Here is a 69,977-nt window from a genome sequence, read left to right as displayed (position 1 = left end):
AGTCAGCCAGCATATCCTCTGACTTTGCAACAGAGAGCAGATTTGCCGTGAAATACTGTTGTAAACGCACTCGCAGAGAAAAGACGGCAGCACCCGGCAAAGCACGGGGCGAAAAGAACTAATTGCACGGTTACCGCAAAGACAATCCAACGCCCTTATTTTGCAGCGAGAAAATGGATCCGCTTTGCGGCGCAGTTAACTCTATGGGAAGCAACGATAATTGCTCTGGAACCGAACACCAGCCTCCCCTTGCGCTCACAGATAACTATGCAAATTCTCCCGCTTGCCTATAATGTGGCTCAGAACAAAAATGCCTTTTCTGGTCCGTGCTGGGAATAATTCCTGAAACTCAGTAAGTCTTAACACGCCCCCAGCTCCTCTCGCCGGGGGGGGGGGGAGATTTCATCCCACGGAGACTCGGTGACGACAGCCCCCCCCCGGGGTGGGGGTCCAGCCAGCAGGTCTCATCGGGGGCTGGGGCTTCTAACTTAGCTGCGGAACCCTGAAATGTTTCCAAGTTGAATTATGTAGAAATCGAGGCCCCTCAGGACTGTTGTTCTCCTAGTCTGGTACAGAAGCAAAGGCCGCTTCCTGGGTAGACGGGTCTCCTTTGGGGGTGAATCAACGTCCTCAAAACACGCAGAAAACCCCGTTTGTCTGAACAAGGACCACAGAGTCTGGTGAAAAAAGATGCCTGCCCACAAGCCCCCCTCCCCAAACTGGCCTTCGTTGCCTTGAAGAGATAACCAAGTAAGATAAGTGCTAAAGGGGAAAAGAAGTCTTGGTCTCGTGTTTCGGGTATTCGGAGACAAAGTGCAATTGTCAGAGGCATGAGACACCGGCCGTGGGTGCGGGGAGTCACAAGCCAAACGGGGGTGGGGACGATTTATCTTGTCAGGAAGTCGGCATGTGAAGCAGGAGCAGGGCAAGGGGCGGACGGGGGTCCCTCTGGACCCTCATACGTAGCAGACCCCGGGATTCTTGCATTCCCAACCAGGTTGACTTCGGTCCTGCCATTCTGCAGAAAGCCGGCCAGATCAGGTCCAGTTTCTTTCCCTGGCTCACACAAGGAAGCTGTGAGGTAAGAGTCCTCTCTCCGAGCCCTTCTCTGCCTCGTCCAGAGCGGGCACAGCCAGGACCGGCAGGGTCTAGGGCAAGGGCACGTCTCCGGGGCTGGCCTCAGCTCCCGAGCCCCGTGGGCTCACTCTCCAGCTAGCAGGCCAACTGTTCCGGGCTGGGGAGCAGTGGGCAGGTCTGGGCTTCCAGAGACCGACTTCTCGAGAGGCGGGACAACCTCGCCGAGCGATTGATCCTATCTGGCTGTGAAGGTCATCAGAAACAGGGACTGGCTCCGCGCTTTGACCTGCAGGTTGGGCCCGTGGTGTCCTTTGGGGAGGCAGTAAGAACGTAGCCAACGGCACGCAGGAGGCAGAGACCTGCCTTCTCTCTTGACCGTGTGGCCTCAGTCAACTTCTGATAGGGCAAAGATAGGATAAATTTGGCAGAGAGGGAAAGGTTAGGACCTGAGGTCCCCGGGTGGGGAAAAACACATATTTTGGAACAATGCTGGGAGTGTCCGACCACAGCAAGCCCCCTTAGGCCTTGCGCTTCCTCTTGAGAATGTAACAGGCACGACCCACCCCCCCTCGGGTTTCCCTCAGGAATCCGACCATCAAAATACCTGACTAAAATAGGTAAACCATAAAACTCACATTACAGGAGGGACAGTATGACCACCGGCCGGTTTCTCACACAATGGAGCCGAGCCAATCAGGAGTGGATGACCCAGCACCGAGAGCGATCCAGCCAAGAAGGTTGGACCTGAGAAGGAACGAGGCGAAGGCAAGCGGGGGTGACCAGAACCCTAGAAAACAAAGACCCTTGCCTACAGTCGGGGGCGTTCACCTTTGAACGCCCCCTCTCTGCAAAGAGAGAGCTTTCCCACTATTCTTACTTTCGTATTTTCTGATTAACCTCTGCCTGCTGCTCATTTAATTCTGTCCTCTTCTTCACTCTTCAACGCGGAGAGACAACAAACCCAGGGTATTGAGGTAAAAAAAAAAAAATCCTTCAACAAACTCCTACCCTCTCTTCGCTCCCTCAGTTTCCTCTTCTGTTCGTCGAGGATAATCCCAGTCCTCGCTTCATGGGGTAGTTCCAAGGATCGGGTCTGGTAAGTCGACAGCAGGATCGGCGCGGTTGAGCAAAACGCTCCTAAGTAGCTGGAAAGAACAAAGCAGTGATGCCACGGGCGCGAATTCTTTTATTCGTGGACCAGGGGAACCCTCTGGGGTGCTGGGCGTGGCGGGGAGGGGACAAAAAGGCCAAGGCCAAGTCCCCAACTTCTGGGTCCGTGTTCTCCCTTCTTTCGACAACCTCCACACCGCACACCCCGCCTGGCGCATAGTAGGTGCACAGCAAACGCCCACTCGGTAAGCCCAGCTGGGGAGCCCAGTTCGACTCGCAGATGACTAAGCACCAAGTGCTCTGTGCAGGCGGTAAATACACCCAATAAATGTACCCACTCGCTAATAAATCCCTGCCCATAGGGTAATGGTGCTATCACCTCGGGTTTCTATTTAACTTCTTCCATCTGCTTTCCTGTCTCCCCTTCTTCTCGCTCATTTCCCTGAGTCAGATTTACGTTATTACACGTGCAGAATAACCTGCTCACTTCTCGCTGCTCACGCTACCGCTCCCCTGTTCATCAGCTCCCCGGAGCACGTAGCGCTCGGACTTATTCGAAGCCGCCCCGAGCAGACATTTTTCTGAGCTGTGTTGTTTACTTTTCTGGAAGTCCCACGGCGCGCTCTCATAATGGCAAAGCATCAAGAGCCGCGAGACGGACGCGCGTTCAATGAAACAGGTGCACTAAACAGCCCGAGCCGTTTTCCAGGTCCTGAGTTACGGCCGAACTGGCTCCGATTAGCAGAACGTGGGAGCTCCCGGGGCATGGTGGCACAACTTCTGGTGGGGGACGGGTCTCGACAGCCTGGACGAATGGCTGGAATCATTTGCCACCTGCCCGACTCATTCCAACCACAAGCTGCCGAAAATACCCTCTCTCCGCTTGCCCTTTGCTAAGTGCTGAGGCACGAACCAAAGTCCGTTCCCGAGCTGGGCACCTAATTTTTGTTAATAATATCTTCACTCTATCAATCATTGTTAACTAACGGGAACATTTGAAGAAATTAATTTGAGCCCGGCGAGAGGAACCATCGCAGCTCATTATAAGTCTCCTCCCCAATGAACTCAGCAGCACTGACTGCATCACAAAGACGCACGGTGACTCAGGCTCGCCCGACTTGAGTTCCTCCCACAGAGGACACTTTGTCCTTCAGAGAGCCGCTTCCTATCCCGGGGCTGTGCTAAAGGCTTCTTAATTAAGGTTTAATGAGGGTTTCTCGATAGTCCACCTCATTCTCCAGAAGCATCGCGGTGGCCACAGACCCCTGATGATGTGGGTGCCGGTGGCAGGGGGAGGGGCGTCTAAAATTCACCTGACACTGAGGTCGGCCTTTTGCAAGGTGGCCTCTACATTTCTGCCCAAGGGTAGGGAGCAAAGAAAGAGGCAGATGCTGTAGAAGGAAAGGCCATGGAGCCCCTCGTGCCCCCTGTACCCTGCCCATAGGCCCGTTACCCCAAGCCAACCTGAACATTGCCAACTGAAAAGCCCGCCGTTGGTCTCCCCGGGCCTGTAGCCTCTTAGCCGGGCCTGTAGCCTCTTGGGAACGAGATGGCTGGCCGTGGGGCAGCCCCTGCGGAAGATCACGTTAACTTCCGCTCAGCAAACCACAACCTCGGGATGCAAGTTCAAAGAGCGGCAGAAGCATTCTGAGCATTGAGCATTTTTCAACAGAAATTGTAAGGAGCCACGAGCAAGCGAGATTGGGTTTGTAGTGAACTGTCCTGTGGTGGTCCGTGAGAGACTCGGGTGCTTTGGCTCAAAACCTGTTTTTAAAATATGTGCGTCTGATTATTTTTTTTAAGTTTATTTTATTTATTTTGAGAGAGAGCATGCACACGCGTGCAAGGAAGCACGGGAGGGGCAGAGAGAGACCGTAGAGAGAGCATCCCAAGCAGGCTCCACACTGTCAGCGCAGAGCTCGACGCGGGGCTCGAACCCACGAACCGCGAGATCATGACCTGAGCCGAAATCAAGAGGCGGACGCTTAACCGACAGAGCCACCCAGGCGCCCCGTAAAATATGTGTGTTTGATGATTCATCTCAAATACGTCTCTGTTTAGACACGGCTGCGTACGTTTTGAATGTGTGAAGCCTGTTCCAGCAGCCTTAATGCTTTGTTTTTTCCTTTCAGGTGAAAATCCCAGGCGCCCTTTGTGTTAAAACGAGTTTTCGCAGCTTCCACTTGCAGAGAGAGCCGGATTACATAATTGCATTCAGGAGGCCACCACTAGAAAGTAGCTCATGTGCACGATCAACGCTAAATTCTTTGGGGAGCGGGGGAAAGAACCACACCTTCTTGGACTTTCTTTGTTGTACTTTTCACAATCGAGCGCAATGGCCATCGGGGGTCTTCTTCTGAGCCGTCACATTGCTTAAATGAGTGCATGTCGGACATTTCCAGAGGGGCGAGCTCGGTAAGCACCGAAAAGGGAAGGGTCTCCTCGAGGCTTTGACGGGCCCCGTCGGTTTGGGTTTTTCGGAACGAAGGTGTAGAGCCCTTTAACTTCGGAGCAAGTTGCCCTCGCTCAACACGGACGTTCAACTCGAACGAAGGTGTAGAGCCCTTTAACTTCGGAGCAAGTTGCCCTCGTTCAACTCGTTCAAAGACTCTCAGACACTTGGAGGAAGAGGAGGGGAGAAGTTCTAGGCTTTGCTCCGCACAGGCGAACACTCCACGGTGACATTTGAAAGGCACTGTGGAGGTAATGACTGCTCCAAATATACTCAGAAACGCTTCGCTCTTCATTGTTCTTTATGTGTCTCATTATTGTCATGTCAAAAAAAAAAAGTTGCAAGTGACACATGTTGTTCCTCTGAAAAAGAAAGTCCAAGTCCGCAGGTGAAACCGAAGCGTATACGCGGGAAGCGGAGGCCTGAACGTCACCTCCAGGAGCACAGAGACCGCGTCGCCTCCGGCTGCGGCCGTTGTAACAGAAAGGCATTTCATTTACTGCGGGTTCGCCCATCACTGCTCCATTCCGCCTTCTGCGGTGCCTGGGATGCTTATCGGTACAGATCTGAGCACAATCCCCGAGGAGCGAGCAGAAGAATCCTGAACATTCCAGTCCATTGTTTCAGTAACACGGCCCGGCCCGTCTGCTAACTCCACTGTCCGTATCAGACTGCGGTTCGGTCCTCGGGGGCTGCAAGGGCCATCGCCGCCAAGTCAGCTTCCCTTCTGGGGCTTATAACTTGAGCCACCTTTGTTCTGACCTCAGGACCTTTGCTCCTGCTCTGCCTTCTGCCCCGAGGAGCACTGCCCCCTGGTGTGCGTGGCCGGGCCTTTTTGCCATTCAGGGGTCAGCACCTGGCGGCACCCACCAACACCCGGTCCCTTATTGTGTTTCCTTCCTGCCACTTATTACGTACGTGACATTTGAGCCTTCATTTGTCTACCTGTTCCATTTCAGAATCCCTGACTCAAACATCAGGCACGCAAACTTGTTCTGAGCTCATCTCTCCGAAAACACGGTACCGGGCCATGAGTCACCTTAGACGTGAAAGCAAAAGCTCACTTTATGTTAGTGATTCATTTGTGTTTTTGAAATTAAACAATAATTTCCTTTATGCTCTGTTCGCTTATATAACCGTGCCGGTAAAAACTCCTATGAGTCAGGAAGGAGAGAGGTGGGGGAGGGAGGGGGGGGGTCTTAAGTTCATCTTTTGTCATAAGACGATCAGTCACCGCTCGCCAGATGTCAGCTGAGCACCTCAAACACGCGCTGTTTTAATGGGAACTTCTTCTGGTCGTTATTAATTAATTTACTCATTTATTCACTAAAACTTTCAGAGTAATTTACCATCTGAAAAGAGAGATGACAGCAGAAATAGGGGTGTGTGGTAGAAAGTCCGCAGTAAAAGGCCTGAATGAGCCACTTTAGAAAATACTTAAAAATTTTTCAATAGTGAAGGTATAAAAATTAAGGGGAGACGAAAAGCAAAGTTTTGGTGGTAAATTAGAATATGATAATACATATGAAATGCAGGGACTTTATCATCTGCAGTAAAATGGTTATTATAATAGCACGGTATTATAAAGACAAGAGGGCGAGTACAAAATCAGAGGAAATCTATCTTACCTTGTTGGCATTAAGATAGAATAAAATTACACTCAGAAAACAAATTACGCCTTCTATTATTCTCGTGAAACCTGCGCTTGGCCTGGGCAGTCCGCTGGAAACTTCCTTCTTTCTGCTGTGTGTCTCCTTTAGTGAGGACCTGTCACCGACCTGCTCAGAGGTCTTGCCTCGGGGCAGAGAGAGACACGGGACGGGGTCTGAACTGGGTCCTGCCCCGGGAAGCTCACGGGCCCCCCCTCTGAGTGTGCTGGCTTAGATGCTGGCAATAATTTTGAAGTCGGTATTCCTCTCTTCGTTTGGTCATAACCTTTGAGAACTGCAGAGAACCTTCTAGAAGGAGTTTGAGTCTCTCCTCAACCTGCAGAGGTCACTGCGGCCGCGGACGGCGCGCGACTCGGCGTGGGCTCGAGGGCACGCGGAGGAGCCCCCGTCTCTCCAGACCCTACTCTTGCCGGGACACCATGACCGAACCACTCTGTGCACCTGAAACTCGCCTGAACCACAGGTCTTGGCCAGATCCTCCGGGCTGGCTGGGCGGACTGGCGGCGTTGGAGGGCGGCGGGGTCCTTTGTGCAATTTGTCCCAAGAGTTGAGAGCGACCCACCCGTTTCTTTTCTGGTGACGTGCCAAGCGACACGAGTGCCGTCCAAGTCTAGGCGGTCCGTGAAAACCCCTCCCTGTGCCTGGAAACTCCACTCCGGCCCTCGCGAGGAAAGGCACATTTAACCACGTGGGCGGTGGCTTCAGAAGGGGGCCCAGGGAGGTTGGAAGCACAGAGCCCTTGCTGTGTGGTCCAGCAAGCTGCCTCAGCGTCCTCATCTGAAATTCGGGGAGAGGGGCGGCAGGTACTGCGTGGGGCCGTGGCGAGAGATCACCCACGGGAGCCTAGTGCTGGATGTGCAATCATGGCCGACAATCATGGCCGCAGCCTTGATCTCTCTCGGCTATTCTCTCTCCCGGTGGAGAACCGAGGAGATCCAGCGCAACCTCAGACGTCACGCTGGCCCTGAGCTTCACTGACACCTGCAAGCTGTGACACTGTCCCCCGGCCGCGTCGGAGAGCGCAACCCACAGGACACCCCCCCCCCCCCCCAGCACCACTTAGCCACCGCCGCCCCCCCCCCCCCACCCCCGGGAGCGCCAAATCTCAGGCTCTCCGATCATGTTTCCAAAATGAAAGTACACTTATAATTTGTCTGGCTTCTTAATTTCTCCTAAGACAACGTGGCAGCCTCCTCTGCTCTCCCCCTCCGTGTCGGCCTGCTTGCTCTGTCGTCACGTCTTGCTCTGGCTTTCCATCTTGCCTGCTCGTCTCTGTTGCTCAGCCCCCGCTGTATTCAATTGTCACTTCAGTATTAGCCCACTGTCTACCTGGCAACCCGCTATTATGCACTTAATTTATTACTTGGTTTCCTACCCCGATCTTGTGATTCATTTCTAACCTTCACTGACTGTAACGTAACTCCTTCGCCGTCGTTCTTTCCTCCTCGCCAGCCCCCTCAACCTTCAACTTTCAGATGACAGCTTCAGTTAAGGCCTGGAAAACAGTCTGATCTGCAGCCCCCAGGTGACGGTCTTGTTTTTCACTGAGCAATCAGTTTAATCAAATGAAGTTCGGTACTTAATGCTTTCAAGTCCTTTTGAAGAAGATCGGAAGAGATAAACAGGAACCAAGGAGGAAAAGAAGGGAATCGATGGGTCCCTCAGGCAGGTATTAGACCCAAGACTCAAGTCAAGATACTGCTGTTTTCAGCCTGACCTTGCTGGACCGTGCAGCCTAGAAGGTTACGCAAGTCCAGGTCAACGGTCCCTTCGAGCGTGGGTTTCTATTTTTAGAATCGTGTGCGACAGTTTAAGAATGAGGAATCTTGTTGTTTTAAGGATGCCGCCCCCCGCCCCACAAAGGAAACCCAAAATATAAAACATCACAGTTCCCTAACAAAGTGCGTTCTCTTTCTGTTGCTACAGCAACAAGGTGTTGGGGTGGGATTTTCTGGGGAGAGGGGCCGCTAGGGAAGGAAGAGTTTGGCAACAGAACCTTGGACGTCGATGGGTAGGAAGGGCTGGAAAGGAGCACAGGACTCGACTCCCCAATATTCGGATGAGGAAACTGAGGTCCAGGGAGGGTGAGAAGCTTGCATGAGGCGTGGAGCCTGCTGTCTTGGCTCTAAAACCCAAACTCTTTCAGCATCTCAGCACCTGGAGGCAGAATTTTTTTTTTTAATGTTTATTATTTATTTTTGAGACAGAGAGAGAGAGAGGGAGGGAGCATGCACACACATGAATGAGTGGGGAAGGGGCAGAGAGAGAGCGTGAGAGAATCCCAAGCAGGATCCGCATGGTCAGGGCAGAACCCGATGCAGGGCTCGAACTCTTAGCCGTGAGATCACGACCTGAGCCGAAACCAAAGAGTCAGATGTGGAAGAACTTCTACTGATTTTCTAAAATCCTGTCTCAAGTGTTTCTGGTCATAACGTCCTATGACGCTCGCTCCCTTTGCTTTCTCTCGTTTATTCGTCCCTGGGGTGTCTGTCCTCTCCTTCCCTCTCTCTCCATAATGCCTTTGTTGAGATACAACCCACACACCCTAAAACACATTAAAACTATACATTTTGGGGCGGTACCTGCACGGCTCAGTCACTTAAGCGTCCGACTCTCGGTTTTGGCTCAGGTCATAACCTCACGGGTCGTGATATCGAGCCCCTAGTCGGGCTCCACACTGACAGCACAGAGTCTGCTCGGGATTCTCTCTCCCCCCCTCTCTGCCCCTTCCCTACTCGCACGCTCTCTCTCAAAAACTAAATAAATAAACGTTTCAAAAGGCATACATACAATTCGGTGGTTTTTACTACATTCACAGAACTGCACAACCAGCACCCCGATCACTTTTAGGACATTTCGTCCCCCAAGAAGAAACCCGCGGGAGTGGTCACCCTCCCTTCCTACTTCCCCCTACGTCCCCGGCAACCACCAATCCACTCTCCATTTCTATGGATTTGCCTGTTCTGGAGATTTCATGTAAATGGAATCATACGGTGTGTGGTCTTTTGTGATTGGCTTCTTTTCACTCAGCATAATATTTTCCAGGTTCATCCATGTTGTAACATTATTAGTCCCTCCCTTTTTTTTATGACTGGATGGTATTCCGCTGCATGGATGTGCCACATTTTGTTTATCCTTTCCTCCGCAGAGTGGCCCTGGGGTGGCTTCGACTCGGGGGCTAGAACGGTTCATGCTACAGACCGTTCTCTTTGTATCTTGTGACGATGCTCCGTTGACTTAGCCAACTGCAGCTGGCCCAGCCTTCTCTTGCCTGTCTGGCCCTAAGTCCTGACCTGACCGGAGACTGAGTATCTCTGGGTCGACCACCCCCTCTCCAATCCTCTTTAGCAGGCACTCTTCTGCCTTAAACTTGACATTATCTCTAAATGGCAACATGTTTTGTGAAATGTCCTCCGTGACATTTCTGTTTTTCCTCCACAGCTCCCTTTCTGTACACCCGCTTAAAGATCTTTTTAAAATTCTGATATGCCAACCCATCCATTCTCATGTTGCAGATCCACGAGGCTCTGCTGACAGGGTTTCGGACGGAACGTTTCTGCCTTCCGTCTTTGGACGCCCCCCGCCCCCTCGCTTCCCAAATTCAATCTTTGCCACTGGGAGAAGTAGGAAAATCAAAGGCTGTTCAAAAATAATGAGGCTGAATATCCAAGAAATTAATATAGCTTGTTAGAAACACAACCTGCATCTGGCCCGGGTCTGTTGATGTCCAGCCCTGCGAGCTTTCCGGTGGACCTCACAGCAATGATTCAACTCACTGGGGACAGATAGAGCGCTGGTGTGTGTGGACGGGAATTACAATTTCCTTTTAAATCACTTATCTTCCAATGAAAAATCAGTAGGTAACACGGGACCGAATTAACACTGGGTACAAAGATGGTGTCATGATACGAACGTTGCACAGCTCAGAAATGTGGAACGACTGCCCTAGAGAATAGGACGAAACAGCGGTGGGCTGGCAAATCACATCAGCTCCATATCCACTGCTAGTAATTCTGACAGAGGCTGGGTTAAAGTTTACTTCTTTTTTTTTTTTTTTTTTTTTTTTTTTTTTAATTTTTTCTTCAACGTTTTTTATTTATTTTTGGGACAGAGAGAGACAGAGCATGAACGGGGGAGGGGCAGAGAGAGAGGGAGACACAGAATCGGAAACAGGCTCCAGGCTCCGAGCCATCAGCCCAGAGCCTGACGCGGGGCTCGAACTCACGGACCGCGAGATCGTGACCTGGCTGAAGTCGGACGCTTAACCGACTGCGCCACCCAGGCGCCCCTAAAGTTTACTTCTTAAGATCTTTTAAGAAAGGCTTTGCTAAGCAAATTAACAGTGTGAACAAAATTTCTGGTGACTGTTGAAACTCCTTAAGAGCACAGGCTGCCTCCAAACACATTAGGCAGACCAGGGACGACGTACGCACTTCTCTCCCCGCGGGTATTGTCGACGGACATAAAATCAGCAATCAACACGGAGCTCACAAAATGAAGTTCTGAGTCACTCTTGTCTGTTTCCTTAATATCTCCCTAAAGGATTTATTTTATGAAGTCATAGTTTGCCAGGCCACTTTTTGCTTGGTTTGAAAGTAATAAAATATCTTTTTTTAATTGGCAAATAACTTAAAATTTTGCCCATTGAGCCAGGCCTTCTCAGACGTTAATCCAAATTACAATGGGACAAACGATTCCAGTCGTGATAGAGAGATTTACAAACCACTGCGTTCCGCTGGTAAGGAACATTCTAAATTGGACAGTAATGCAGACAAATAAACGCGTTGGGATAATAGAGCAAAAACCCAGAGCTTAGACACATTAAGTTAAGCTCTGTCCTTAAAGCCATTTTGCGGTAAATATCGAGAGGCCAGACAAGGCGCCTCTGCAATTTAGAATAAGATTATCACTGGCAGGGAGAGGGAAGAGGGGGGAAACTATGGCATCTCAGTTAATCCGCTTGCAAACACCCAACTTGGGGGTAAATCAGGGCCCCCATTTTACACAGGAATCTGCGGTCTGGCGTGCTTCCTTCCTGTCCCCGAGGCTGTAATGTTACCACCCATTGTGGGCATCCACACACGGAAAAGAATGCACCCTCTAAAGAAGTTACTCCAGGGGTGCCCGACTTCGGCTCGGGTCACGATCTCACGGTTCGTGGGTTCGAGCCCTGTGTCGGGCTCTGCGCTGACAGCTCGGAGCCTGGAGCCCGCCTCGGATTCTGTGTCTCCCTTTCTCTCTGCCCTTCCACTCACGCTCTGTCCCTCTGTCTGTCTCTCAAAAATAAATAAACATTAAAAAAAATTTTTTTTAATGGACAAAGGAGAGCACAGGTTAAGTCTAGAGCAAAACACCGGGCAGGTAAGAGTGTATACAGGTGTGGGCAATGCAGTGGGACCACAGGCTTCTCTGGGGTTGGGGTGAAGTGGTCGCCGAGCCCGGTGCTTTGCAAGCGGGGCGACGTCTGGCAGTGCCCAGAGACATCTCTGGCGGTCACAACCGGGTGCTGCCGCTGGCATCGCGTGGGCCGAGGCCAGGGACGCTGCTAAACCGTCTGTTTTGCACAGGACGTCCCCCTCCCCCAGAATCATCCAGCCCAAACGTCAGTGGCGCCAGCGTCGGGAAGCTCTGTCCTAGACAGTCCACCTCTCTGCTCGATTCTGTTCTCACTGAGCGACCTTCGTCTCGAGGCTGTTTTGCTTTTGGTGCTGGTGGTGCCACGAAGCTGCTCCAATTTCTACCACCACGGCCGGAAGTATTATGATAATGATGGCGGCCTCCATTCAGCTGAGCCCTTCCTTACCGGGTCCGGCCGCCACGGTCACTGTGCCACCTGCTTTCCGCACCGTGTCGAGTTCAAGGCGGCAGCAAGTCTGTGAGGTAGACAACATCCCGATCCCCACGTTTATTTTATTTATATTTTTTACATTTGTGTATTTTGAGAGACAGCGTGAGGCAGAGCGTGAGCCGGGGAGGGGCAGAGAGAGAAGGACAGAATCCGAAGCAGGCTCCAGGCTCCGAGCTGTCAGCACAGAGCCCGACGCGGGGCTCGAACCCACGGACTGTGAGCTCGTGACCTGAGCCGAAGTTGGATGCTCGACCGACCGAGCCCCCTAGGCGCCCCTTGATCCCAATGTTTAGATGAGGAAACCAAATCTCAGAAATACGAAACAGCTTATTCCAGGGGACTGCGGCTGGGATAGGAATCCACACACGGGCTCCGAAGTCACCCCTGCGTCTGGCTGTCGCATTAAAACCATTCAGTGCTTCTTCCTGGACCCAACAGTTGAACACATCTTCTTGTTTAATCTTCTCAGCTGCCCTGAGAGTAGGAACCATGGTAGCCGTCGTGCAACTGAGGAAACAGGCTCGGAAAGGTTTTGGTGTCACCAGGGTCGTTACTGGAGCTGGGATTCTGTACCAGGTCTGTCCTTCCATCCCATCATGGCTGTCCCTACCCACGGTAGCTGTGAAGAACGGGGCACCCGGATGGCAGAGAGGGGTCTGGCCCTCTAGGAAGGGAGCATTTATTGGAAATAAAGACATCGGCACCCTGGTTGATACACCAATATCTTCTGAGTCTGGGATGTTCCACCATGGGGTCCTGACCATCATATTTCTGGACATTCAAGGCTGGAAGTCAGACCCGGAGCCTGCACAACAGCTCCGGGGTGATCCCCAGCCCCACCACCCTGTGCCATCAGTCATCCCGCGACATCAACCCCTGACGAAGCGCAGCAATTAACAAAGCAAAATGTCACACAAACAACGGCAAAAAAAGAAAAAAAACATGCAAACCCACAAATGCCACCTTATAAATATTAGCGCGTGTAAGTTTGACATTTTTGCAGATAGTGACCGTACCGAGAAACTTCCACTCGCAGATTAGAGCCCCTATGAAAAATGCCCCGTGGTGTCTCCAGGCGTGATTACCTAGAATAGACGTCAATAGCCATTACAGCCTTAACGTCTGTACTGACAATGCAGACTCAGAAGCGTTCCATCACACGAGATGAACATCGCGATGCCGCTAAGAGCACAGATGTCCTTGAAGCCTGCCCCTTCCGTCGCTTCTGCTCAGCTTAACTTCCACGCCTGGCCCCGTTCGGACTCCACCCTCAAGCAGCCAGACCTCGCCCCGCACTCCCCCGTGTCAGCAAAAGCAGCGGGAAGCGAACCGGTTTCTAAGCCGCCGATTCCCAGGATTCATCACTAAGACCCGGCACCCAGCTCCCCCTGGCGAGAGGGCCCGTCGGTGCCCAGGCAAGGAGTCAGTAGTCTTCTGTCTCCGCTTATGTGACGGCTGCTGGTGCTTGGAAAATTGCCTCTAAATTCATCTTTCGAAAGCAACCCAAGTCCAGCCGAATTGCTGAAGGGCACTCGGTCCATAACTTCCTGACAGATTGCTGGAGACAGGCCAGAGACAAGGCTCAGGAAGCAAGCACTCCTAAGGCTCTAAGTTAGGCCGTAGGACAAAAGGCGTACGGGTTCACTTGAACGCCGAGCCCTCCACTCCGGTTCTCCGGAACGCTGCGTGTCCGGGAGGGGGAGAGGGCGCGTTTGTTCGTTTGCACAGGGAGCACCAGGGGGAAGGGTGAGCTGGGTGAGGTCTACTGTCGTCAAGGCCAAGAGCATCAGCTGTGCCTCACTCTGGTTCACGGCAGGAACTCAGGACTTAAACGCACATTGCTATTTGGATTCTTCCAGGTCATTCCGCAGATGGAGGCCGGGCACTGTTCAAGGCTCTGTGTGACGGGGCTGAACAAGACAGCCCTGGCCTCCTGGGGCTACGTCCCGAAGGCGAGCCAACAATAAACAGAATTCAGATAAAGGAGATTTTCAACTGCGGGATGTGTTCGAAATCATACGTTGGGGAGGGAGCGTTCTAATTCGCAGTCAGACAGGGGAGAGGGCAGTTGTGATAAGAAGGAGCCATCACGCTGACCTCTGAGGGAGGAGGCCTCCCACGTGGGCACGGGTTTGGCATTTCCGAGGAAGCACGGGGCTGGAGCGTGGCACCAGTGGGGACACAGCTGGTGTGAGGTCTGAGCTGAGGCGGGAGCTGGGTGGGGTAGACGCTGGGAGCCAGGGTGGATGGAGCCTGCAGCCTGAAACGAAAGAGCCAGCACCTTGGCCTCCTTCCGGATCAAATGTTCAAGGTCAACAAACCAAAGACTGATTTCCCTACGCCTCAGCCCGGGCTGTTTAAAATAGTCAAGACTAGGGGCGCCTGGGTGGCGCAGTCGGTTAAGCGGCCGACTCCGGCTCAGGTCACGATCTCGCGGTCCGTGAGTTCGAGCCCCGCGTCGGGCCCTGGGCTGACGGCGCAGAGCCTGGAGCCTGCTTCCGATTCTGTGTCTCCCTCTCTCTGCCCCTCCCCCGTTCATGCTCTGTCTCTCTCTGTCTCAGAAATAAATAAACGTTAAAAAAAAAATAAAAATAAAAGAGTCAAGACTAAATACGTGCCCAGGGAGCATCTCCGTAAATGATAACCGGATAAGAAAGTAATCCCAGCTCCCTGAGACCTGCAGAGGCAGACGGTCGCTTGCCCCGCCTCCACCTGGCCAGTCCGGTGACACCCCCTCCGCAGAGCGACACCTTTGCCGTCAGCAGATGGCAGGGCGACAGACCTCCGGATCAGCGGCGATCGCAATTACAATTATAAAGTCTAAAGCACTGCCCTAGGCTCTCTGCAGGGGACAAAGAGCCACGAGACAAGAATTAAAGGCAGAAAAGGACTTTTTTTTTCCTTTAAGTAAGCCGCACACCCAGCATGGAGCCCGACGCAGGGGCCTGAACTCAGGACCCTGAGATCGAGACCTGAGCTGAGATCAAGAGTCGGACGCTTAACCGACTGAGCCACCCAGGCGCTCCAAGAAAAGGAGCTTCTAACATGTAAATTGTGGGGCCCCTGGGTGGCCGACGGGAAATGAGGGGCTTGGGCTCTGAACACAGTTGAAACGGTACGTAGTCTAAATTCCACGTGAAAGTCCCTCAAGACGCTTCACTAGGCTCTCAGTCTCAAGTCCATAGGTCTGGCATCGCCCAAGTGGGAAAAGCTCACTGTGTCTTTGGTCTGACCCGCTGACACAGCCGCCATGCAGCGGGGTGGGGGTGGGGGGCCTGGCAGGAGCCCTTGGGTGCCCCTCGCCACCCTGATTCCGTGCACACCTCCCAGCCCTGCGCCCTCAGCCAAGCTATCCACACCCCGCCCCCAGGAGGTGACTGGAAGAAGCGAATGCCAACGCGGCTTTGGTGAGCCGAGGTGCACTATACAAACATTCGCTATTGTCGTTTCCGAGCCCTCGTTTGAGAAAAACAACGACTTAATGAATTAATCGAGTGCTTCCAAGTGCTACCGAGGCGCCAACCGTCCAACTCCTCTCTCTGTGTTTTCTCATCCTGTGACTGCATAATGAGCGCCCATGGGAAAAGGTCCCAGAGTCGAGGTCACCAGCTGGCTTGGGCCAAATCTGGTTCCAGCGTCTATTTTGTTTGGTTCACAAGAGGGCGTCACATTTCTGTTAATTAGCTGCCGCTGCTTAAAAATCAGGAGAGTTTGCTTACGCCAGGTCCTGGCTTCTCTAGAAAAACAAGACACGTGTGCACCTTTTTGTGGCTGCGGATGAGCCGGGAGCACTAATTCCCTTGGGGGAGGACACCCATCCCGCCTCTAGCGGCCGAGGGTCAGAGACTCGCCTGGTCCCTAAAGGCAAACGGCTTTGTCTCCCGCTCTCTGCATTTAAAAATGTGTGATTAATCCAGAACATATCCGTAACCTTGGGGTGCCTCGTGTAAGCGGTCACCGCCACGGGGCACCGGGTAGGGTTCTGGGGTGCAGAGAAGTGGATCTGCCCACGTGGCACCTCCGTGGGGCTCGGCAACGTGAGGCCTTGTTTCCCGGTCCCCGGCCCCGGTGCGCCCCGTTGTCAGAGGCTGCCTCCTGCGCAGGGAGGGCTGGGCACCCCCTGATTCTGCGAGCTGAGAGTCTTCTAGAACATGAGCTATTTAGGATCCAGTCGGTGTTATTTCAGTGACATCGGGCCTAGTGCAGGAGCCCAGACGGCCTTCCGATCTCGATGAGTCGGCGGGAGGCTTCGCACAGGTCGCTGTGTCCCGGGGAGGCCGGCACGGCTGCGAGGGGGCACGAGGGGTCCCCGGGGCGAGGGGGTGACCGGATGGCGCTGCCGGCTACACGGATCTACACGTGCCGCAGAACCACACACGCGTGCACACGAAGGAGTGTGTGTAAGGGTGCAACTCTACGTAAAGTGAGCTGCCCCTACGTCAGCGTGCTGGGTGTGATGCTGCACAGTAAATACGTAAGATGTCGCCGTCCGGGGACAGTGGGCAAAGGGGACTTTTTTTTGCAACGTTCTGTGAACCTATAACTATTTTCACAACCAAAAAATTGAGAAACAGAGCCAGAATCCTTATGGTGGTCTCTGTGCCCAAGCTCCCAGTTCGGGCTAATTCCGTGCAACCTCACAGACGTGGGGCCCGGCCTGCACGCGTGCACACACACACACACACACACCCCAAACCATGGCCCAAGGCCTTTGTGTGTGCAGAGCTCGTTGGCGGTTGGGAGGAGATACCCACCCCCTGTCGTTTACCAACATAGCCCTGTAAGCGATGTTCGAGCCATCTCCCAGGATCACTGGGCCCTCCCTGTGCCCCCTTCCCCTCTGCTCTTTCCCCCCCACGCCCCACCCCTTCAAACAACAAACCAACAACAAACGCAAAACCAAAACAGGTGAATTCTTCCCTTCTGACCAGAGCGGCTCCGTTACCGCGTAGACGGGTCCCCTTTCCACCTGCAGTACGCGAACGGCTCCGCCTCAGGAGTGCAGACCCGGGTCGCTCTAAACAGAGTCCTCTCCCCTCGGGTCAGAGGCAGCCTCTGGGACCCCCGTTTATTGGCCAGCACCGCCACACTCATCCAGAGCTTTCATCTGCTTTTCTTCTCTTTATTTTTTGAGAGACAGAGACAGAGCATGAGAGGGGGAAGGGCAGAGAGAGAAGGAGACACAGAATCCAAAACAGGCTCCAGGCCCCGAGCCATCAGCACAGAGCCCAACACGGGGCTCGAACCCCCAAATGTGAGATCATGACCTGAGCCGAAGCCGGCCGCTTAACCGACTGAGCCACCAGGTGCCCCTCCAGCTGCTTTCCGAAGTGTTCACTCCTCCCTCCCTCCCTCCCTTCCCCCCTTCCCCCCTTCCTCCCTTCCCCCCTTCCCCCCTTCCTCCCTTCCCCCCTTCCCCCCTTCCCCCCTCCCTCCCTTCCCCCTTCCTCCCTCCCTTCCCCCCTCCCTCCCTTCCTCCCTTCCCCCCTCCCTCCCTCCCTCCCTTCCCCCCTCCCTCCCTCCCTCCCTTCCCCCCTCCCTCCCTCCCTCTCTTCCTCCCTCCCTCTCTTCCTTCCCTCCTCCCACAAATATTTGGCTGGGAGCACAGCCCTGAGGACCCCCGAGTGAAAAGCAGACTGTTCACAGTAGAAGAGCAGCATCTCAGCAGGCGGTCCACAGCCACGGATAGGGGCACCTGGGGGCTCAGTCGGTTAAGCATCTAGCTTCCACTCAGGTCACGATCTCATGGTTCGTGAGTTCGAGCCTCACGTCAGGCTCTGTGCATCAGGCTCTGTGCTGACAGCTCAGAGACTGGAGCCTGCTTCAGAATCTGTGTCTCCCTCTCTCTGACCTTCCCCTACTCTGTCTCTATCTCTCGAAAATAAACATTAAAAAAAAAAAAAAAAAAAAAAAGAGCAGTGTCTCGGCAGGCAGCCCACAACCACGGAGGGCAAAGCCGCCTCTCCCGAGTCCTCTGTCACCCTAAACGTAGACCCTTGCCCCGAGCGAAAACCGTCCCTTCGCCTTTCCAGAGTAACGATCCTGACTTTTCATTCTGTAGAAATGAATTTTGGGACGTGGGTCAGTCAAGAGCCAGAGCTACCCCCTGGGCAGACCAGGTAAACTCTGAACATAGTCTCAGCTCAGTCGGGGGGAGTCCACATTATACTGTTTTACTGTGACACGCGGCCTTTGCCCCTTCTACAAATGGAGATCTTGAAGGAACGTCAGACGCCTCTGACGTCAAACAATATCGACAGCGAAACGGAACGGTAAACCGAACCCACCGCTCGTTTGTTTTGGACACTCAGCTCCCAGGACCAGGTAAAACTATTGTGTAAAATGATTGCTCAACTCTCCGTTCGTGTTCATTCATTCGGCGGACAGCGGGCGAGTGCCTCACAGGTGGCGGGCGTCGATCCAGTCCCGGGGAGGGAGCAAACAGCAGAAGGTGACACGGAAAGGCCCCTGGCCCCGGGCGGAGCTGGCATTTTGGCAACATTTGTCATTAGCAGACCATGAGCATTCAGTCTGGGGGGAAGGTGCCAGCAACATTCAAAAGCTGAAGAAAACGGGGCTGCCAAAGGACTATGGGGGTTTGGTGTTAAACAGAGAGATCAGGGGCGCCTGGGGGGCTCAGTCAGTTGATCACTCGCTGTCGGCTCAGGTCATGACCTCCTGGTCCACGAGTTCGAGCCCCGCGTCGGGCTCTGGGCCGACGGCTCGGAGCCCGGAGCCTGCTTCGGATTCTGTGTCTCCCTCTCTCTCTGCCCGTCCCCCGTTCGCGGTCTGTCTCCCTCTCTCAAAAGTAAATAAATATTTTTTAAAAAAATTTTTAAACAACAACACAACAAAAAAGCCACAGGGAGGTCAGGAAGGCCGCGGGGAGGGGAAGGTTGAACACCGTCCCACAGGGGGTGGGCACCCTGTTGAGCAGCCACCCTGGGTGAGCAGCCACCCTGTTGAGGGAGCCGGGGACCAGAGGGATGGGGTCTCCGGGTGCAAGGGTACTAGTTTCGTGCTGCTGATGTAACACAGAGCTGCCCGCCGAGTGGCCTGAAGGGACACGCGTTTGTTCTCTCGCATTCTGGAGGCCGGGAGTCTAAAGTGAGTCAGCAGAACCACACGCCTCCTGGAGGCTCTACAGCAGAATCCGTTCCCCGGTCTTTTCCAGCCTCCCGAGGTGTCCACACGCTTTAGCTCCTGGCCCCTTCCTCCTCCTTTGAAGCCAGCAGTGCCCCCCCCCCCCCAATCTCTCTCTGCTTCCATGACCACGTGTCCTTTTCTCTGGCTCTGTCCCTCCTGCCTCGTTCTTACAAGGCTCCTTATGATGATACCGCACCCCCCCCCCCACCCAGCTAGAGATGAGGAAATCTCCCTGCATCAACATCCCTAACTTTGTCACGTCTGCAAAGTCCCCTTCGCCGTGTAAGCTCACATAGTCACACACGCGAGGGAAGAGCCGCGTAGGAAAGAGGAGCGAGAGGCCCACGGTATTAAATGGCCCCGGAAGGTCGAGTAAGGCGAGTCCTGGGAACTGAGCATAAAGCCGTGACTTCGGGCTCACCTCTGACCTTGGCAGGAGCAACTTCCGTGGAAAGGAGGACATCCCCGAAGCGTCCTCGGCGCCAACGGGTGTCGAGCATCACCGCCTTCCAGTTCTCGGCGTATCAGCCTCTGGTTAGCACACAGCCGGGCATGATCGAACTCTGCCACCAAATCTAGACCTTTCTCTAGGGCTAAACCTCTTTGAGAAATACACAAATGTAAAAAGGAGCTCTCCATCTGCCCTGTGCCAGAAGATTTAGGGATGGCGTTCTTTGGGTTGTGTCGGTTTGTTTTTAAAGTTTATTTATTCATTTTGAGAGAGAGAAAAAGCACGAACGGGGGAGGGGCAGAGAGAGAGGGGAGAGCGAGAATCCCAAGCGGCGTCCGCACAGGCGGTGTGGAGCCAGACGCAGGGCTTGAACTCACGCACTGTGAGACCGTGACCTGAGCTGAAGTCGGACGCTTAACCAACTGAGCCACCCAGGCGCCCCAGGAGATCACCTCTTCTTCTGCACCAGCTAAAGGTACTACTTAAAGAAATTATGCAGAGAAAAAAAGTCCTTCATATTGGCTCCTTCAGCCCCCCAGCCCCCAAATTAACCACCGTTAATGGGCTGGAGTACGCATATCCAGATTTCTCCCCCAAGATGTTTGTTGTCAGACTCCCTTTAACCAGACTAAATGTAATAAAGCTTTTACTTATGATCTATTTAGTTCCCAAATGCTGCTTCTCGTACAAGCAGGACAAGGCAGAAATTTTAAGGATAAAGTTCTAGACAGTTCCGGAACACCTGGAACACGTTTGCACGATAGTCACATTCCCCTGCTTGGACCCTGCCTCTTCCCTTCTCAGGAACATTCTACACAATTTTAAGAATTCTTTTCTGTGCCTCCTGTGTCCCCAAACGCCTCACCCCTGTGGCCAAGTCCATGAGTGATTCCGAGCTGCTCATTAAATAAAAGTACATATGCTCTGTGTTCACACCGAAGTTCAAAGTGTAACGATCCGTATAAAAAACAACGTTTGCCCAACAGGTTAGCTGGCGTGTTCGAAAACGGACACTCCTTTGCCACCCATTGGCTGAAATCAGTGATAGCAAAAACACTTTAGGCAGAGGAGCTAGGCTGTTTATGTACTTTTTGGGTACAAGTTATCTTTATGACTTGGGGGAAGCCCAACGCATCATTAAGAGTGGATTAAATCGCAGTTCACATACCAGTTGTTATCAGGCTTCAGAGTAACATAAATAAATAGAACAGCCAGCCGCGCGGAAAGAAGAAAAAGTTGGGGCCTCCTCTCCGATCCTAGCATCGGACAAAGTAGTAATTAACTCTCCTCCTCTTCCTGAGAATTGAGCACGTTTCTTAGCCTTTCTGTTCTTTTCACTGGAAAAAAGGGGGTTGTGACATCGCCCCCTCCTAGGTTACCCGGATGACTCGAGAGCTAACTCAGGCCAAGTGCTTAGCTCCCTCGGCTCACGGCCCCTTCCCGGGGTAGACCTGATGACAATTCCAGCCCTTCTCACACCATGTCATCATTGAGGTCTTTTTCCCCTTGGGAACTTCAGATACCGAAGCGCTTACCACGTGCCTCGGGAAGATTCTGCGCTCAGGTCAGGGGCCTAGGGAGCCGTTGAGCGGCAAGGCTGGTGACACTAAACTTGAGAAGCACAGAGCAGACAGAAGAATCTCGAAAGACGGCGGTAGCACCCGCTGGCCTCCCTCGTTCCCTGCTGCCCTACAGGACCCTGACTTATTTCTAACTTCCAAGGTAGTTTTATAGCGGCCGTTTCCCTATCTCTGTTTAAATCTATGACATTTCTGAGTAGCATTATGGATCATATCCGTCCCACACGTGGGACATGCCTGCTTGGTCGCAAGCATGCCCTGGAGGTAATGCTGGTAAGCCAAGAGAGCCTCTGAACAGAAGGTACTCGAACATCTGCTTCCCGCAGCCAAGCCCTAGCGTGGCCTTCCCCACCTGCTGTATTTTGTGTGCTATGCACCATATACTCGGCCAGGACCCTTCTCCGCTTGGAGCCACGCTGGCTGACCGAGGGCTGATGACACGGACCCCCCCCCCCCCCCAGGGAACAATACCGCCCCAAACGCTAAAACGACAATGTTACAGAGGGCTGCGAGAACCTTCAAGGAACCCGCCGGGCGGGCAGGGGACCCAGGACAAGAGGCATCGTAAGCATCACTATCAGGGGGAGGCAAGTGACCGGCAATTGTACGACAGGCACTGGGTGAACCCGGGCTGGCCCATCACCACCCTGGGCACCGTGAGGAGACAAAGGAGCACTTGCCTCCGGGAGAGGATATGCCATAGCCACGGGCGCACCGGGGGCCACCTACGACGCGCAAAGCAAAGCTCCGGGTTCGAGGCCCAGCAGACACACAGCCCAGTTTACGTCTGTCGAGGCCACTTGAGGGGTAAGTAGGAGGCGGGTCATAATGGAGCGGGGACCGGGAATCGCTGGAAAAAGGTTTGCAAAGAGGGACAGGGGAGGGCAGATCAAGGAAGGAACGGAGGTGAATCTGAGGAGTGTGGGTTTGACGAGAAGGTCGTGGGCCCAGGAGTTAATTGTTTATTTCACTCTAGACTAAATGCAGGCAACCTGCCTCGTGCTCTATCTCGATGCCCTAAGCAGCAGGGATCGTGAGTCCACCTGGCAGAAAGCGCTGCACATGCTCAGGGACAAATGGGATCCCACCTCTTACATTTCTAGTCTCCTGGGCTCCCCCGGCCTTTTGGCAGAAAGCCAGCATCTCCCTCCTGGGGTGTCTCCCTCCAAATGTTATCCGCCAACACAGGGAGGTCTGTGGAGTCCGAAGGGAAGAGTCAGTTCAGATTCCACAGGGAACGGGGATCGGAGGCGGCGCGTACTTACAGCCAGTTGTGGCCCAAAGATGCCGACACTGCTAAAATGTGACCTTGACTTTCCAGATTCTTCCAGAGACTGCCAGACGTGCCCACTGCCTTGGGATCGAGTCCGGGCTACACGGCGGCTCCAAACACCGTTGCCCAGATCTTTTAACCCCATCCACAGGCACGGTCAGGCTGGCAGCCTGGCCCGGGAACGCTGTTTCAACGTCGGCCACCTCACGGCCCCGACAGTGGTTTTCCTTCGTCGTGATCCACTCGCCAAGGCTCCTCTCCTTTCCCTGGTCAGTGGGGCTGCCTGGACCCTCCTGAAGGAAGGCGACCTTCTGAGGTGTCCCCTCAGAGGCCCCTCAAACAGGGCCCCTCAGAGGCTCCAAAGGGGTTTTCCTTGGCCAGCCCCCTAATGGGTTCCAAGTTGGCTTCCCCTGGTGGCTCCCAAGAACGTCTGCCAAGAGGAAAGAAAACAAATACAATCTTTGGGGCAACTTCCCACTTCAGGAGCAAAGTTTAGAAAACCGTAGGTTTGTCTCTTCTGCTTTACCTCCTGCCTCCCTTCCATCCACGTCACCCTCCCCGCCCCACGCAGGCAGCTCTCTTCCTGCCGTATCTCCTTGCCACCCCCCTACCCCCCGCTCATCTCTCCCTGTCTCTCCTTAAGCCCCTACATTTCTCCTCCAAGTCTACCTTGGTTTCCCCTCTCCATGGCCATCCTCCCACTTGGCCTTATATCTCCTTTAAAATTTTCATTTTTAATTGGTAGTTGAAATTTCTTTTCTTTTTTAATATTTTTTTTAGTGTTTATTCACTTTTGAGAGAGAGCGACAGAACACGAGCAGGGGAGGGGCAGAGAGAGGAGACACAGAACCCGAAGCAGGCTCTAGGCCGGTCTAGGCTCTAGCTGTTAGCCCAGAGCCCGACGCGGGGCGCGAACCCACGAACCATGAGATCGTGACCTGAGCCGAAGTCAGACGCCCAACCGACAGAGCCCCCCAGGGGCCCCAGTAGTTGAAATTTCTCATCACAAATTTGTGGCCTAAACACTGGCAAAACTTTCTAGCCGCATGAGTGTTGGAGCGATAATGCAAAATTACCAGAGAAGGCACTAAGTAGGTGGGGGTTGTTCAAGCAGAAAAACTCATTTAAATGATCTAAAAGCGGTTGTTAGAACACGCTATTTTCCCACGACCTTCAAAGAACTATCTCCCCCGTGGAGTACACTTATCGTAACAGAAACCCCAGACACAATATTTAAAACCGGCGATCCGAGAATCTAAGTCACAAAGGCATTACTGCTGAGTTCGAGCCCTGCATCAGGCTCTGTGCTGACAGCATGGAGCCTGCTTGGGATTCTCGCTCTCCCTCTCTGCCCCTCCCCCATTTGCACTCTCTCTCAATCTCTAATTAAACAATAAACTTAAAAAAAAAAAAAGAAAGAAAGAAAGAAACTATTTCTCCTCCGAGGCTTTGGAAACCCATCAGAGCCTTCTCCTCAAGACTGTCGTCTCCTGCGTTGTCTGTACAGAACCCCCTCCCCCCATCATCCAAATAAGTTTATGCGCAATCAGCAAACAAGAAAATTCCATTAAAATTGTATTCAAATCTTGAAAAAAGTGAAAACAAAATGGGATGATTCCCTGGAATGTTGTAAAACCATACCTTAAAAAAAAAAAAAACCAATCAACGTACGGCAGACTATCTTAATCACCCTTCGCTCCAAACTTGCATGCATCGATTTTGGACCTAGCTGAAGACACCAACCAACTCCTTCTGGAGACCATCAAAATTATTAATTTCCATTAAAAAGAATTTATTGAGGTGAAATTCGCACACCAGGCAAGCCGCCCTTTTAAGCGAAAAGCCCGGCGGCGCACGGCGCGCTCCTGCCTGGTCCCTTTGTCCTTCGCTTTCCCCCGCCTTCTCCCGCCCGCCCTGAGATGTTGGGGAAAGAACTTGGTAAGGCCTGGAAGGTCTGGAGATCGGGAGAAGACGCCAGCTGGCCTGCAGCTCCCACTCCCGCCCGAGCCCAGCCCTCCCTCCCCTCCACGCTCCCACCAACCCCACCGGCTCCACCGGCTCTGCTCTGCTTCCCTCTTGCCCCCTGTGTCTCCTCCCCGGAGCCCCTTCCTACCTCTCCCCTTCTGTTCCATGGACTTCCACGCCCCACCCTTGTCTGGGCTCCCTGCCATTCTCTGTCCCGCTCACCAGAACCTCCGGAGCCCCCCCACCCCGCCACGGGCTCCCCCACTACCCATCCACCGCCCCTGCCCATCTACCCACTCCGTGCTTCCCAACTCCTCAGAGTTCTCCCTCCCTGGCACGCCCCCACCTTATCCACGCTCCTACCCCAAGTCTCTGCTCTGCTCCCCCCCCAGGTGGTCCCTCTACTCCCCCTTCCCATCCACCTGCTCCCGGGATCTCTCGGCGCCCCCTGCAGGTCCCGCCGGACTTTCCCTCCTCTTGCATTTCCCCCCCCCGCCCCAGGTGCCCCCACCACTCCCCTTTCCCATCCACCTGCCCCCGGGGTCTCTCGGCGCCCTTTGCAGGTCCCATTTCCCTCCCTCGTGCATTCCCCTCCCCCCATCTTAGTCCCTCCCCCACCCAGGTGCCCCCACTACTCTGCCCCTAGGGTCTCTCCGCGCCCCCTGCAGGTGCCCATATGCTTTCCCCCCATCCGTCCCCCGTGTGCCCCTTGCAGGTGGCCCCCATTTCCGCTCCATATCTATCCGGGTCTCAGCTCCCCCTGAGGGTGCCCCTCCCCTTCCAACTCCCCCATCGTCCCTTGCATCATCCCTCTCCCCTGGCTCCGCCCCTTGCACGCTGAGCCCCTCTTTCCCGCCCAGCCCAGCGCCTGCGCGCTGCTGCATGGACCCTCGCATCCAAGCGGCCTGCGAGCTGCAGGCGGTAGCTGGCGGCACAAGGCTCGCGGCTGGCTCGAGGTGGAGGCCACCCCGCGTCTAGACGGGGTGGGCTTGGCGCCCAGGCCACGCCTCCCGGGTGAGGGGCCGTCCCTGGGGCTGGACGCCAGGCCCCTCCGGGACACAGGCTGGTGCCACGTGGGTGTGGGCGGGCGGGGCTGGGGAGGGGGGGGCCCCGGGCTAGGCGTGGAGGGCCGGCGTCGGGTGGGACCGGGAGTGGGGGCGCCCCGAACGCCCAGGGTGTGCGTGCCCGGGGCTGAAGCCTGCTCTGCCGAGATTGCGTGGGCTCCAGGCCCAAAGTCCAGGCGGCACAGACGGCGCTCGATCTGGACGTGCCACGTGGTGGAAAGTTTGCTCGGGCCCCCCCTTGCACGTGCATTTGCTGAAAGCCCACTCAGACCCGAGCTTTCTAGGCCTAGCGGCGTGCACGGCCCCGGACCCTGCTAAGCGCCCCCCACCCCCCTTTGCCAGGCCTGGAACGTGCATTTGCCAAAAGCCGACTTCAGGCCCAACCCCGTGGGTTCTAGAATCTTCTGGACTAATGCCGGCTTTAGCTTAAACCCTGTTTAGGCTCAGCCTCTTCCAGGCCTAGGCTGAATCAACTTAGCCCTGACTCGCAGGAGGCCAGGACCTTGGCATGCCTTGATCGAACCGCCCTGTGCCCTACGAAGACGGCTCGCTTCTTTCTTACACAGGCCACGTCACGATGGCAGGGACTGAGCTCTCCGTCCCTTCTGAGCAGTTTACCAAAATCAAAGAATGGGAGTTGATGCCGGCAAAAGCCCTGGAAGTGGTGCAGGAAGAGGGAGCGTGCAGAGGGAGGGAACACCTGGGCCCCGGAAACGTGGAGGCCCAGGGCACCTATGGGGTCCTCCAGGCCAAGATGCTGGAGGGGGAGCGGGAGCTGGTGCTCACCACGGAGGAGAGCGAGAAACACATCGCGACCCTGCAGATGGTGCACTTTTCCTCCGAAGACGTGCATCTACAGGACGTCGGCTGGCTGACACCGCAGGGCCGGGAAGGGGTGCAGGGGGCGGCCCGGCAGGCCAGCGGCGGGGAGCAGTCTCTGCTGTGGCTGGACGAGGGGTCCCAGCAGTGCGTGGCCATTAGCATCCAGGAAGACGCGTACACTTTGCAAGAGCTGGAGGTGATGCAGCTTCACGTTCTGGAGGGCAGTGTGGCCGCGGCCAGCGAAGACACCAAGTTTGTGGTGAGCTTGGCCGAAAGCACCGGGTCGGTCAAGGTACGGCCGGTTTTAATAAACAGACCCTGTACATAGAGGGAAAACTCCCAGCGGCTTTTCTTTTTTTGTGGTTGTTTTTTTAAAAGTGGCTCTTGGTGCGGTATTGGGTATGGACAAGCAGTTTAAAAATTGCACTTTAAAATTAAGCACGGTAAAAATAATGCCCTGGGAAGATCTCGGGAGACCTTATGTTCTTTTCTTTCTTTTTCTTTTTTTGCTTTAATGTTTATTTTTGAGAGCGAGAGAGAGAATGTGGGGAGGGGCAGAGAGAGAGGGAGACACAGAATCCGAAGCAGGCTTCAGGCCCCCGAGCCGTCAGCACAGAACCCGATGCGGGGCTCGAACCCACGAACCGTGAGATCGTGACCTGAGCCGAAGTTGGGTCGGTCGCTCAATCGACTGAGCCACCCAGGTGCCCCCTTCGTGTTCTTTTCTAAGGGGTTAAAAAATTAGATTAGAATATTACAGGGTGCTGTGCGTGTGTTTTGTTTTGTTTTAAAATTGTGTGACATTTTCTTACCAAAACCCTTGGTGCTTAGTAGTTATGGCTTAAGCATTTTGGTTGCACTGAATAATCTGTGCTTCTTTGTTTTTTGTTCTTTACGTATTCTGCGGTTTCATCCCGGCAAAGAGTTTTATCGATTGTCATCGAGGGTATAGTATTTGTGTGAATACTCATTTTTGTTTATCAGCTTGAGAAAGGTCAGGGGGAGGACCAGCCGTCTGCTGAAGGAGGGTTCCGCGCCCAGACCCAGGAGCAGTTCTTTCTCGTGGAAGCCAAGCCTGGAGACGAAGGAAGTGACGAAATTGTTCTGACAATTTCAAACTTAAACGTGGGAGAACAGGAAGACAGACCTGCCTCCGGTCAAGGCCGTGCTGAAAAAGCCAACTCTACAAACAATCAGAAAAAGGCAAAGGGTAGGCCGGTTCGCTTAGCGTAAGAGACCCTGCGTCCCAGGGGGGCTGTGCTTTTCCTTCAGGGGAACGGGATGGGGGTTGAAATTTTATGGGGTCGCCTTTCGGTTGGCTTCCGAAATGTCAGGAAACGGCAGAAAGTTGAAGCTAATGGTCTGTATGGGGAATCGAACCCCAAAGAGCTTTGTGTCTCGGACAGAAATGTTCTAAAGGCACTGTAAAAATAATTCTGCCAAGTGCTGCGTGAGAACAGAGAAGGTGGGCCCTGATCTGCCCCTAGTTTGCAGCCGGCGGGTGGAAGCAGGGGAAGGCGGGGGCAGGGGAATGCAGGGCTGATGGAGGTGAGGGCGAGGGCCTGGGGGCCGGGAGAAGGGGTGATGTCCACAAGGCAGCAGAGCATCTGATGTTAGGCGAGGCTCAGGGAGAGGACTCAGAAACCATTAAGACGGGATCGCCATTCCAGGCGGCAGGAGATGGCCCGTGGGGGTAGCTCCAGAAGTATGTGCCTTCGTAAAGTGGACGGCTCCCGGAGAGCCCCACGGTGGGTGCCCAAAGAGGGTGATGAGACCAGGTTAAGAAGGACCTTGAAGCTCTCTTAGAGTCACATTAAAACCCAGGTTGCCTGGCGGCCGCCCACAGAATAAATTGACCCTCAAAAATTGTTGAGCTTTTTAGAAAATACCAGGGTCTCACTTACTTAAATCAAGAGAGTTGGTCCCTCAAATCTCAGTTTCTAGCTCATTTCTGCAAAGTCAAATCTGGCAACGCTCGGCTGTTTCCTCTCAGCCGCAGGTGGCCGGGGTGGGGAGGTGACTCAGTTTCAAAAGTCACTTAACCTGATCTTAACCTGTGGGTAGAAGCATTCATTTGGGTTTATCGCCTCTGGCCTCAGCAGGGGGTTGAGTCTGCAACCTTTGCTATGATGTGTGTCCCCGTATATAGCGTTTCTCCTGTATTTAAAGCAGGAGATCGTACCCCCAAATTCCCAATTCCTAGCTCGCTTTATTTTTAATATGTTCACAATTTTGTGCAACCCTCACCACTAATTCCAGGCTATTTTCATCCCCCAAAGTATTCCCACGTAGCATCGGGACGTTCTGGACATTTCCCTTACATGGACTCATGCACCTAAAACACGTGCCCTTTTGTGTCTGGGTGTCTTCCCTTGGCCTGATGTTTGCAAGCTGCGCCCACGTGGTAGCATTTGTCAGGGCTTTGTTCCTTCATTCCTGAGTCGCACTGCGTCGCAGGTACAGCCTATTTTGTTCCCATCCGTCCACCCGTCGCCAGAGTGCCGCCGTGAACATTCGCGCACAGGCTTTTGTTGGAATGCTTTCTCTCTGTTCTTCCGGTTGCAACTCACGGTTGCAGCTGCCCCGATTTACAATCCCACCAGCGGCGTCAGGGGGTTCCAGTGTCTCCACGTCCTTGCTGACACTTAACTTCCCGTCTTGAAGCCACAATAGCCGTCCTAGTGGATGTAAAGAGTTATCTCATCGTGGTTTTGATTTGCATTTTCCTGGCGCCTGATGATGTCGCATATATTTTGATGTGCTTATTGGCCACTCGTAGGTCTTCTTTGGAGGAATGTCTGTTGAAATCTTTTATTTTTTAATTGGCGCCTGTATTCGTTTCCTGGTGCCTGCCGTAACAAAATACCGCAAGCTGGGTGCCGTAAACGACAAAAAATGGATTCTCTCGTGGTCCCAAAGGCTGGAAACCTGAGATCGAGATCATGCTGTTGGAAGGTTCTAGGAAAGAACATGTTCTGTGCCTTTTTCTTAGCGTCTGGCCGTTGTCACAATCACGACATTTTTTGGCTTACGGATACATCACTGGTGTCTGCCCATGTTGTCACGTAAAACTCTCCTTCCCTGTGTGTGTCTCTCTCTCTCTGTTTCTTCTGTTCTCACTCGGGTACCAATCATGCTGGATTAGGACCCACCCTCATCCGGCATGATCATCTAAACGTGATGACATCTACAAAGGTCCTATTTGCAGGTAAGGTCACAGTTACAGACATTTGCCGTTAGGATTTCAGTGTATCTTTTTGGGGAACGCAGGTCAACCCATGAACCTTCTATTCCAAGTTTATTGGGTGTTGTTGGAATTCGTAAAGTGCTTTTTTCTGAAGCTGTTGAGATGACCGCGTTTTCCTTCCCCTTCCTTTTGTGAATATGGTGTGTTGCACTGCTTGGTTTCCATACGTCCCACCACCCTTCCATTCCTGGGATAAATTCCACTTGGTCCTGGTGCACAATCCTTTTAATAAGCTACTACTGGGTTTGGTTTATTGGAATTCTACTGAAGATTTGAAGATGGGTGTCTTTGGTGTCTGAGTAATGCTGGCCTCACGGTCGGGTCCTACTTTTTTGTGCCTGAACTTTGAAAAAGGATTGATGTTAATTCCTTTTTTTTTTTTTTTACATTTTATTTATTTTTGATAGAGACAGAGCACGAGTGGGGGAGGGGCAGAGAGAGACGAAGACAGAGAATCGGAAGCAGGCTCCGGGCTCCGAGCTGTCGGCACAGAGCCCGACGCGGGGCTCGAACTCACGAACCTCGAGATCGTGACCTGAGCCGAAGTCGGACGCTTAAGCGACTGAGCCACCCAGGCGCCCCAGGATTGATGTTAATTCTTTAAGCACCTGGTAGAATTCTCCAGTAAATCCCTCTGGTCCTAGGGATTTCTTTGTGGGTAGTTTTTTTGATGAATGACTCAATCTCTTTGTTTGCTATAGCGCTATTCCGATTTTCTGTTTCTTCTGGAGCCAGTTATGGTGGCTTGTGTGTTTGTAAGAATTTTCCATTTTCTCTGGGTTATCTGGTTTGCTGGCAGACAGTGGCTCGCAGTATTCTCTTATAAGCTCTGTCCCTCTGTGCAGTTGGTAGTAATGTCCCCACTTTCCGTTCCTGCTTTTGCTTATTTGACTTGTCTCGTTTGTTTCCCAGTTGCAAGTCCGGGTAAAGGTTTGTCAGTGGTGATCTTTTCAAAGAACCTATTTTTGCTTTCATCAGTTCTGTTGTTTTTCTGTCTTCGATCTCATTTATCTCCACTAGAGTCTTCATGATTTCCTTCCTTCTGCTAGCTTTGGGTTTAGATTTCTCTTACTTTTCTAGTTCCTCAGGATGTAAAGTTAGGTTATTGACCCGAAATGCTTTTTCTTTTTTCACGTAGGTGTCTACAGCTAAAACTTCTCCTCCGAGCACTGCTTTCGCTACATGCTATAAGCTTTGGTGTGCTGTGTGTCACTTCCATTCAGCTCAGAGCATTTCGCAGTGGCTTTGTGATGTCTTCTTTGACCCATCGGTCACCTGTGAGCGTGCTGTTTAATTTCCACACATGTGTGAATTTTCCAAGCTTCCTCCTGTTACCGATTGCCACTTTAGTGCCATCACAGTCAGAGAGCATATGATTTCCATATTTTTAAATTTGTTGACGCTCGTTTTGTGGCCTGACACGTGGCTTTTCCTGAGGAAGTTTCCGTTTGCACGTGAGGAGAATAATGTCCACCGTGCTGGTGTTGAGTGGTGTTCTGTAGATGTCTGTTACGTCTGTTTGGTTGATGGCGGGGGGTCTTCTGTTTCCTTGCTGATCCTCTCCATTGTTGAAAGTAGGGCGTTGGAATCTCCAAGCGCCTCTCTCCACCTTCACTTCTGTCAATTTTTGCTTCAAGTATTTTGGGACCGTGTCGTGGGGCGCGTATATGTTTATAACTGTCCTACCTTTGTGATAGATCGAGTCTGTTATCGTTATGTAACGTCCTTAATTGTCTCTTGGAACACTATTTGCCTTAAGTCTGTTTTGTCTATCGCTAGAGTTGCCTCAGCTCTTCCGGTCACCGTTTGCGTGGAACGTCTCCTGTTGGGTTACCGTATTACGCGTAAAAAAAAAAAACCAGAAAAAGGATGTACCGAGTGACTTTGATGTGTTTCAGTGGAATTTCAACATCGAAACAAAAGATTTTTCCAAATACACAGCCTCTGTATCTTCTTCCTGCAGAAGCAAAACGACCCTTCTGCTGTGATAGCTGCGTGTTCACCTCTTCTAGAATTTCGAGTTTTAATCGTCATATGAAAACTCACGGCACCGAAAAGCCCCACGTGTGCCACCTGTGCCTGAAAGCTTTCCGCACGGTCACTCTTCTGCGGAATCACATCAACACTCACACAGGTAAACCAGGGGAGAAGAATTATCTCCCACGAAGGATGCGTGTTTAAGGTTTACGTACGAATGCGAATCCACCTATCTGCACTTGAGAGTAACGTGTCTGTCTCGACCCCTTTGGTTTTGCCTTCTTCGATTGTGCTTAAAAACATCGAGTGTTACGAAGATTTTCTTCTCACACGTGTCTGGGGGTAGTTAGGGTTTACAGGACCCCTTCTTCATTGTTAGAGCGTTTTGAAACGGAGTCTAATTGATAGGTTATAAATCCCTAGGGATATTTGTGGCGAAGTCTTATCTGAGAAGGCTGAACTTGTGATTTTACAGGAACCAGGCCCTACAAGTGTGGTGACTGTGTCATGGCATTTGTCACCAGTGGAGAACTTGTCCGACACAGACGTTACAAACACACTCACGAGAAACCCTTTAAATGTTCCATCTGCAAGTACGCCAGCGTGGAAGTAAGTCCGTCCTTGTCCGTAGGGCTTTGTGGCATTCTTTCTAACTTGACACGGGGCGCCTGAGTGGCTCAGTTCGTTAAGTGTCCGACTTCAGCTCAGCTCATGATCTCATGGTTTGTGAGTTCAAGCCCCACGTCGGGCTCTCTGCTGACAGAGTTTGGAGCCTGCTTCAAAGCCTCTGTCTCCCTTTCTCTCTCTCTGCCCCTCCCCTGCTCACACTCTGTGTCTCTCTCAAAAATAAACATCAGACAAGAAATTTAAAAAGTTGACGCAAAAGTTAAGTCGCACTAACAGAATCTCTTACAAAATAGGTTTCGCTAAAGATATTATTCGTAGAAAATCTCTGTGGGAAATGATACTCGTTTTCATTTTATACGTTTAAAATAGAAAATTGGATTTTTTTTTTTTTTTTTTGATTACCAACTCGTGAAAGCAACATGAAAGGTGTACGAATTACAAATATAATCACTTCTACTTGGGAAATAATTCTCAAGTGTGTTAAGTTCTGTCCGGTGCTCTGTGGAGTGTAGTCAGTTCTACAAAATCAAAATGTATTTGCTCTGACATAGAACACAGATTCAGTGTGGGTTTTTGCTGCAATTTTGGACCTTACCTCCGGGGCCCCTGGTCAGATAAAAAGCGACTTGTGTGAGCATTCAGACACGGCCCGTTTCCTGTCTTAATTACAGACAGACCACCTTTCTCAGATTTCCAATTATGTGTCGTGTTCCTTTGAATTCTCTCGTATTTATACCTTCTGGCAGGCCTAGCTGCACCCTAAATGAAATGACAGAAGAATGTGACACTTCCTTTCCAGCGTCAGGTCTCTGCGGTCACCGTTTAAGGACTCGGCCCTCTGTCCTGAGTCTGAGCCCAGTTGGGAAGGGATCACACACACGAAAGGAACGGAGTTAAAGGGGAGGCCTCAAGTTTAAATACAGTCATGGCGCAACCGTGTTTCATCAACTAGGAAAGTTGGCGCACGGGGTCAGGATTTGGTTCAGGAATTCTTTTCCCCACACTGTTACTATTTTTAAAAATGATTTGCCATCGGAGTTAAAGGTGGTGGCTGCGTGTGGAAACCCCGAGAGGAGGTTTCAGAACTCAAAGCCTCCTGAGGACCCGAGGCCCGGAGTGGCCCCGTCGTTGGTGTCCTTCTGGCTCTCCGAGCAAGCTCGTGTGTTGGCAGAGGCCCTTCTCGGGGGTGGGCAGTCCGCGTGCAGCCCGAGGGCTGGTCGGCCTCGACAGAGGGACCCCCCAGCCGCTGCCATCACCCCTTTTGTATGGTTTCCAAGCCTTTCCCTGCTGCTCGGTTCTGAGCGGGGAGCCGCCTGGGCCCCCCTCACCATCCCTTGACGCTTGGGCCACCAGGAAGGTACCGGAGCCGTAGGCATATCACAGCGCTCCTGACACCTTGTCAACGCGCCTTGTCCCCTCCTCCCTGCAGCCACAGGGGACATCTGTCACAGCGCCTTCGCTCCCTCTTACCGCTCCCCAAACTTTTTGTGCTGTTGTTGCTAAAACTTCTCGCTTTGCCTCCTAATATACCCAAAGACGTCCACTTTTCTTCTAAAAATCCAAGCTGCATTTTTCGGTTTGGGCCTTGTTTTCCGTCCCAAGTCTTCTGTTGTTCTTGAATGTTCTCCAGGCTTCCGTGTGCTTATCCCGTACTGGGGAGCCAGACCCGAGCGCAGCCTTCCTGGGATGGCGCTCAGGGCTGACGCGGGCTTTCTGACCTCCGTCGCCCGAGTGTGGCTGATGGGGCCGTGTCCGCTAAAGGCAGATACGGGCCTGCCGTGAGCACACGCAGAAAAAGAGCAGTTCTAGAAGGCGCTCAGTCAGGCCAAAAATGATCAGATGGGAGGGAGTGTGTGGTTTGCCTTTTAACTGATTGCCTGGGATATGTAGTTAATCAAATTAGAATTTGTTTCCTTTTACTTCCAAGTTTCATCTTATAAACAAATCACTGACACACAGAACCTGCCCTTGATAGAAAGCAAGGCCTCCCTTGGTCCATGTGCCATGGGGGTCCACAGAACTGTGAACTCGAAGGGCCCGTAGGGAAACGTCCCATCAAAGACCTGATGCCTCGAGCTTCCTGCTTTATTCACGCAGACAGATGTTTTCTGCCCTGTGTGCACCGCAGCCTGAGCTAAACTTTACAGCGATCGGATGCATGTTGCCTTGGAAATGCAAATAAAATCCTGTATGGCTCTGAGCCGCTAGAGTTCAGTTTGTAAAAGTGAAGTTGAACCTGAGAGTCTCTCGAAATGACTGCTCGTTATCCACAAAGGATCACACACACACACACACAATCAAATGAGAAACTTCGTCCACGACAGAAAATAAAAATAACGACCGGTTCATGTTTTTCAGTGTGTGAAATACGCTCTGAGGTTAAACTCGGGCCGATTTCTGCATCTTTTATAACTCTGATTAGTTGAAGACACTACTGCTTTTTATTATTTCTTTTTGTTCTTTTTAATGTTTATTGTTGAGAGAGAGAGAGAGAGAGAGAGAGAGACAGAGTGCGAGCAGGGGAGGGGCAGAGAGAGGGGGAGACACAGAACCCGAAGCGGGCTCCAGGCTCCGAGCCATCCGCACAGAGCCCGACGCGGGGCTCGAACCCACGAACCCGCGAGATCGCGGGCTGAGCCGCAGTCGAACGCTTTGCCGACTGGGCCACCGCCCTGAGGTTTCGGGGGCACCAGCGGCCTTTCTCTGTTCGCCAGGCGAGCAAGCTAAAGCGACACACCCGCTCGCACACGGGGGAGCGTCCCTTCCAGTGCAGCCTGTGCAGCTACGCCAGCAAAGACACCTACAAGCTGAAGCGACACATGAGGACACACTCAGGTGAGGACGGGCCCCGCGGGCGGCCCAGGAGGCTCGGCCGGTGCCCTGTCTCCCCGCCACCCAGTTAGAGCTCGGGCGGCAGAGTGAATTTCTTTGTGCTTTTCCCACACGGGGATCTGGATCCGCACGTCTGCGCCTGTTTGGCGCGGAGGGAGGCCACGTGAGTACCGTGCTGGGACCCCGAGGGGCCAAGTAGGACGCCGTCCAGTGCCTGCTGGCGAGGTTTGTCGGGGAGCTCAAAGTCACATGCTTAACTGACCCTTCAGGGTTTTTTTTAAAGTTCATTTTATTTTGAGGGAGAGATGGAGAGTGAGAGAGTAAGCAGGGGAGGGGCAGAGAGAGAGGGAGACACAGAATCCGCAGCAGGTTCCAGGCTCCGAGCTGTCAGCACCGAGCCCGACACAGGGTTTGAACGCGCGGACCGCGGTATCGTGACCTGAGCCGAAGTCGGACGCTTAACCGTCTGAGCCCCCCGAGGCGCCCCGGGGACCCTTCAGTTTTAAGGCAAAACGTAAAGTGTGCTGGTTTCGTGCTTCGTAATGCCCTTCACCTTCGTGCCTCATAATGCCCTTCACCTGTTGGCCCGTCCCCCGGCTGCTACCCCCCCCCCCGCCCCGTCCTACGGAAACTACCAGTTCTCTGTATTTATGAGTCTGTTTCTGTCTGTTTTGTTCCAAAGATCCCACATATAAGTGACAACATAGGTATTTGTCGTTCTCCATCTGCCTCTTTCACGGAGGCCGATGCCCCCTAAGTCCGTCCATGTTGTTGGAAATGGCAAGATTTCATTCTTGTTTTGCGGCTGAACGATACTCCGTTGTGTATTTACCACATCTTCTGTAGCCATCCATCTGTCGGACCCTGGGGCTGCTTCCGTATCTCGGTGTTTGTAAATAATGCTGCAGTAAGCGTAGGGGGGCACATGTCTTTGCGAATTACTGTTTTCCCTTTCTTCGCATAAGTCCCCAGAAGTGGCATTCGTGGATTGTGTGGTATTTCTAGTACTCGCTTTGTGGGGTTTTTTTTTTGTCTGTTTGCTTGTTTGTCTTTTTGGTACGAAGAATACGTTTCCGTGGACATCTCGGTTCTTGATGCCACGGCAGGAACCGGATAGCTAAGTGACGAGTCAGCCGCCAGATGTTAGGAGAGCCGCCCGTCTGGGCCACTGTCCACACAGCCCTACTCGACCCAACGCTGTCTGTCCGGGCTTGATTTAGGAACCCGGCATAAACTGTGGGGCTGAACGGTTGAGGGAAGGGTGGAGAAAGGAGCCCCGGGGACAGCAGAAAAGCTTTCGGCTCCCAAGACCTTTGGGGAGGTTCAGGGCCTGCTGGGCGAAGCCGCCGTGCAGAGGGTCACTTTTGTCATCCGTGTCACAGGTGAGAAGCCCTACGAATGCCACGTGTGCCACACACGCTTCACGCAGAGCGGCACCATGAAAATACACGTTCTGCAGAAGCACAGCAAGAATGTCCCCAAGTACCAGTGTCCGCACTGTGCCACCGTCATCGCAAGGAAGAGCGACCTGCGTGAGTGTCTGGCTTAATGAGCTTCCTTTAACTACGGTATTTGCGGGCTCCTTGGAGGCGCGTCCTGGACCCTGGAGCCCTGGGCCTGGTTACAGGGAGGCAGCTGGGCTGCAGGACCTACTCCGGAAGAGGGAGTTTTTTTCCCCCCAGCGGTCCTGTGGCGCCATCTAGTGGCGAGACTGAAGAGGTGCGGTTTCATGGCTCGGCTCGGAGCGCTGGCCGAGGGCCCGTTCCGTTGCAGGTACACCCGATGACAGTCACAGGTATTTCAGGTCCTGCAGCACTGTCACGGGTCTTGTTTCATCCCACCCTAGGCCTCCTTCTACAGATGAAGCAGATGATGAAGGGGCCTAGAGACATAGAGTGATCTGTCCCCAAGTCCCCCGAATCCGGAGGTGCAGGGACTCGTTATAGGTTCTGACTCTGTTAATGTCCCCACCAGTGACGCTCCGCAGACTTTTCTTAGGCTCTTGCTGTAATCCTCTAAAGTTCTGGCGGCCGAAGTGGCAAAAGGACCAAAACCAGTCCTCCCCTTAAGGAACTCCCTTCAGCAAAGGAGGCCAGCCAGGGCCTGAAATCCTTTACTGTGACATGGTTACGTCCCCTTCGTGGCACAAAACACCACAGAGCAAGAACAGAACCCGCCGTGAGCGACTCCGAATGCCAGGGTTAGGACTCGGGGTTTTACCCTGCCCGCAGGGAAAACCAGGCGTATTCAGCAGTGGGGTCGTGGTGGGCACAGCCGTCAGCGAATGAGCACCCCTGCTTTGTCTCGGGGTCCCTGGGCTTCCCATTTTCCGTGAACTTACTTCTCTTTCCAAAGTACGTAACGCTGTGATGCTCAAAACATGTTAGCAGACGTACAAGTCGCCGGTTTGCCCGGAGAAAACCCTGGAGACGAGGTGCATCGTTTGGAAAACATTTCTGAAAGGGTGAGGGTGTGTAATGAAGCTTTAAAATTTTTTTTTGAAGTTTTTTTTACATTTTATTAATTTTTGAGATAGAGAAAGCACGGGGGGGACAGAGAGACAGAATCCGAAGCAGGTTCCAGGCTCTGAGCTGTCAGCACAGAGCCCGATGCGGGGCTTGAACCCACGAACCGCGAGATCATGACCTGAGCTGAAGTCGGACGCTCAACCGACTGAGCCGCCCAGGTGCCCCATGAAGCTTTAACTTTTAAAAATCTAGAACATTCTGTCAACGTTACTGGAGTTACCGGCATGCCACAAAACACAGCCCAGTGGAACTTTGTAGGGCACGAGGGTCACAAGCCTATTGCCGAGAAAGGAAACAAGTCTCTGACAGCTCGACGGAGTGATGTAGGTTACATCTCCTTTCAGCAGGTGACCCTCCCCATGTACCCCTGTAAGATGCTTTGTGAGCGAGTGAAGTCTCCCTTCCTGCCGCCGTGGGAGAAATCAGACTCTTACATGCCTGAGACAGCACGACTAGGGTGTACCTCCGCCAGCTGTCCCTTTTTGCTTGGCCTCTTACACAAAGGATCACAAACCACCGTGCTTCAGACTCCATTCAGCAGAAATTATTCCAGAGCGTGTCCAATCAGACCTTACCGCGAGTCCTGCATGCGTTAGGACAGAGGAAAAAACAGGGCATTGACTCTTAACACGACACTTGGACCTTTTTTTTTGTTTTTCAGTTAAAATCCAGAGGTCGTGTCTTTGTCATGTAAAACCACCGTAAGGTTATCCTAAAAACCTGCCCACGCCTCGCTGATAAGGTTCTCAAGGCGCTTTGTTAAATGAACACAATAGGTGGGACGTGCAGTGCCTTAAGTGACATTGAAATCCACGTCAAAAGAGTAATTCCTGGGCTTGGCAGCCTGTGGTTCCTTCTGAGCAGTGCTGCACAGCACCCAGCAGGGAACGACTTCGTTCCCTGAGAGACACTTGGCAGTATCTGGAGGCATTTTGGTTGTCACAGCTGGGGAGGAAAGGAATCTTACTGGAATCTAAATATTCTCAGTGCCCAGGACACGCCCGCCCTCCCCCCCCCCCGCCCCGCCCACCCCACCAGGAAGAAACCAGCTCCATAGCGCTGAGGTCTAGAAGCCCTGACTCAGAGGGGAGGGGAGAGTAGCTGACCGAACACCGTTCTGCCGTGTGACGTTCTGTGACTGTTCTAGGTGTCCATTTGCGCAACCTGCATACCTACAAAGCCATGGAAATGAAGTGCCGTTACTGTACCGCGGTCTTCCACGAACGCTATGCCCTCGTTCAGCACCAGAAGACCCATAAAAACGAGAAAAGATTCAAGTGTCAATACTGCTCTTATGCCTGCAAGCAGGTACTCGGTTTCAGCCAGTTTGGGGAGGCGGTGGGAGGCAGTGGCGTATGGAGGGAGGGAGGGTTGGGGTTCCCCATCGCTTTGAAAATCGTGGAAAAAAAAAAAAAGATCATGCTTTGGTGAAAGAGACGGTTCAGAATAACCCGAAAGCAGCCGTGAGCCAATACTTGAAAGCAGCACTTCGTCAAAGTGTGGTTTACAGGCCCCTGGAGGTCCCTGCGGCCAGTCGGGGCCGTAAGATCAAAGTTCTTGTCATTAGATGACTGATTCACGCCGATACATTATTTGCCCTTTTCACCGTGTTGACATCGGCCGTGAAGGCGCCACAGCAGCAGAGGTGACTGAGAACAAGCAGAGCAGTCACCCCAGGCTGGTCTGGCGTCTGCTGTGTTCTTCACCTTCATGCACAGCCGCAAAAGTGAAGGGTGGTTTTACTTAAGAATGTCCTTGATAGAGAGTAACAGTTCTCAACTTCATTCAGGCTTGACCCAGGATACTCATCTTTTTTTTTCTTTTTTTGATGTTTATTTATTTTTGAGGGAGAGAGAGAGAGTGTGAGTGGGTGGGGGCAGAGAGAGAGGGAGACACAGAATCCAAAGCAGGCTCCAGGCTCCCAGCTGTCAGCACAGAGCCCAACACGGGGCTCGAACTCATGAACCTGAGATCATGACCTGAGCCGAAGTTGGATGCTTAACTGACTGAGCCACCCAGGTGCCCCTAGTTACTCATCTTTGAATAACAGAGCCCCTGTGCTGTCTTCCAAAGCACAGCACCTGTCTGCAGGGAATCACCTGTGGCATTGTGTGAGTTGCCAGCCCAACTAGCCACTTTTTTCGTGAACTGCTGTTTTCACTTGGGAGAACAAGGGATAGGCAAACTCTCCTGCTTCAGTCATCGGACATTTGGCAACATGCAGTGCCTTTTTCTTGAAAGTAAATGAAGTGAGGGGCGCCTGGGTGGCTCAGTCGGTGGAGCGTCCGACTTCGGCTCAGGTCATGATCTCACGGTCTGTGAGTTCGAGCCCCACGTCAGGCTCTGTGCTGACAGCTCAGAGCCTGGAGCCTGCTTCGGATTCTGTTGTCTCCCTCTCTCCCTGCCCCTCCCCCGCTCATATGCGCACGCTCTGTCTCTCTCTCTGTCTCTCTGTCAAAAATAAATAAACATTAAAAAAAAAAAAAAAAGTAAATGAAGTGAGTCCGTCACTTCAAGGAAAATGTGGTTGCCAGAGATACAATCTCATCTGTCGGGAGGAAATTACAATTAGAAATCTGTACATCCACCACCATGAGCTTGACAAGCTTTCTGACACTTGAAGACTTCTCTAATCAGATGGGAGTGATTTTAAGAAAGCATTTTTTTATGTAGTGGAGTGAAGTGTGACAACGTTTAGAAGCCCTCCATAACTCGGTAAACTGATACTTTTCCAAATGACCAGTCTGTTATTTTAGAAAATCATGCGTAGATAGAAAATTCACTCAAAGTATAAGATCAATGGATTTTCATGTAATGGACCCTCTTCCCCACACGTCTTTCCTCTCACCCTCCCTCCCAGGACAGCAGCGCTCAGTCCCATGTTGAAAGTCAAGGTCCCACCAGGGCCACACTGTCCTGGAAGGGGGGTGGAGTCAAGACGGGTGGGAAGAGAGCACCCCCAAGAGAAAACCTTGTAGAAATATAGTTTGGTTATGAACAGTAACATAGAAGTGGGTGTGTGTTTCCTCTGCATGGTCATAGCATTTTAAATAAAACAAATAAAATGGGTACTTTCGCTTGACTTTATACATATTTTTGTCATGCTTCTCCAAAATTTTTTAAAGCTCATTTATTTGAGAGAGAGAGAGAGAAAGAGAGAGAACAGGGGAGGGGCAGAGAGAGAGGGAGAGAGAGAATCCCAAGCAGGCTCCACACTAAGTGCAGAGCCTGACACGGGGCTTGAACTCACGAACGGTGTCATCATGACCTGAGCGGAAACCAAGAGTCAGATGCTTAACCGACTGAGCCATCCAGGTGCCCCTGCTTCTCCAGGTTATTTACTTGTGTCAATCTTAGTTAAAATTCCTAATTATTTCTTTGCTAAGGACAGTTATTATCAGCTTTATGCTTTTAAATGGATATTAAGGTTTGTCCTGATATTTATCAGGAAGTTAAGAGGCGTAATGTACTTCCAATGCCAAATAGCCATGGAATTGAAACTCTGATGTTAGATTTTAAGTTTGCAGGTTCCTTCTGCCCTTTGTAAACTCGGGTCATTGCAGATAGTTCTAGAAGAAGGGCTGCTAGTCCATGAGGCCTCTTGGAGGGACAAATGATTATCGTTTCCCTCCCGAAGGAATGGTCTACCACATTCCCTGAGGGGCTGTGGGACCCGCGAGGCCCTCATCAGTGGCCTGATGGTGGACAAGTTTGTCTCCTAGATAGCCAGACCGTGCTGCCCGCATCACTAACCGCATTGACATTGTGTGTGCCATCATTTTTCGTAATCACGCGTTCATCCTTAGGGAGGGAAAAAGGTGTATAAGAAATAACGTCAAGGACTAAAAACAAAATCCCTGTAAATATTAAACCTCTCATTTCCCTCTCCTTCTCTCCTAGGAACGCCATATGACCGTTCACATACGTACCCACACCGGAGAGAAACCATTTACCTGCGTCTCGTGCAATAAATGTTTCCGACAGAAGCAACTTCTAAATGTGCACTTCAGGAAATACCATGATGCAGACTTCATCCCGACTGTTTACCAATGCCCCAAGTGTAGCAAAAGCTTCTCCCGCTGGGTAAGCTCACTTAACTCACAGTAAACCTTACTTCTTGCAAAGATTCCTCTGTTTCACAGGCTCTGACACACTCAGGGAGTTTAAACCCAATTATAGAAACTTGCCAGGGCTTAAGACGGCATCTGCCTGGCCTTGGGGAAGTGGTTATTCGTTTTTTTGGAGTCACAAAGCTCTTGCAAATCGTATGAAAGTGTGGTCTCCCCTTTCCATGAAAAAAGACGGCTCTACAAACAAAACCTTGCAAATGGTTTTAGAGAATTCTCATACTCCCTGGAGTCCGCAAGAACCACTGCTCTTAAATGTAACATTTTAACATTGTTCCTGTGAATTAGATTTAGGCTGTTTCCCAGAGAGAATGCAATTTTCGAAATGTCTCAGAGATGTTCTTCAAATAGTATTGTTGGTACTCTGCTAAGAAATGCGTTTACTCTTCGACGTTATTCTCTTTAGGTGCTGTGTGAGTGATCTGTTGCCATATGACAAATCGTTTCGAAACTTAGTGGTTTAAAACAACATTTATTTCCTCACACTTTCAGTGGGTCAGGAATTTGGGAGGGGCTCGGCTGGGTGGGTCTGCTTCATCGTCTCTCAGGAGGTTACGGTCAGGATGTCATCAGGAGGTCCACTCCCAAGATGGCGCCCTCCCGTGGCTGTGGGCAAGGGTCTTCAGTTCCTCACCACGTGGACCATTCCGTTGGGCTGCTCAAGGTGTCTCATGACCCAGAGTAAGCGAGAGAGAGCAAGGGGGAGGCCACTGTGACTCTTGTCACCTACTTTTTAAAGTGACCCATTACCTCTGTTCATAAGAGACGGATCACTAGGGGTGCCCTGGTGTCTCAGTCGGTTAAGCGACCGACTGGCTCAGGTCACGATCTCGTGGTTTGCAGTTCGGGAGTTCGAGCCCCGCAGCGGGCTCTGCACTGATGGTGTGGAGTCTGGTTGGGATTTTCTCTCTCTCTTTTCTGCCCCTCCCCAGCTTGTGCACGCTCTCGATCTCTCTCTTTCTCTCAAAATAAAGAAATAAACATTAAAAACTTTAAAAAAAGAAGCAAATCACTAGGTCCAGCCCACACCCGAGAGGTGGGGGATGAAGTTCCCTTTGAAAGAAAGAGTGTCAGAGAATTCGTGGACGTTGAAAAAAATACCACAGATGATGAGCCAGATCTCTAGACAGTGTATATGCTCCAGGCTCCCTTCATAAAAGTTCTGAATTATCTGAAGTTGACTGTTTTTATGGGGAAAGCTTTATATCTTTTCTCTTTGTGTTTTTCTGGGTAGTGTAGTGGGGTAATTCCAGAGTGTTAATACTCGTAGTTCAAAATTTCAAATACAAGTTGTGACAGTAGTCCGAAAACAGCATTCATACAGACTTAGCATTGTCAAGAGTCAACATTGGAAAGATCCTGCCTTTTGGTGGGAAGAATAAGAAAACAGAGAAGGGGTTGAGTCGGCCTCATAGAATTCCTCAGAGCAAACAGTCAGAAGTCTTGAAAGCTTTTCTTGCATTCAAGAGAGGGCACGGGGAGTTGGATCTAGAATACAGACATCCCTCGGAGATACTGCAGATTGAGATATTGAGATATTGCAGTAAAGCAAACGTCACAATAAAGTGAGTCAAAAGAATGGTTTGGTTTCCCGGGGCATACGAAAGCTACGATTATGCTGTGCTGTAGTCCATTAAGTGTCCAATAACAACATGCCTTAAAAAAAGCATATATTGTAATTTAAAAATACTTGACTGCTAACAAATGCTAACCACCAGAGCTTTCGGCAAATTGTGATAGCTGATCACTGATCACCGTAACAAATATAATAATAACAAAAAAAGCTTGAAATATGGTAAGAATTGCAGCCCTCCTCCGTTGCTGGTGGGATTTGAAGTAGGTGAGGCCGTTGGGGCCCCTGGGGGCCTCAGTGGGTGGAGCGTCTGACTTCGGCTCAGGTCACGATCTCGCGGTCCGTGAGTTCGAGCCCCGTGTCGGGCTCCGTGGTGACCGCTCAGAGCCTGGAGCCTGCTTTGGATTCTGTGTCCCTCTCTTGCTCTGCCCCTCCCCCACTCATGCTCTGTCTCTCTGTCTCTCTCTGTCAAAAAGAAATAAATGTTAAGAAAAGAAAATGGCGAAGCCACCTTGGAAGGTAGTCTGGCAGTGTTCCAAACAGTTAAAACATACTTCACCCAAGGCATATACTCAAAAGAACTGAAAACACAGGACCGCACAAAAACTCGTACACAAATATTCATGGCAGCCCCCGAAAGCGGAAACTACCCGAATGGACATCAAGTGGTGAACAGATAAAATGTTTTATAACCACACGATGGAATATTCCTCAGCCATTAAAAGGAGTGATGTACAGATATATCGTGCTGCAACATGGGTGAGCCTTGAAAAAAGCCAGACCCAGAAGATCACGTATTAGAGGATTCCATGTCTATGAAATGTCCAGAATAGGCAAATTCATGGAGACAGAAAGTAGCTGAGTGGTGGCCAGAGATCTCAGGGGGTGGGGAGCACAGAGAGTGACTCCTGAGAGTACAGGGTTTCTTTTTGAAATGTTCTAAAATTGATTGTGGGGATGGCTTTACAACTCTAAGAATAAACTAAAAACTGCTGAACTATACCATTTATTATTTTTTAAGTTTTGTTTCTATATTTTGAAAAAGAGAGCATGCATGAGCAGGGGAGGGGCAGAGAGAGAGAGAGAGAGAGAGTCCCAAGCAGGCTCCGTGCTGTCAGCGCAGAGCCCGACATGGGGCTCAGTCCCATGAACCATGAGGTCATGACCCGAGCCAAACCCAAGAGTTGAACGCTCAACCGACTGAGCCACCCAGGCTCCTCTGCGTTACACAATTCAAATGGATGAATTGATATATGAATTGTATCTCAGGAAAGATGTTTAAAAAATAAAAATTTCCCATTGATGGTTCCACTTGGAAGTTGCCGCTTTGTCCCAAGAAGTAAAAACCCGAATAGTTTGAAAAATCAACTCTTCCGGGATCTGCAGGGGAGGGGAGGGCACAGGACAAATCTCTGCCTCAGGGTTGGAGACGGGTGAACACAGACCAGAGACTCCCCAGCAGCAGCCTCCACGGGAACCAGCACCGGGGGCAGGGGCGGGGGGTGGCGGGGAACTGGAACGGTGACTGGGGACTTGCTCTGGGGACTCAGGTGGATGCGTAGGAGATTAAAAGCTACAGATCCAGTCCTAGAGGCCCCCGCGACGCTGCACATTTTACCACCACGAGTTCGACCAGATTCCCACACTGAATGTCTGAAAAGGAATCCCCTTCTGCTTCCTTCCAGCAGGGGAGCAGGGAGCAACCGTTCCGAAATACCCCAGACCACTCTGTTCTCCTTCACAAGGTCTCCCTCCAGGGAAACCAGTTAAGTGCAGCCTAACCTGCTGGGGTATCATCAGAGCCTAACAGACCTGGCGGAAGGGAAACCCCCAACTCCAGCCCCAAGAGCCATCCCGTCCCACCTGAGGTGGAGAATAAAACTGAGAAACACTGTGAGGGTCACAGCCCAGAGGCATGGCTCCCTGAAATACTGAGACCCTGTCACAGGCTACAGACACCTGCCTCACCCCCACACTACTGAAGCGCAATTTAAGGCAGTTCCTTCCACCCGGGACATCACGTCCAGGTATCAGGAAAATGTTACAAGGCATACCGAAAGGCAAAAATCACAATTTGGAGAGACAGAACGGCAAAACCAGGCACGGCAGGGATGTTAGCATCGTCAGACCAGGAATTGAAAACAACCCTGATTAACATGCTGGGGGCGAGGACAGAAAAAGTAGACAGTTTGCAAGAACAGACGAACAACGTGAGCAGAGGTGGAAATCCCACGAAAGAACCAAGAAGAAATGCTCTAAGGGAAATGAAAAGCGCTCTGATGAATGAAATCGAGGAAAATCTGAATAAAGGGAGAAGTAGTCCATGTTCATGGATAAGAAAACAATAATGTCAAGATGTCATTTCTTCACAACTTGATCTATAGATTCAATGCAATTCCTATCCGGATCTCAGCACATTATTTTATCAGTAATGACGACGATTTTAGAGCTGAGGTGGAGAGGCAGAAAACCCAGAACAGCCAACATGATATTGAAGCTAGAGAACGAAGTTGAAGGACTCTGCCCGCCTTCAAGACTCGCTATAAAGCTAGAGTAATGGGGCACCTGGGTGGCTCAGTCGGTTGAGCATCCAACTTCGGCTCAGGTCATGATCTCGTGGTTCGTGAGTTCGAGCCCCGCATCGGGCTCTGTACTGACAGCTCCGAGCTTGGAGCCTGCTTTGCATTCTGTGTCTCCCTCTCTCTGCCCCTTCCCTGCTCATGCTCTGTCTCTCTCTATCTCTCAAAGATGAACAGAAGTTAAAAAAATAAAAAAATAATAATAATAAAGCTAGAGTAATCACAGCAGGGTGTGTTAGTGAAAGAACAGACACATGGATGGAGCAGAGAGCCCAGACAGACCCCGTGAACACAGTCTGCCGATCTCTGACAAAGGAGCAAAGGTGATGCGATGGAGAAAATACCACCTTTTCAGCCAACGTACTAGAGGAACTTGAATCCACATGGAAAAAAAAAACCTAGACCGAAACCTTATGCCTTTCGCAAAAATTATTTCAAAATGGTTACAGACCAGGGCGCCAGGGCGGCTCAGTCAGTTAAGCATCTGATTCTTGGCTTCAGCTCAAGTCATGATCTCACGGTTTGTGAGTTCGAGCCCTGTGTCGTGCTCTGTACCGTCACCATGGAGCCTGCTTGGGATTCTGTCTCTCCCCCACCTCAAAATAAATAAACGTTTAAAAAAATGGGTCACAGACCTAAATGTAAAATGCAAGACTATAAAACTCCTGAGGGTAACATAAGAGAAAATCTAGATGACCCTGGATGTGGTAGCGACTTTTCACAGACAATACCAAAGGCACCCTCCATGACAGAAATCATGGATGAGCTGGCCTTCACTAAAATGAACAATTTCTGGGGCACCTGGGTGGCTCAGTCGGTTGGGCGTCCGAGTTCGCCTTGGGTCATGATCTTGCGGTTTGTGAGTTCGAGCCCCGCGTCGGGCTCTGTGCTGACAGCTCGGAACCTGGAGCCTGCTTCGGATCCTGTGTCTCCTCCTCTCTCTGCTCCACTCATGCTCTGTCTCTCTCTGTCTCTCAGTAATAAAAAAAGTTAAAAAAATTAAAAATAAACTGAACAATTTCTGATTGGAGAAGACACGCCACAGACAGGGAGAAGATATATGCCAAAGTCACCTCTGATGAAGGACTGTCGTCCAGAATACACAAAGAGCTCTTAAAACTTAAAATCCTAAGGAAACAGACACCCCGGTTAACAAATGGGCCGAGGACGTTGTTACGTACAGACCCCTCACCCGAGAAGACGCACCGGTGGCAGATAAGCCCGTGAAAAGATGCTCCTCGTCGTACGTCATCAGGGAAATGTAGTTAGAACGAGACCCCACCACGTACCTATCAAAACGGCCCAAATCAGGAACCCTGACGACCCCAGATGTCGGCGAGGATGTGAACAGCACAAGCTCTCATTCGTTGCTGGTGGGAATGCGACGTGGCACGGCCTCTTGGGAAGAGTTTGATGGTTTCTTACAAAACCAAACGTAGTCTTACCATACGGTCCAGCACTCACACTCCTGTTCACCCGAAGGAGTAGAAAACGTAAATCCACGCAAAAACCCACACATGGGTGTTCGTAGCAGCTTTATTCCTAACTGGCAAAAGTCGGAAGCAGCCAAGACGCCTTCCGGTAGGTGATGGATACGTGAACTGTGGTCCATCCAGACGATGGAGTGTTATCCAGGGCTGAGAAGAAATGAGCCATCAAGCCACGCAGCCGCGAAGACAGGGAGGAACCTTAAGCGCGTATCACTAAGTGAACGAAGCCAATCTGGAAAGGGTATGCGCTATGATTCCAATGATGCGACGTTCTGGAAAAAGCACAACTGTGGAGACCGTAAAAAGATCGTGGTTTCCAGGGGTTGGGGAGCAGGGATGAACAGATGGAGCACGGAGGGTTTTTTAGGACAGTGAAACCAACCTGTGTGATACCAGAACAGTAGGTACTTGCCATTGTACGTCTGTCCAAATGCACAGAATGAACAACACCAAGAAGGAACCCTCGTGTAAACCGTGGACTTTGGGCGATTATGACGTGTCCAAGGAAGTTCATCAGTTGTAACAAATGTACCCCCGGTTCTGGTGGGGGTGCTGATAATGGGGGGGAGGCTGTGCCAGTGGGGGCAGGGGTATAAGGGAAATCTCTGACCTCCCTCCCAGACGCGCCATGAACCTAAATCTGCTTTAAAATACGAAGTCTTTAAAAGTAAATAAGTGCCTCTCGGGGTATTTGAATCCAATTTAATTTCTAGAAAGTAAATCACTCGCAAACTTCCATTCTTTAACACGCAACAGTCAAGTGTATCTCCGTGCCTGAATGCCATAGGGCAAGGCCCCCTGCCTCCCCAGTAAAGGACCCGTGCCCTGGATTCCGAATGCTCGCTCCCTCCTCTCTTGAGAAACATTCCTCTGACCCATGTCTGTCCTATCGCTCTGCCCTCTGAGTCGCAACTGATCTAAATGTCATATCGGTCTACTTAAAATCTTAGCCCATTTACTGTTTAAAGGCTAGACGTGTTTTTGCTTATTAATCCAAAACCGACGCCCTGAGTCGTTAGCCAGGAGCCTCGTGAATTTGGAGGAAGATGGTGTGTGTGTGTACCTATATGTGTGTGCACGTGTATGTGTGTGCTTGGCTGGGGAAGGGGCCATTGTTGTCGTCATAGTCTCGAATCTGTGGCCCCCGAAGGCTTAGTTTGTGCACAGTCATCATATAAACCCAGGGACTGGACAGCGTTCTTCTGTATGGAGCCGGGAGTAATATTTTCAGCTTCGCAGACCATTTTCTGGCCCAACTGCTCAAGTCTGTTGGAGCCCCCAAAACAGCTATAGACAGACGATTCATGAATGAATAGACACGGCAGTCTTCCAGAAAACTTGCTTTACAAAATCCAGTTGGCCAGCTGGATTGAACCCTTGGGTCATTGTTCTCCCACCTGCAATGGAACCAGTTTAAATGACCTGTAACATCCCCCTTCTCCTTACACGTGAATCCTTCCCCTTCTGCCCATAAACCAGGACGGTCCAGTAGGGCACCCACTGAAGCTGCAGTGGAAATTAGGGGGAAGGTTTTATATAATCAGCAAATTGAATGGCATGTCAGCAGTCTCTTACTTTAGCATATGAACTTTCCAAACGAAAAATTTCTAGCTTAATTTAAAGCATCCTAAGTGTTCGCATGTAAGAATACATTGGTGAATAGTCTTGACCGAGAAATCTCTGACTTCCCTTTTAGTTCTGAGTGTTATATATACATTCAGTTACCCCTTGTGGGGGCAAGTGACCATGTGACTCCGTCGGTTAAGTGTTCGACTCTCGATTTCGGCTCAGGTCGTGACCTCACAGTTTGTGAGATCGAACCCCAAGTCAGGCTGTGTGCTCAGAGCACACATTGGGATTCTCTCTCTCTCTCTCTCTCTCTCTGCTCCTCCCCTACTTGGGCACTCCCTCCTCTTTCAAAATAAACAAACATTAAAAAAATAACCCCATGCATGGTAGATCAGGAGAGGAGCTGGCAGGCCAGTAAAATATACGTGGAATGTTACATATTTTCTGAAAATTGACAATCTATTGAATTTCTGGCTCCACATCAAACCTCACTTTGGACAGGGGACACATTCTAGAAGAACAGATTTTGTCTTCTCATTGGCCTCTATGATAAAAAAAAATTTGGCTAGACCTAAACACAACAGAGGGGTCCCCTTTTATTTTATTTAAAAAAAATTTTTTTAATGCTTATTTATTTTTGAGAGAGAGAGCGTGAGCAGGGGAGGGGCAGAGAGAGAGGGAGACGCAGACTCCGAAGCGGGCTCCAGGCTCGGAGCTGTCAGCACAGAGCCCGACACGGGGCTCGAACTCAGGAACTGTGAGATCCTGACCTGAGACGAAGTCGGACGCTCAACTGACTGAGCCGCCCAGGGGCCCCTAAAAGCCACCTTTTATTGTGCAAGAATATACCAGGTACATGTTGCCCCATTTTTCCGTACCCGGGTCTCTAACCGTGGAATTTGAAATGACATTCCGTCGGTGATGCTGACTCCCATGTGCTCTGTATCATCTCGCCGACAGAATAATATGCAGAGACATTCCGCGAAGTGTGACGCGGGCCAGGGAAAGCCGGCCGCCTCGGGCAAAGTGAGAAGAGTGAAGAGGAGAAAGCTGGCCGTCCTGAAAGAGGCAGGAAAGGAAGACGGTAACTCATTTTAAACAAACTGGGTTTTAATTTGAGAGTGATCTCCTTGTTATCGCTTCCCGGGTGCTGAGTGGTCCCGTGCAGGGGATTCACCCAGAAGCCCTAAGTGCCTGTCCCCGAAAGGTCCTGGGCCCAGCCCTGTTGCCGCTCCCTGCCACCTCGGGCAGGTGTTGAACTTCAGTTTGCCCCCTCTGGGTCATTGGCAAAGTGGAAGCGATTACTCGTGCAGGTGCAGAGAGCCCCAGGAGGCATCCACGGCTCTCGTCACCGGGGTTCCTGGCAGACAGTCTAGCGAGGCTGAAGGCCGCCCTCCTCTGAAAGCCGGTGGCCTGTCACCTCTGCCTGGCGGAACTTCTGGGGCGCCATGTGGGTGTCCTGGGGCTGCTACAGCAAATGGCCACGCACTGAGTGTCTCAGAGCATCGCAGGCTCACTGTCTCCTAGCTCTGGGCCCGGAAGTCCCAACTCAAGGTGTCAGAAAAGGTTGTCTTCCTCCTGAAGGTTCTGGAGCGATGCCCTCCTGCCTCTCCCAGCTTCTGGTGGCTCCCGGGGTCTCTCGGCCCGTGGCCACATCCCTCCAGTCTCTGCCTGTGTCTTTGCACGGCTTTCCTCCCTCTTCTGTCTCTCGTCGTCTTTCTAAGGACACTTGTCACCGGATGTAGAGCCTGTCTGAAAGCCAGGATGATCTGTTCTTGAGACCCTTAACTTCATCGTATCTTCAAAGACATAAGGTTACATTCACAGCTTTCAGGGGTTAGGATGTGGACGTATCTCTTTGGGGGGTCGCTCTGGGCATCACGGTCTTTATCGTCTGGCCTCCGGGAGCCGACGTGGGTTCCCAGGTTAGAGCAAAATGGGCCTGAGTCCAGCCTGCCCTCTAAGATGTTCTGCTCCACGAGGGGACAGACCTAGCTCTCTGTGCAGGCGTTCCGTTTACGTCCTCTATTCCTTTCATGAGGATCCTAGAACTGGAGAGATCCTAGACTGAGACCACACGACCTTCCCGCAAAAACAAACGGAAAATGTTTCTGTGGCCTCCTTCTTCTAAAATCCCCTATATTTTGATCCCAGCCCCAATCCTCGAGCAGCGAATGTTCCCACGGATGGCAGTCAGCCCTTTCCCTACCTCAGAGTCACCTGGTACAATAAGGGAATGGCCCGGCCGAATTTGAATTTCGGGTAAACGGTGAATACGTGTTTAGCGTGAGTATATCCCATGCGCTGTTTGAGATATACTTGTACTAAACAGTTACGCATCGTGCTTGGAACGTGGACAGCCGGGCTGGAGTTCTCCTGACCTGGGCTCTACAACCTGCTCAGGCCTTCCTCAGTGTTCCTGAGTCTTCCTAACGGGGGCCGGAGCTCCAGCCCTCCTCCACCAGCCCCTGGCTTCTCCAGCAGCAGGGGCAGGTCAGCCCGCGGTGCTTGGGGAGTGACCCAGAAGGGAAGTGACGGTCACAGCATGGATATAAAACTGACGGTGTCATGAATACCACCTTCCGTGGTTTCCCCGAGGAGCGCCACCGCCCCTCCTGTCCCAGGTGTGAGGCCCCACGGTGACCCTGTCCCCGCTCCCGACTCCACACTTCCCCTCCCTCTCCTGCTGGAGAAGCTCCTCCTGCCTGCCTGCCAGCCTGGAACACACGCGAGAGGCCTAAGGAGAAACGAACCCCCGCACGACGCCCACCCCTCCTGGTCCACAGAACTCCCATCACGTTCACCACAGACTCGCCCCTGCCCCTCCCGGGTCCCTCCATCTGGCTCCGGCCCCAGCACACCACTGGGGTCACCAGGGGCTCCCTGTGACCACGTCCCGCTGCCCTCTCCCTGCTGCAGCCATAGGGCCACCGACTGGTCCCCCTCTTGACCCTCTCGCCTCTTGCTTGCTCAACAGGCATCCATCCTTCTGGAATTTTCTCTGGCTTCTCCAGCCACCTCGCCTTCTCCTCTTCTCCTCCCCACGGTTTTTCTCGCCTTCGGTCCACCTCCGTATCACGTCCGCACCTGCATACATGACTCTCACCCTCTCCCGTGGCAGGTCACTGGTGGTCTGGGACTGCAGCCCCCACGTAGCCTCCAGAGGCTGGGAGCGAATGTCCCGCTGCCTCGTGAGCGTCTCCCCTCTGCTGTCTCAAACCCAGTTCGTCTAAAACTGAAGTCTTGACACCCCACCGCTGCCCCCACCCCCACCCTCAGCCTCGTTCTCTCCTGCAGCCCTGATCCACGCTAGTGTCGGAAGGCAGGGCACGCAGGCAGCCGCCTTCCCCGCTGCCGTGGACCCGGTCCACCTGTCTCCCCAGGTCCGGGACCTGTCCCCCGGCCTCGCTGCCCACCACCTGAACCCCTTCTCTGTGCACCAGCGCTCTGAAGATGGGGCCTTGAGTGTGACCAGCCGCTCCCCGCCCTCCCAGGCAGCCACCCATACAGGTCCCCCCACCCCAGCCAGGCCAGACTCACCCTCTCCTTTGCCCGGCATTCCTGGTAACTCGTCCACGGACCCCCAAGATCTCAGCTCTGACCCTTGACCAGGTCGTCCCGCCTCACGTACACCCCGGGCCCGGGCCTCTGCTTTGCACACCCCCACCTGGTGCTCAGCATCACATTTATCTGCTTCTTTAGTGCCCGCTCCCACCTGGACTGAGCTCCCCTCCAAGGTGGGTCTAGCCCTCGGGTCCACACCAGGCCTGGCGTGAGCAGGGTTCATTCATTCCCACTTACGATCGAAAAATGAGCACAGCCCTTTACTGGACAAGACAAGTAGGTGAAACCCAGCTCAGATCTTCCAACCACCGTATAGAGATGCAGAGGCCAGGCTGCTGGGATCCTTGCTCCCGCTGGGACGGACCCTAAAGCATCCATACACAGTATGACTTCCCGGTTAATTAGGCACCCACTGGCTCCCGCTTCATACCTAAATGCAGTATTTTCTTTTCATTATCTAGTAAACCAAGTCCTTAAAAAACCTTTGACCAAATTTCATCCGAATAAGCCTTCCCTAGAAGATCAAATGATTGGGGACGGACTAAAGGTTTTTGAAAATGTCGCCCGTGGTCCGTGACCCGTTTGCAGTGGGGCAGAGTTAGAGCGTCACAGCCTCCGTGCTGGCCACAGACCCCCGTGGTTGGGTGACTGCCCCTGCCAGCGCTGACCCCGAGCCTCCTGGACACTGGCCGGGAAATAAACGAAGAGTGAAGTCACAGGGGTGAAAAGCGGGTCCACATCTCTGCCCCCTCCCGCTGGGGCTCGGGCTGGTGTTTGAACAGGAGCACCACTTGGAGCAGGTCACCTGGGCACCTGGGAATGCTGCCTGCCTGGCACGCTCACCTTCCAGAAGGACGGAAACAGGAAGGCCCTCCCGGGTTTACTTTGACGCGTGGCGCGTATGAAAACATTTTTTGTACTTTTTTTAATGTTTATTTTTGAGAGAGAGAAAGAGAGCACGAGCAGGGGGAGGGGCAGAGAGAGAGGGAGACCCAGAATCCGAAGCAGGTTCCAGGCTCCGAGCCGTCAGCACAGAGCCCAACGCGGGGCTCAAACTCACGAGCCGTGAGATCAGGACCTGAGCCAAAGTCGGAGGCTTAACCGACGGAGCCCCCCAGGCGCCCCTCATATTGTGGATGGTCAGCTGTTGGACCCCCAGCAAAGCGTGAATTGAAACGAGTAACCCAGCTTAATGTTAGCAAAAACTACGACTTTGTTTGCACATCAAAGGTTTCACACCTGTATTATCCAGATAATGGTCTGGCGTCTACTCCGCTGGGCCGGTAGGTCAGCTGTCGGCCACCTGGCTCTTCAGGGTAGGTCTTTGCAAGTGGCAGTTCCTTTGTGTTTGTAAGAACTCCGTCTTCTTGCTCTCCCCACACTCCCCACCCCACCCCCAAAAAAACCACAAGCAAACACATCTTCAAATGACCTTGAACCGACAGGAGGTAAAGCTTCGGTAGGCGTGGGCTCTTTGCCGCTCCGTGGGTGTTCTTGGGAAGTAATTTGGGAAATAGGGAGAGGGATGAAAATCCTCGGATTTACAGCGATTTCTATTTTTAAGCGCCCAGGGTTGGGCTGGCTATAAGCCTCGGGAGGGTGGGCGGGCTGGTTGTGGATCTGGGCGCGGCTCACAGGGTGCACCCAGCCGACTCTGCCCGAGTTCCCTGGCAGTAAGGACGAGTGCCCTGAGAGCTGCTGGCTGTCTTCCTTTCGGTGGTGTCGTTCCACGGGCACTGAGGCGAGACAGGTGAGGGGCTCAGCCACCATCTGGGTCTGTAGGATCTGCCCTCAACCTACAGCAGTGGCTGTCAGCGGGGCCTCTTCTGCTTCCCAGCAGACGTATGGCAGTGCCCGGAAACGTGTCCGGTTGTCCCAAGTGAGGAGGAGCGTTCTTCTGGCCTCCAGAGGGTAGAGGCCAGGTGTGCCCCAAAACACCACAACGCACAGGACAGGCCCCCAGTGGAGAATTGGTCCAGCCCTAAAAGCATAGAGGGCTGAGGTTCAGAAACCCCTGACTTCACGCCCATAGGTCCCATCAGATTACGTGTTCTATCTTATAAATGGAAAGAATCATTTTCTCAACGTTTTGTTTTTTTTTTTTTTTTTTTTTATTTATTTTTGGGAGAAAGAATCATTTTCTAAAACGTTTGCTGCTATGTTACAAATCAAAGGACTGTTTCCAAAATGTAGATGCACTGATTTTTTGGACTTTATTTTAAATTTGCCAAAACTCTGCCTCCCCCCCGCCCCCCCCCCCAGCCCCAAAAGATGCCACTAAGGAGGTCTCTGCTGTGAGCGTGAAGCAGTACCCGGGAGAGACGGTTCCAGTCTGTTACGGAGGCGTCGCAGTCGGAAACAAGGGCCTGGACGAAGACATGAGCTGTGAAATGATCCTCCAAATGATGGACAAGTGACAGAGCTTCCCAGTGCGCGTTCGGAGCAGTCCATTCTCCGACAAGTTCGAATTTTGCGGCACGTTCTTTGAAACAAGTTCATGACGATGGACGGTCTCGGTTTTTCCCAAGTGTGAGGTTAGTGCCCAGAATTATTTGCCTGTTTTTTTGGACTGGATATTTAAACACAAAAAGCACTGCAAGTGTTTTATAAAAGGCCCAAATCTTGAATTGGAGGATAAAACCTCAAACCGATGAATTCATTCACTTGATCCTGCCGAGGTGGCCTGCAATGAAGGGGCCGTGATTTGGGGCCGTAATGGTTACTGTATTTGCAGCACTTAGACTATTTCGTGCTTCAGCAAACAGCCAAAGCTGGGTACTTTCACCATTACATTTCTTTTTTTTAAGTTTTAAATAATTTTTGAGAGCGAGAGAGAGAGAGGGAGACACAGAATCCAAAGCTACAGAGCTCGAACCCACGAACCGTAAGATCATGACCTGGGCTGAAGTCGGACGCTTAACTGACTGAGCCACCCAGGCTCCCCTCACCGTTATAGTCCTAACATGAGTTTTTAAACCTAAACAACTCGTTTGATATCGTTTTTTAAAATACAAATGAATTTTCCATAAAATTCAAAGGCACCATAATACCTTCAATTTGTTCTCAATTCCACAAGAGAGATCTTAATGTTTTAAAAATAACCGAGTGGAAAATGGCAACCTCTGGATTAGAGAGTGATGCCTAATTACTTTAGTTTGGTGACCGAGCAAGGTGCAGTTTTAGAGCTTGTATTCTTCCTAAATTATGGTTTTTGGCGGGTGTGAAATTTTCCCTTTGGACATTCACTGTCACTGCCCGGCATGTCAGTTCGTCTCTCTTTTGTTTCGCTGAAACTACTTCGTTTATACTTTTTAAGTAATTAGCAGAGAGAGAAGAAAACGTGATGAAATGTGTACCTGTAAAGAATTTATACTCTGTGAGGCCCCGTGACAGGCGGGGGAGCGTTTCTCTTTCGCCAGTTGACGAGGCTTTTCCCAACGCCAAGCATTAAGCGAAATGCCTCGTTAGTACCTAAAAGTAACTAATACCCACCTTCATAGTGATATATTTTTCATACTTTTCTTCTTAGCTCAGCAGCTGCTTTTGCTCTGAACTTCCTCCCTTAGTTTAACATCATTGATACGGGTCCCAAATTCCAGTGTCTTGGCTTGATTGAGATAGAATGGACAGATAAAATTGGGAGATATTAAAAATGTACATCATGATGATTTGATACATGGGTACGTTGTGGAAGCAACGCCTCCCATCGGTGACCTGAATCCAAATTCTTAAGATGCTGGTCTGCTCTCCGAAGCCCAGAGCCCGGTATCCCGGGAACGTAGAAGCACTTTCCGGCGGGAAGGGCATTCTTTTCATGGCAGCACAGTAGTTGAGTTCGCATAGTAAGACTTGAACCCTATGGTCTCTTGCAGGCCGTCATTGTGACTATTTGACCTCTTGTAACACTTCCTTCCTCTCTGTTGTTTCAAGATGTTTTGCATAACTCAATAAAATGAAATGACTCAAAATGGCTCTCTTTGTTTTACGTGAATGGCGGTTCTTAAAAACGTGGATGTGGAGAAGCCGGAACCTTGGGCGCTGTTTGGTGGGAACGTGAACTGCTGTAGCCACTATGGAAAATAGCGTGGAGGTTCCTCAACAAATGAAAAACAGAATTCGCAGGGGCGCCCGGGGGGTTCGGTCGGTTGAGCATCCGGCTCTTGGTTTTGGCTCAGGTCACGATCTCACGGGTCCACGGGATCAAGCCCCGTCTCAGGCTCTGCGCTAAGAGCGTGGAGGCTGCTCGGGATTCTCTCTCTCCCCGCCTCTCTCTCTGCCCTTCCCATGCACGCTCTCTCTCTCAAAATAAGTGGTGAAAAAATGGTTACGAGAGTGAATTCTTATTGTCTGTATTTTACTACAATTAAGTTTTTTGTTCTTTAAGAAGAACACAAGAAACGTGTTTGAAAGCACAAGACCGATACGTAGCTAAACCCCACCAACGACTCTTCAGCCGTCCTTTGTAGGTAATTTGCAGGATATCGCATGCATCACACCTCTCTCAGAATAAAAATAAATAAACACTAAAAAAAATAGAATCACCCTATGAGCCAGTACCTTGGTTATATACCCGCAAAGAATTGAAAGCAGGGTCTCAAAGAGATATTTGTATGCCCACGTTCGCAGCGCCGTCATTCACGATAGCCCAAAGGTGGAAACAAGCTAAATGTCCATCAGTGGATGAATGGATCAATAAAATGTGCTCCATCCATACGGTGGAATATCATTCTGCCTTAAAAAGGAAGGAAATTCTAACACAGGCTACAACACGGACGAACCTCGAGGCTACTATGCTCGGTGAGGTCAGCCAGGCACGAGCAAATACCCTTGTGTGTGGGACTGAGAGTCGCCCAGTTCATAGAGACAGAAAGCGGAACCAGGGGTTGGGGGTAGGGTGGGGAGTTAGTGTTTAGTGGGATAGGGTTTCACTTTTGCAAGACGATAATCAGAGCTCTGGAGGTTGGTTGCACCACAGCGTGAACGTTCTCAACACTACTGAGCTGTACGCTTAAAAATGGTGTGCAGGAGGGTTTGGTGTTGATCTGGCTGCATTTCAAGGATGAGAGACGCAAAAAAACTTCCATGCTGTCCCGCCTTCTTGGCCTGCTCTGTACACTTAGGGTGCCTGGGCGGCTCAGTCGGTTAAGCATCCGACTCTTGATTTCGGCTCAGGTCTTGATCTCCCGGTTCGTGGGTTCGAGCCCCGCGTCGGGCTCTGCGCTGCCGGTGTGGAGCCTGCTTGGGATTCTCTCTCTCTCCCTGCCCCCCACCCCGCCCCTCCCACGCGTGCCCTCTCTCTCAAAATAAATAAATAAATGCTTCTAAAAAACGGTTAAGAGAGTAAATGTCTTCTTATGTATTTTACTACAATTAAATGTTTTTGCTTTAAAAAGAGCACAAGAGGGGCGCCTGGGTGGCTCAGTCAGTTAAGCGGCCGACTTCGGCTCAGGTCACAATCTCGCGGTCCGTGAGTTCGAGCCCGGCGTCGGGCTCTGTGCTGACAGCTCAGAGCCTGAAGCCTGTTTCAGATTCTGTGTCTCCCTCTCTCTGACCCTCCCCCGTTCATGCTCTGTCTCTCTCTGTCTCAAAAATAAATAAACGTTAAAAAAATAAAAATAAAAATAAATAATAAAAAAATAAAAAGAGCACAAGAGGGGCACCTGGGTGGCTCAGTCGGTTGGACGACCAACCTCGGCTCAGGTCAGGATCTCACAGTCCGTGAGTTCAAGCCCCACATCGGGTTCTTGCTGACAGCTCAGAGCCTGGAGTCGGCTTCGGATTCTGTGTGTCCCTCTCTCTCTGCCCCTCCCCCACTCACACTCTGTCTCTCTCTCAAATATAAAAAAACGAAAAAAAAAGCATTAAAAACATTTTTGTAAAAAAGTTAAAAAAAAAAAAAAGGAACACAAGAAACATGTTTGAAAGTACAAGACCAGTATTATCTAAGCCCCACCAACAACTCTTCAGCCGTCTTTTGTAGGTAATTTGCAGTATGTTGCATGCATCACACGTGGATGAGATATTACATGGAATTAAATTCAGATGCTCGGCTTTGGTTCAGTTATGTGCCCAGACTCCCACCAAGACACCCGGATAAAAGGAGAAACTCATGAGCTCCTCAAGTGCATGATTGGGTCTCTGTGACAGGAGCAAGGACAATAGTCCCCACAAGAGGGCAGGCATGGCTTTCTTTTCCAGCATCGGGACAGGCTCCTTGAGCTGCCAGAGACTGATTAGACTCTCCAGGTACAACAAAGTCCTGGAGATTAGTTTGCTGGGTTTTGTACTGCACCGAAGAACGAAGAAAAAGTGCTCTGCCTTCAAGAGAAGCAGGAGGATCCCTGCACTTGACGTTGCTAAGAGAGGGGCCTTTGCAAAACCTTCGTGTGAGGACACTTTCCTCGGCTCTGCATTTTCGAATGCTTTTAAAATGGTTTTGGGGGCACCTGGGTGGCTCAGTGGGTTAAGCCTCCGACTTCGGCTCAGGTCACGATCTCACAGTCCGTGGGTTCGAGCCCCACGTCGGGCTCTGTGCTGACGGCTCGGAGCCCGGAGCCTGCTTCGTATCCTCTGTCTCCCTCTCTCTCTTTCTGCCCCTCCCCCACTTGTGGGCACACGCACGCGCGCTCTCTCTCTTAATAAGTAAATAAACTTTAAAAAATAAAAATAAAATAAAATGGTTGTGAGATCCAGCAGGAAACCACCCTGGAATGTACACCACTTGCACAATTTAACGTCTCTATTTGGGGGGAAGGGTGTTTAGGTTGCAACATTGACAACAGCTCTACGGTATGAAGGATGCTTTTTCAACAAACCGAAGGCCTGACAGATGCCTCTATTGTTCGAGGTCGGTCACTGAAAGAGTTGGGGAGGGAGGGGTCAGTCCTGATGAAATAGAAGCAGTTTGTGTTATAAAGTTCCTACCTTTTGAAAATGGCGAGAAATTCTTTTCCAGATGTTCTTTCCACTAGAAACACTGACACATTTCGATAACCACTGAGAACCTCACTGAGCAGCCCCTGCGAATGTATTCTTCAGGACAAATCCATCCTTGAGGGGCCGGGCTATTAAACACGTCCAGTGAAAGCCTTAGGACCCTCGGCTGAAATCCTCGGCTGTTTCCACGTTTCCCTATCTTTTGATGGCTGTTGATTTTTAATTGAGTGTATCAGACAAAACAGATTTTTTTTTAATTTTTTTTTAATGTTTATTTTTGACAGAGCATGAGCGGGGAAGGGGCAGAGAGACAGAGGGAGACACAGAATCCGAAACAGGCTCCAGGCTCCGAGCTGTCAGCGCAGAGGCCCACACGGGGCTCGAACCCATGAACCGTGAGATCGTGACCCGAGCCGAAGTCGGATGCTTAACAGACGGAGCCACCCAGGGGCCCCACTGAAAAAATAATTTTTAAAGAGATTCTAGGATTCTTCTATTAGATAAAAACAGCCATTTTGTCCGTTAAATAATTTGTCGTAAGCAGGGAAAAAAGTTTCATTACACCGGCACGCCCAGGTTTGCTGCTGGGAGAGGTTTTAAATACAGCTGCCCCCAGGAGTTCAAAGATTGATTTTAAATGAAATCCGGGAACGCACATGCGTGTTCTGTCCCAGCCACGGAGCCTCATGAGACCAGCTTACAGTTCGGATACCAGCTCCTTTAAAAAGCTAGCACGTGGGGGGCATCTGGGTGGCTCAGTCTATTAAGTATCTGACTTCGGCTCAGATCATCATCTCACGGTTTGTGAGTTCAAGCCTCGTGTTTTGGATCCTCTGTCCCCCTCCCCTGCCGGTTCTTGCATTTCCTCAAAATAAGTAAACTTAAGAAAACAAAAAAAGCTAGTATTTGAAAGCAGGACGCTTTTGGAGGCGGTGGAGAAAATTAGACTTCACTGGTAGACGTGTCCCCCTGAGCAGGGAGACCCAGGATGAACGCTGGCGACCGCAGGGTCAGCCCCGCGTCACTTCCCCCCGAAGTGGCCGCGACGGCTGACCTCGCTCTTTGTTGACTTTGCGAGCCTGGATTTGAGAACGTGATCCCAAGAAATGTCGATATCCAACACCCTGTGGATGAACGAAGCCGAGTTGTATCGGAATACCGAGCGTCCAGTCCCTCAGAAGCGCCAACTCTGAACGCAAGTAAGTTTTTAAGGAACCGAGAAGGGCCAGATTATGCACAAGTTGCCAGGTTGCCATCTGGTGCGTCGGCTGGAGGAGGCGGGGGTGGGGGGCAGAGGTCTGCAGGAGAGGAAGGAGGTGCTGGGCACGCTGCTGGGCAGCACAGAGAGGGAGACCCAGTCGGCGACAGGAGCCAGCGGGCGGCACCTCCACGTGTGTGTGCCTACAGGGGCTCCCCGTCCTCTGGGGGTGCTTCCTGCTCCCGCGGCAGCCTGTGCCGGGCGCCCAGGTCGGCACTTGGATATGTACTTGTCGCCGTGCCGCCCACCTGCTCACTCCATCTGCCTTGGCCAGCGGGGGGGGTCCTCCTGAAGTGTGGCTCTGCGTTTGTCTTGCCCCACAATATACCTGACCTCCATCTGATCCCGTCACCTGGGCAGGGGGGCAGTTCCGGCTCCTTCGAGGCCCTCAACAGCAGTGGCTCAGAAATCTCTGGGCATTGGGATCACCTAGGGAGCTTGTGAAAAATACAGACTCCTGGACCGGAGCCCTGCAGGCCCACGGAGTTGGAATCTTGGGGAACAGCACCCGAGAATCAGCATTTTCTATAGCCAGTTTGGGGCCCTGGAGGGGGGGCGGGGGACCTGTCCTCCAGGCCGGGTTTCTTCCCTGTTTCCACAGATGTTGGAAAAACTGAAGATGCTTTCGGTAGCCAGGCCCCGAGTGTCTCATTCTAGGTGGTTCTGCCCCAAAAGAGGGGGCTCGGCCTCTCTCTGGTGGCCTACCAACTGGTTTTCGTTCCAGAAGGAATGCAACAAGGCAGAGCTCAGGAAGTGACACGTGGCCCGTGCTATGGAATTTGCTGGGCCTCCTCCGTGGTTTGGCCCTGAGATCACGCGCTCAGGTGACCTGGCAGCAAATGTGACAACAGTTTGGCAGTGACAAAGCATAACCCGTGGGCGGGGGAGGGGGACGGCCGCAAGATTCGGGATCTGTCGCCGGCACAGGCTTTGCTCTTCTAGGCTGACGGGACCCACGTCATGCAAAGCACGAACGAGTCTAATTGACCGCTGGAAAGCGCGTTCGTCTGACCCGGCCAGGTTTTTGTCCCATGTCGGAGCGATGTGCCGCTTTGAGTAACACAGACCCGTTTCAGAATAAGATCAGCTGTCTCTTCTTAAATTTTTTTTAACGTTTTATTTATTTTTAAGATAGAGAGAGACAGAGCATGAGTGGGGGAGGGGCAGAGAGAGAGGGAGACACAGAATCGGAAGCAGGCTCCAGGCTCCAAGCCATCAGCACAGAGCCCGACGCAGGGCTCAAACCCACGAATCGCAAGATCGTGACCCGACCTGAAGTCAGATGCTCAACCGACTGAGCCACCCAGGCGCCCCTTTAATGTTTATTTTTGAGAGAGAGACAGAGCATGAACAGGGAGGGGCAGAGAGAGAGGAGACACAGAATCCAAAGCAGGCTCCAGGCTCCGAGCCGTCAGCACAGAGCCTGACGCGGGGCTCGAACCCACAAACTGCAAGATCGTGACCCGAGCTGAAGTCAGATGCTCAACCGACTGAGCCACCCGGGTGCCCCAAACAGTTGTCTCTTCTTAAAAATTATTCCTACCTTTCGTTTCAACGGGTAGGAGGATCTCAGCATGGATGGATGGATGTCTCCTGATACTTGTTCATTATTTTTGCAACTGTCTGTTTAAAAAAAAAAAAATTCCACGAAGAGTCAGAAACTAGTCATGGGAAGGTGGGGACTCCAAATGTGGCCAAATGGAACCTAATTTACTCATCACGTGTTTTATCTAAGCGAAATGGATACCACAATTCTTCTTCGTGCTATTTTCCAAGAACGCTTTTCCTTTTCGTTTTCTTGCATGTTTTTTATTTTGTTTGAGGTGCAGCGCACATATGATATAATCCCCCTTTGTGTACGATTCTATGAGAAATGAATGGTCATGTAACCGTCACCACGGCCAAGATTCAGAGCATGGCCCACCTCTCCCCAAATTCCACCTGGCTTTGTAGCCAGCCACTCCCCCATGCCCTGCCCCGAGCAAAACCACGGCTTTCTTTAGGTCCCTGGAGTTGTCATTCCCAACGTGTCACAGAGATGGAACTAAATGCTGTGTATTTGGGCCCAGCTTCTTGTATTCAACAGTCTGACTCTGAGATTCAACCCTGCTGTTGTGTGGGTCACTTCGTCCTTTTATGTGAGTCGTGTACCACTGTACGACCCTCTGCGATTTGCGTTTCCATTCACCAGCTCAAGGACACGTGAGTCGTGTCCAGTTGGGGAAGATTATGAACGAAGCCATTACGAACATTTGTGCACAAACATATGCTTTCATTTCTCTGGCGGTGAGAATTCTGAGTCATAAGGTAGATGTACGTCTAACTTTATAAGCAATTGCCATGGGGCCGCCTGGGTGGCTCGGTCGGTTGAGCATCCGACTTCCGGTCAGGTCATGATCTCGCGGTCTGTGAGTTCGAGCCCCGCGTCGGGCTCGCTGCTGTCAGCACAGAGCCTGCTTCAGATTTTGTGTCCCCCCTCTCTCTGCCCTTTTATCTCTCTCAAAAATTAATAAATACTAAAAAAAAAAAAAAAAAAAAGTGCCAGCAACTGCCAAACTGTTTCCCAAAGTGGGTGTACCACCCGGTCCCCCCACCAGCCGGAAATGAGCACTCCAGGAATGAGTATTCCAGTGGCCCCACATCCTCACCAGGTTCTGCGAGGGTTTGTTCCGTTTTGTGTATAGCCATCTTACTTGGTAGGTAGTGACACCTCATGGCGGGCTTGATTTGCGTCTCACTAATAACTTGTGATTTGGAAAATCCTCCCATAGACCCACTGTCATCTTCCTAGCTTCTTTAGCAAAATGTCTGGTCAGATCTTTTCATAATGTTCTACAACAGGAATGTTGGAGAGTTATTTATAGATTCTGGACACAAGTTCTCTATCAGACACATGTTTGGCAGATCTTTTCTCACAGTTGGTGTCTTGCCTTTTCATTCTCTTAACAGTTTTCCCCAAAGAGCAGATTTTTTTTTTAAATTCTGATGAAATCTAACTTATTTTGTTTTTGATGAATCCTTCTGTTAGTGTCCTGTATTTGGCGTAACTCAAGGTCACGGGATGTTTTCCTAGGTTTGCCTCTAGAGGTTTTGTGATTTTCTGCTTTGCGTTTAAGTCTGCTGTCCATTTTAAGTCAGATTTTGTTTACGATGCAAGGTGCGGATTGAGCTTCGTTTTTTCGCTGTGGATGACTAGGTGTTCCGGGGCCATTTATTGAAAAAACTATGCTTTGTGTATTGAATCCCCCTTGCAGCTGTGCTGAAAGCAAATTGGCCACACATGTGGGGCTCTATTTCTGGACTCCATTCCGTTCCACCGGTCCAGCTTTTTGTCAGGACCAGGCTGCCTTGATTCCTATAACGTCGCGGTAATATCGAAACAGAAAACGTGAGTCCTCCGACACTGTTCTTTTCCGCCATTGTTTTGGTTATTTGAGATCTTTTACCTTTCCCAATAGACTTTCAAATACACCTGTTAATCTGTACAGGAAAATGTTGCCGGGACGTAGATTTATAGATCCTTCTGGAAAGAATTTAGCATTTTAACAATATAGTCTTTCAGTCCACGAACACCGTTTATCTCTCCATGTAGTCGGGTCTTCTTTGATATCTCTCATCATTGTTTGTAGTTTTCAGCATATAGAATTTGCACAGATGTTGGATACATACCAGAGTTTTTCATGGTTTTTTTGGTTTGTTTTGTTTTTCGGTGCTATTGTAAATTGTAGTGTTTCTAAAACTTTGACTTCTTATTGTTCATTGTTAGCATAGTTGAGTTTTGTATATTGACCTTGTATCCTGCAACCTTGCTAAACTCACTTATGATACGTTCTGGTAGTCTGTAGATTCCTTTATGTTTTGTATATAGACAGTCATGCCATCTGCAAATAGAGACAATTTTATTTTTCCCTCTCCAGTCTGTCTCTATTTTTATTTTCTTGCCATATTACACCATCTACGATCTCCAGTATGACACTGAATGGAAGTGGTAAGAATAGACACCTTTGCTTTGTTCCCAATTTAGGGGAAGGATATTGAGTGTTCTTGCCATTAAGTATGATGGTACCTATAAGTTTTTCGTAAATGCCCTTTATTGGATTGAGGCCATTTCTTTCTGTTACCAGTTTGCTGAGAGTTCATCATGAATGAATGTTGAATTTTGTCGAATGTTTTTTCTGTATCAATTAAGATGTTTATATGTTTTTTCTGTATCTGCTGATATGATGGACTACATTGGCTGAATTTCTCATGTTGAACCAGCCTTGCCTTCAGGATAAACCTTCCTTAGTTGTGATATATTATCCTTTTTTACATTTTGCCAGAGTTGATTTGAGAATGTTTTGTTGAGCTTTGTTTTTTCATTTAGGTTCATAAGCAATATTGGCCTATGGTTTTCTTTTCTTGTGATATCTTTTGTATTAGGAGAAAAGTTTGTGTAGAATTAGGATTATTTCTTCCTTGAATGGTGGTATTTACCAGTGAAGGCACCTAGTCTGGTGTTTTCTTTATTAGAAAGTCTTAGGGGTGCCTGAGTGGCTCATTTGGTTAGCGTCTGACTTCGGCTCAGGTCATGATCTCACACTTCATGGGTTCAAGCCCTGCTTCGGGCTCTGTGCTGTCAGCTCGGAGCCTGGAGCCTGCTTTGGATTCTGTGTCTCCCTCTATCTCTGTCTCTCCCCTCCTTGTGCTCTGTCTGTCTCTCTCTCAAAAGTTAACATTAAAAAATTTAAAAAAAAAAGAAAGCTGTAACTGTGAATTCCATTTCTTTGATAACTATGAGATTATTCAGGTTATCTATTCTTTCTTTTCTTTTTTTTTCCCAGCCCATCCCCCCACCCATCTGCCCTCTGGCAACCATCGGTTTGTTCTTTGTATTTAAGAGTCTTTTTTGTTTGTCTCTTTTTTTTTTTTTTTTTGTCTCTTTCATTTGTTTGTTTCTTAAATTCCACATACAAGTGAAATCATATGGCATGGTCGGTCCGGCTAGGCGTTTATCAATTTTGTTGATCTTTTCAAATAACCAGTTTTTTCTTTCATTAATTTTCTTTGTCATTTTCTGGATTTTAATTTTGTTGACTTCTGCTCTTATCTTTATAATTGCATTCCTTCAGTTTACATTTGCCATTCTTTTTCCTGGTTTCCTCAGGTAGAAGCTTGGGTAACTCACTTGAGACCATTTTCATTTTCTAACGCTCAATGTTATAAAATTCCCTATCGGCACCACTTTATTTGCATTTTATAAATCTTGAGATGTTGTATTTTTATTTTTAGTCAGCTCAAAATAATTTCTACTTTCCCTTGAGATTCCCACTTGGATCCCTGGGTTATTTAGAAGTATGTTTAACTTTCAAATATTTGGGAATTTCCCAGATACCTTTCTGTTGGTGATTTCCAGATTTATTACATTATGATCGGAGAATGGACTTTGTCTGATAGCATTTCTCTGAAATTTGTCAGGGTTTGTTTTATTGTCCAGAGTAAGGCCTACCTTGGAGAATGTTCTGTGTGCCCTTGAGAAAAATGTGTATCCTGCCGTTGGGGGGAATGTTCTGAAATGTCAGGTCAAGTTGATAGTATCGTCCAGGTCTCTTATATCCTTACTGATTTTCTGTCTTTTTGTTCTTTCAACACCTTAGAGAGGAGAGTGTTGAGGCCTTCGACTATAATTCTGGATTTGTCTATTTGTCCTTTGGGTTTTTTTTTTTTTTTAATTTTCATTTTAAGCTTATTTATTTATTTTGAGAGAGACAGAGACAGCATGAGTAGGGGAGGGACAGAGAGAGAGAGAAAATCCCAAGCAGGCTCTGTACTGTCAATGCAGAGCCCCATGCGGGGCTCGAACTCACAAAACCACAAGATCATGACCTGAGCCGAAACGCTTAACTGACTGAGCCACCCAGCTCCCCCTATCCTTCGGGTTTTTGCTGCATATGTTTTGAAGAGGCATGCCGGCCTCCACTTGGGTCTCTGTGTTATTAAGTGTTGTGCCCGTGCACTTGCTAAAATCGCCTCGTAAAGTTGCAAGGTGCTGAGAAATGAGGGCTGGAGACAGAGAGGCCTTGAACATAACAGCCGCCGGGAGGAACCGACCCTCCTTCACTGCTGGTGGCAGAGCATTTGGGGCCAGCCTCCCGTAGGGCCTTTCAGTCAGTGAGGTGGGGGAGGTCACTGCATAAAAAGAACTGATTCTAAACTGGGACTCAGGATCTGGAGCGGCCGCGCTCACGTCCTTACCCCACCCCAGGTGACCTCAGGCAGAGCCCTTGGCTTCTTGGACCCCCATTTCCTCCTCAACACGCATAAGCTGAATGCCTCTACTGGATGCTGGGAAAACCAAATGAGATAAAGTGTGGTTCTTGCCTTGAAGATGCTTATACCCTCTCCTTACTTTTTTTTTTTTTTTTAAGTCTATTTATTTATTTATTTATTTATTTTTATTTTTTTTTTTTTATTTATTTTTGGGACAGAGAGAGACAGAGCATGAACGGGGGAGGGGCAGAGAGAGAGGGAGACACAGAATGAGAAACAGGCTCCAGGCTCCGAGCCATCAGCCCAGAGCCCGACGCGGGGCTCGAACTCACAGACCGCGAGATCGTGACCTGGCTGAAGTCGGACGCTTAACCGACTGCACCACCCAGGCGCCCCTATTTATTTATTTTGAGAGAGCGAGAGAGCACGAGTGGGGAAGGGGCAGAGAGAGAGAGGGAGAGAGAGAGAGAATCCCAAGCAGGCTCTGCACTTGCAGGGCCTCAGGTGGGGCTTGAACCCACAAACTGCGAGATCATGACCTGAGCTTAACGACGGAGCCACCCAGGTGCCCCGGTGTACTCTCCTTCCCTGAAGAACACACCAGCCCCCACCCTCCACCCTCCACCCCTGCGTGTGATATCCTGCCTCCTCTCTGCTGGTAAACCTTTAACAACCGCTTTGGGTGGGAGAACCCTATTGGCGGTGTTTGCCCAGATTCCATGGTGGAAATACCCACTCCGTGGCACGTTTCAAGCTACCAGGGTGACTCAGAAGAGACACCCAGGCGCGCACGGTCATCCGGCATTTCCGCTGTAGGGCGACAACAGACGTCGATAACCCCGAGGGCATGGATAATAGGGAAGTGTCGTAAAAATAAGCAGGGAGTGACAAGTTCTGAGTATTTCATCACCTTGGGTTTGAATATAATTCATTTAATTATAAGCTTATATTATTGGATTTTAATCCTGGCCACATACACCAACCGATATGCAAAACTGATAATTCAGCCGTCAGCTGTGCGGGTTCAGAGGTGCACAGAGACCCGATCCCGACTCGGACAAGGCTCAGACAAGCTCCCCCAGCAGGGAACGAATTGGTTCGTGTCACAGGACGGTCCACAGTAACTCTTCAGCGAGGGGTCTGGGTTTTCCGTTTTCAACAACGTCTACAGTAATCGGGCTCCCTGCGGGGCCGAGCAGCCAGCCTGGGAGAGCCTGGGGCCTGCAGGGCTCTGATTGGCCAGCCCTGGCCACGCCCCCTCCGGGGGGGGGCAGGGGGTGGAGTTAGCAGCAGGGGACCGGAGCCCAGAGCAAGCGTCAGGAAACCTCGGAGTGACGGCGCGGCGCGGGGGTCCCCTGGTCAGCGAGGGTCTACCACGCACAGCCTGGGAGGCGCTTGGGTAACCGGAACTCCCTCAGAAGCATTCAGGTTGAGGCTTTGCAGTCTTGGGATGTTCTCAAACTTTCGGTGCTCAAGGGTTTCAGAGGCCAGACGTGATCCGGGTTTGTTTGCACAAAGGAAACAGTAAATCTAAGCGGTGGATCAGAACACAGTTATCGCCCCAGCCTCCAGCGCCACCCCCCCCAACCCCCTTGCCCTCGTGGGCGCCCCGTCGGGGCTCTGCCTCCCAGACCCACGGGCACGCGGGGGATTTTGTTGCGCTTTTGCGGAAGCAGACCCAGACCACACACGTGACCCTGCAACTTGCTTTTTGTCACCGCTGGAGCTAAATCTTGGGGCTTCCCTCCCAGTCAGCAGAGAGAGCCCTGCAAACGCGAGGGGTGACTCTAGCCAAGACTGGCGGCTGGAGGCCTTTTCATTCATTGCTCCTACTGAAGACCTTTCGAGACTTCTAAATTTGGGCAGAGCGTCGGAGGCCGTGCAGGGTGCCTGCGTGCTAAAAATACCAGCCCCGGTCTGGGGTGGAGGCTGCCCCCGGGGTCCTCCACAGGCACCGTCAGCCCCCTCCTAAGACCCTGGGACTCTCTGTGCCAACACCGGTGCCCCAGGCCACGCAGATGGCAGCGCGGCGCTGGTCCCCAGGTGACCAGGCTGGAATACCCAAACCGCGCCCAACGGAGTCACTCCCCGCTGTGGCCTCGTGACCTCCTCGCTCGGTACGACCGCTGCAGGGTTTGGACCAGGTCTGGGTACCGCTTTGCTGATACTTACTTTCAACTCATTTTTTGCTTGTTTATTTCCTGTTTCTTTCTTCTTTCTTTCTTTCTTTCTTTCTTCTTTCTTTTTCTTTTGAGAGAGGAAGAGAGTCCGTGCAGGTGAGAGGAGAGGGGCAGAGGGGGTCGGGGAGAGAGAATCTCAAGCAGGCTCCGCACTGTCAGCGAGAAGGCCTATCCAGAGCTCAAACTCACAAGCTGTGAGACCATGACCTGAGCCGAAATCAAGAGTCAGATGCTTAACCAACTGAGCCACCGGGATGCCCCTCAACTCACTTTTAAAAATTAAATACTTGTTGAGATGAGCACTGGGTGTGGTATGTAAGCCAATTTGACAATAAATTATATTAAAAACAAATAAATAAATAAATTAATTAATTAATTTAATTTAATTAAAATTAAATACTTTTTTTAGTATTTTAGTATTCAAGCAGGGCTTGAACTCATGACCCTGAGATCAAGACCTGAGAGCTGAGATCAAGCTGAGCTCAGTCCCTGACTGAGCCACCCAGACACCCCAAATACGTTTATTTTTCAATAAAACTTCGCAACACTACAGTAAATGGAAAATTAGTATCACCCATCATACATAGTAATTATATAGAGATAGACATTATCGACCATGATAATAAATAATGTTGTTATTATTAACGTTTTTGAGCCTTTGCTCTGTGCCAGGAGCTGTTCTAGACTCCATGATATTAACTCACTCAGTGAGTTGCTGCGGTCCCCCAAGGGAGGCACCGTGTTGTCCCCTCCCTCTGTCATGAGTTAAGAGGCTCAGAGCGA

General features: G+C 51.0%; 1 protein-coding gene and 3 long non-coding RNA genes across 6 annotated transcripts in view; all 4 read left to right on the top strand.

The window, feature by feature from the left end:
- LOC132670444 (uncharacterized) overlaps window positions 1–4,554 on the top strand; it is a 5,508-nt gene extending 954 nt beyond the window's left edge. Inside the window, exons 2-4 of one of the 3 annotated variants that reach the window (XR_014137493.1) lie at window positions 167–352; window positions 566–750; window positions 998–1,795. This is a non-coding gene — a long non-coding RNA (uncharacterized LOC132670444). Of the gene's footprint in view, window positions 1–166; window positions 751–997; window positions 1,796–4,319 lie in introns of those variants that run through there. The other 2 variants (XR_013554477.2, XR_013554476.2) reach the window with 2 other exon arrangements.
- Window positions 4,555–4,620: 66 nt separating this feature from the next.
- Window positions 4,621–4,933, top strand: LOC145715380 (uncharacterized). Its single transcript, XR_014137494.1, has 2 exons — window positions 4,621–4,675; window positions 4,742–4,933. It is a non-coding gene; the product is annotated as an uncharacterized LOC145715380 (long non-coding RNA).
- A 16,427-nt stretch (window positions 4,934–21,360) lies between these two features.
- On the top strand, window positions 21,361–22,770 carry LOC132670463 (uncharacterized). The gene is made up of 3 exons (XR_009606707.2): window positions 21,361–21,476; window positions 21,948–22,141; window positions 22,656–22,770. It is a non-coding gene; the product is annotated as an uncharacterized LOC132670463 (long non-coding RNA).
- Window positions 22,771–26,208: 3,438 nt separating this feature from the next.
- On the top strand, window positions 26,209–56,849 carry CTCFL (CCCTC-binding factor like). Its single transcript, XM_060620973.3, has 10 exons — window positions 26,209–26,750; window positions 27,443–27,668; window positions 31,669–31,839; window positions 32,158–32,291; window positions 35,024–35,144; window positions 36,524–36,673; window positions 38,817–38,977; window positions 41,570–41,752; window positions 49,968–50,091; window positions 54,834–56,849. The coding sequence occupies exons 1-10, from the start codon at window positions 26,214–26,216 to the stop codon at window positions 54,986–54,988; spliced, it is 1,962 nt and encodes a 653-aa protein (XP_060476956.2). The 5' UTR covers window positions 26,209–26,213; the 3' UTR covers window positions 54,989–56,849.
- The last annotated feature ends 13,128 nt before the right edge of the window (window positions 56,850–69,977 follow it).

Source organism: Panthera onca, chromosome A3 (assembly GCF_046562875.1).
Source record: "Panthera onca isolate mPanOnc1 chromosome A3, mPanOnc1 haplotype 2, whole genome shotgun sequence".
Classification (NCBI taxonomy): domain Eukaryota; kingdom Metazoa; phylum Chordata; class Mammalia; order Carnivora; family Felidae; genus Panthera; species Panthera onca.
This window is presented reverse-complemented; position numbering and strand designations above follow the sequence as displayed.

Bases quoted from the DNA above. Each gene is read 5' to 3' on its own strand.
- CTCFL (XM_060620973.3), top strand. From the start codon at position 26,214: ATGGCAGGGACTGAGCTCTCCGTCCCTTCTGAGCAGTTTACCAAAATC. The intron at 41,753-49,967 runs GTAAGCTCACTT...TCTCGCCGACAG, and splicing joins GCAAAAGCTTCTCCCGCTGG to AATAATATGCAGAGACATTC. The intron at 50,092-54,833 runs GTAACTCATTTT...CCCCCCCCCCAG, and splicing joins AGAGGCAGGAAAGGAAGACG to CCCCAAAAGATGCCACTAAG.